The sequence below is a fragment of the Triticum aestivum genome, chromosome 7A (assembly GCF_018294505.1).
Source record: "Triticum aestivum cultivar Chinese Spring chromosome 7A, IWGSC CS RefSeq v2.1, whole genome shotgun sequence".
NCBI classification, from domain to species: Eukaryota; Viridiplantae; Streptophyta; class Magnoliopsida; order Poales; family Poaceae; genus Triticum; species Triticum aestivum.
Window position 1 is genome coordinate 470,079,855 of NC_057812.1, and position 72,089 is coordinate 470,151,943.

The 72,089-nt window shown below is 43.1% G+C and overlaps 1 protein-coding gene and 1 pseudogene across 1 annotated transcript; one reads left to right on the forward strand and one right to left on the reverse strand.

Annotated features, from left to right (window-relative positions):
* Nucleotides 1-10,541: 10,541 nt before the first annotated feature.
* LOC123147618 (structural maintenance of chromosomes flexible hinge domain-containing protein GMI1) lies at nt 10,542-45,057 on the reverse strand. The gene is made up of 38 exons (XM_044566881.1): nt 44,839-45,057; nt 43,894-44,241; nt 43,778-43,807; nt 43,435-43,521; nt 43,288-43,343; nt 42,599-42,682; nt 42,166-42,238; nt 41,355-41,410; nt 41,168-41,273; nt 41,018-41,086; nt 38,375-38,458; nt 37,441-37,491; nt 32,167-32,287; nt 32,030-32,082; nt 31,833-31,961; nt 30,297-30,387; nt 30,158-30,192; nt 28,829-28,904; nt 28,542-28,730; nt 28,234-28,416; nt 28,137-28,158; nt 27,951-28,065; nt 27,748-27,864; nt 27,299-27,619; nt 27,094-27,221; nt 26,122-26,299; nt 25,918-26,020; nt 25,147-25,244; nt 15,980-16,078; nt 14,390-14,456; nt 14,237-14,319; nt 13,870-14,136; nt 13,635-13,793; nt 12,871-12,985; nt 12,518-12,707; nt 12,232-12,423; nt 11,288-11,599; nt 10,542-11,011 (listed from the first exon to the last, which is right to left on the reverse strand). Exons 2-38 carry the CDS (start codon nt 44,218-44,220, stop codon nt 10,750-10,752), a joined length of 4,728 nt encoding a protein of 1,575 aa, XP_044422816.1. The 5' UTR covers nt 44,221-44,241; nt 44,839-45,057; the 3' UTR covers nt 10,542-10,749.
* A 6-nt stretch (nt 45,058-45,063) lies between these two features.
* On the forward strand, nt 45,064-46,372 carry LOC123153402 (protein BZR1 homolog 1-like; annotated as a pseudogene).
* The last annotated feature ends 25,717 nt before the right edge of the window (nt 46,373-72,089 follow it).

The window sequence follows — 72,089 nt, forward strand, 5'->3', positions numbered from 1 at the left end:
AGTATTTGAAAGGAGTTTTTTAAATAAAGACCTTGGTAAAGCTACTTACATATTGAGCATCAAGATCTATAGAGATAGATCAAGACGCTTGATAAGTTTTTTCAATGAGTACATACCTTGACAAGATTTTGAAGTAGTTCAAAATGGAACAGTCAAAGAAAGAGTTCTTGCTTGTGTTACAAGGTGTGAAATTGAGTAAGAACCAAAGCCCGACCACGACAGAAGACAGAAAGAGAATGAAAGTCATTCCCTATGCCTCAGCCATAGTTCTATAAAGTATGCCATGCTGTGTACTAGATCTATTGTATACCCTACACTGAGTTTAGCAAGGGAGTACAATAGTGATCTAGGAGTAGATCACTGGACAACAGTCAAAATTATCCTTAGTGGAATAAGGATATGCTTCTCGAATATGGAGGTGACAAAAGGTTCGTCGTAAAGGGTTACGTCGATGCAAATTTTGACACTGATCCAGATGACTCCTAAGTCTCAATTTGGATACATTTTGAAAGTGGGAGAAAGTAGCTAGAGTAGCTCCGTGCAGAACATTGTTGACATAGAAATTTGCAAAATACATACGGATCTGAATGTGGCAGACCCGTAGACTAAACTTCTCTCACAAGCAAAACATGATCACACCTTAGTACTCTTTGGGTGTTAATCACATAGCGATGTGAACTAGATTATTGACTCTAGTAAACCCTTTGGGTGTTGGTCACATGACAATGTGAACTATGGGCGTTAATCACATGGTGATGTGAACTATTGGTGTTAAATCACATGGCGATGTGAACTAGATTATTGACTCTAGTGCAAGTGGGAGACTGAAAGAAATATGCCCTAGAGGCAATAATAAAGTTATTATTTATTTCCTTATTTCATGATAAATGTTTATTATTCATGCTAGAATTGTATTAACCGGAAACATAATACATGTGTAAATACATAGACAAACATAGTGTCACTAGTATGCCTCTACTTGACTAGCTCATTAATCAAAGATGGTTAAGTTTCCTAACCATAGACATGAGTAGTCATTTGATTAATGGGATCGCATCATTAGGAGAATGATGTGATTGACTTGACCCATTCCGTTAGCTTAGCACTTGATCGTTTAGTATGTTGCTATTGCTTTCTTCATGACTTATACATGTTCCTATGACTATGAGATTATGCAACTCCCGTTTACTGGAGGAACACTTTGTGTGCTACCAAACATCACAACATAACTGGGTAATTATAAAGGTGCTCTACAGGTGTCTCCGAAGGTACTTGTTGGGTTGGCGTATTTCGAGATTAGGATTTGTCACTCCGATTGTCGGAGAGGTATCTCTGGGCCCACTTGGTAATGCACATCACTATAAGCCTTGCAAGCATTGTAAATAATGAGTTAGTTGCGGTATGATGTATTACGGAACGAGTAAAGAGACTTGTCGGTAACGATATTGAACTAGGTATTGAGATACCGACGATCGAATCTCGGGCAAGTAACATACCGATGACAAAGGGAACAACCTATGTTGTTATGCGGTTTGACCGATAAAGATCTTCGTAGAATATGTAGGAGCCAATATGAGCATCCAGGTTCCACTATTGGTTATTGACCGGAGACATGTCTCGGTCATGTCTACATAGTTCTCAAACCCGTAGGGTCCGCACGCTTAAAGTTTCGGTGACGATTGTATTATGAGTTTTTGTGTTTTGATGTACCGAAGGTAGTTCGGAGTCCCTCGGATGTGATCATGGACATGACGAGGAGTCTCGAAATGGTCGAGACATAAAGATTGATATATTGGACGACTATGCTCGGACACCGGAATGGTTTCGGGGAGTTTCAGACATATACTGGAGTACCGGGGGGTTACCGGAACCCCCCGAGGAGTTTAATGGGTCAAGATGGGTTTTAGTGGAGAAGAGGAGGGGCGGATAGGGCAGGCCGCGCCCCCCTCCCCCTCTAGTCCGAATTGGACAAGGAGGGGGCGGTGCCCCCCTTTCCTTCCTCTCTCTCCTTCCCTTCATTTCCCCCTCCCTGGCGCGCCCTCCCCTGTCCAGCCACCTCCTCCCCCCTGGTCCTTTATATACGGGGGCAGGGGGCACCTCTAGACACAACAATTGATCTCTTGATCTCTTAGCCGTGTGCGGTGCCCCCTCCACCATATTCCACCTCGATAATATCGTAGCGGTGCTTAGGTGAAGCCCTACGGCGGTAGCAACATCATCACCGTCACCACGCCGTCGTGCTGACGGAACTCTCCCGTGAAGCTCTGTTGGATCGGAGTTCGCGGGACGTCATCGAGCTGAACATGCGCTGAACTCGGAGGTGTCGTACGTTCGATACTTGGATCGGTCGGATCGTGAAGACGTATGACTACATCAACCGCGTTGTTCTAACGCTTCCGCTTTTGGTCTACGAGGATACGTAGACAACACTCTCCCCTCTCGTTGCTATGCATCACCATGATCCTATTTGTGCGTAGGAATTTTTTTGATATTACTGCGTTCCCCAACAGAATCATCACCAATACTTGACCCACAGGCTTCCAAAGAACAAAGTGAAGGTCCTCAATCAAGTGAACAAGATCAAGAGCAAGATCAACCTCATGATGAAGGTGATGCACCAAGTGATGCCCAAGATCAAGTTCATGACTCCAAGCAAGCTCAAGTTGATGCTCAAGATGATTAATATGTAGCTCCTCAAATTCCACTTGAAGAGCAATTGGAGTATCGTGCCGCCAAGATAGCTTCCAATCTCAAGCATAAAGGCCATGTCTTGGAGAACATCATTGGAAGCTTAAGAAAGGGGGTATCTACTCATAAAAAATTAATAAACTTTTGTGAGCATCACGCATTTGTTTCTTGTGTTGAACCCCAAAAGGTCTATGAGGCGCTCGAAGACCCGGATTGGCTAGAGGCCATGCATGAAGAACTCAGCAACTTTTAGCACAACAAAGTGTGGCAATTGGTGGAAAGGCCAAAGTATCATAATATCATCGGAACCAAATGGATCTTCAAGACCAAGCAAGATGCACATGGGATTGTCATCTGCGACAAGACAAGATTGCTGACTCAAGGTTACTCCCAAGTGGAAGGTGTTGACTATGGTGAAACCTTTGCCCCTGTTGCTCGCCTTGAATCTATTCGCATGTTGCTTGCATATGCATCTCATCACGATTTCAAGTTGCAACAAATGGACGTGAAGAGTGCATTTCTTAATGGTCCTATTCATGAATTGGTGTATGTCAAACAACCCCCGGGGTTCGAGGACCGTACGCCATTGTAGAGGCGATCAAAGACATTTTTTCGCATCCATAAGCACCAACGAAAATTTTCTATGAATAGGGCATTGGGGGAAAAGTAGTCATCCATCAGCGTCAAAATTGAGCACTCGATGGCCCTTCATCGAGTGAAATTGAGAACGTACTCTTCCGCATGCTTCACGTCTGCAAGGACCGCCTGCATCATCACCATGTCATCCGCATAGTCCTCGTCAGGCAACTCAACGTAGTGCTCATATATGTACTCCATGTCCGATCCATTGCTTCAAAGAAGGGACAAAAATTTTAGCACATGCATTTCACCAAACACTTGCCGGACGTGGTGGCCCTCGTAAGGGCGGATGGTACCTGCGCGGCGGACATACGAGAGGTGTGGACCGGCGGTGGAGGATAAGCGGCATGGAGGCCGGGTATAGTGGTGGAGGTCGCAGAGTTCTAGGAAGGGCTTGTCGGGTTGGCGAGGTGGTAGAGTGGTGGCAGTGGCAACAGCGACGAGAGAGAAAGCGGATGAAAGAGAGAGAAGGATGAAAACGCGGGTCCGATGGTCGGAGTCCTATGTGGATGTTGTCCGAAAAACGGACGTCTGAACTGGTCCGCGGACCAATGCGGGACGACGTTGAATGGCACACTGCGCCCGAACAGCTTGATCCAGACACTTGCGGAAGATTTGATGACCCACTTTGGAGATGCCCTAAACAACTTGTTGACTCACTCTATATGCAAAGTAGCACTGGCCATGTAGGGTCCAAGTTGTGAATCTTGGCGTCTGCTACCTAATGTCAATGGAGACAGTATATTGATGTCTTGATCTCTCCATTTTCCTGTGAGGCCATTGTTTGACGAATTAATTTGTAATAAATGGTGTGATAAGTGAGGCCATATGCATCTATAAGAGGCAGGGGTAATAGAAGCTTTTATTATCTTAGAAAAATACAAGGTGTAAAAAACTTTTAAGAGCTTTTGGCCGACAGGAGATACTACCTGCTTTCTGGTTTAAAAGGCTCACATGTACCCCTAGGTCAACAATTTGATCAAGATAACACGAGTTATATATCATAAAAAATATATCATGGAAAACCTCAAATGTTATATTCTCTAATGGTATAAATTTAGGTTATATTGATCAAACTGATAATCCAGAGACACATTGGGTCTTTTAAACCAAAAATGAGGAAGTACGTGACTGAAACTCGTTGAGTTGATTAGGGTAAGCGGTCCACACATAGTGAGATATACAAGTGAGAATGTCCTCCAATAAAAAAAGTATATATGGTTGCAAAAACGATACAAACAAAACACATGCCTATTTTTTTCCTAACATTTGCCAAATTGTTTATTACACCCGGCATTCTCCTGAGCCCTTCTGTATTTCCGGCATATGAGCCCTTATGACTGCCCAGATGCATGTGATTTCTTGGAGTGTCAAGAAACTACAGGGCAAGTTCCCTACACCTTACAACCTACACTAGGGGTTGGGGCGCCACCTGGTGGCGCCTCTTGAGAGGAAGTTTGTGCGGTGCCAGATTGACGAGCAACCTTTTCATCTCTTTTTTTCCAAATTGATGAACATGCACATATAAGCAAGGAACTTGCAATAGAATCTACACCTGATAACCAAACAAACAACCTTTGAACAAACAACAATATTTTAGAGACCTTGATCCCATTGGGTGGTGGATTATTCCCAACCATATTAAACACTATATCGTATGAATAACTACAGAAAATTGTGAAACCAATCTGGCATATAACTAACTGTACGCATAAGTGGCTAGCAGGTTTAAGCTCGGCCAAGAGTGGAAGTTTATGATGACGGAGCAGTTGTTGTCTTTGCTCCTCCTGTTCACTGACTCAAGCTCTGATAGCAGCGGATGTTTACAGCGACGCAAGAGATGTTGTCTTTGCTCCTCCTATTCACCAGTTGCTCCATCAGATGCTCCGCAGCTGCCTGTCCGCCCCTCTAGTGTCATTGATCTCCGCATCTTTTTCCTAGAGCTTACAGAATGGATAGTAACAGAAAGAGCTAACACAGATGTACTGAAGAGGCAACATTGTACTGCAATAAATCAATAGTTCTCATCAGAACAGCGCGTACTTTTCAACGATCATCTGGTCCTTCACATTGTTGGCCGACCGGCATGACAGCTGAGACTTCTGGCAGGCTGACGATCAGGAGAATCAACACGAGGCATATGGGTATGCGGCTGCTTCGGGCACTGGAAGAAGAGGCCATTGTTGAGTGTCGATGAGGAGAGTGACTGCAATTAAAATCTGAATTGTATGATGCATGATTACCCAAATCGACATGAAGTAAATACAATAAGAAATATAAAATTACAGGAAAGAAATAGTTTGTGGAAAATCAAAATGAGAATTAAAAGCAGAAGATTTACACATGACGATGACCCATTTTAATTAAGTTGTATAAACAGCAACATTAACATCAGAGTAGGCTAGAAATATAAATTTATCATACATTGGCACAACTTCTGTTGCTTGAAATCAGTGCTGGAGAAACAGTCGTATGTGTCATAGAAAGACGCATTATCAAGGGCAACTTGGCGATGTATTCATCTTCTGAACCACAGCAAGAAGGTTTTCTAAAAAAATCATAGTAAGAAGGCAAGTCACTGTCACTGATTCTAAGTGGTAGTGAGCAAGCGAGTTGCATGGAAGGTGAAATGTTCAAGGCCAATAGCCACGGATGTGCTTGTGATATGACTTCCAAGAGCGAATGAAAACACTACAACCTAACTATTAGTTTACAGCAAAGGGAAAGCATACATGATATAAGGAAGCCAAACATTACATATGTACCATTCTAAAATAAGCTGTATTTGATGCCATGAATGAGATATCGCCTATTATGGCAATATAAATTGATAGATTTTGCCTACTCGAAAGACTTACTTAAGTGTCACAGTAAGTAATAATTAACCAAAATGTTTTTAGTATCTCAACAATAAGAATATTATATAAGTATACTTCCGTCAAAAAACTATATGTTTACTTTCTCACAAAAATAACTATATGTTAACGAATATAGTCTACTAACTGAGACAACTTCGTGCAACAATCCATTTCTACAGATGTATAAGGTGAATTGTGTTTTTGTAGGCTGCTACAAATAGTATGTGCCCTTGCAAATTAATTGGTGGTGAAAAATTCTGATGCGAAGACATATCCGAGCCAAAGCAAAGAGCCAAAGAAGAGAGATATCTGAACGGAGTAAGACTCAGCCAACATACTGTATCTGAATCGAGTAAGAGTCAGCGAACATATTGCAAGAAGTTAAAATAACTGGAAAATACCTGAGCAGGTATTTGTGCATTTTGATCTTGCCTACACACATTAGGGTGGCTGGTAAGCAATGTGTTCAAGCAATCACTAAGAAAATTTAACTCACTATCAGTAACTTCAAGGCAAGAAAATATAATGACTAGCTTTGTGAGGCCACCACTTCCATCCAAGCATCCTTAACGCCAGGATACTCCCCCCAAACAAATGTTCTGATAGTGAAATACAACAAGCAGTTATCTTGTGAGGACAAAACTCTGTCTCAAAAGTATACAATATATTTTGCAAGTAAGATTTAGGTCTGAGAAGTTTCCTAGTCATTTAAATGTAGGGTTTCAGTCACAACGAAAACAAAAGGGTGTCAACCAAGAAAACATATGACACCCAATTTACTATGACCAAATTGCTGCTTTTTTCTTGTGATGAAGTTCACCCAATTGAAGAGATGGCAACTGATCAATGACAAATCCACCCACTTTCTCCCACCGCGGCTCAACGCATGGCAAGAAGGTGAAATCCCCTGCACCCGGCCAAGAACAAGAGTGATTAGCCCACAACCAGCCAATAGAGAAGGATGACAGGGTGGTCACCTTTGATACTTTGGGGCTTAAAGTATCTGCCGAGATCTTCCCATGTAGCTTTAAGACTTTATAACAACAACCTATAGTGATATAAATGATTAAAAGCACAATCAAATTGTTACCCAAAGACAGCACAAATTGATATGATGCTTTAGACTTGAGTATACACTCCCTGGTTTAACTTTTTCATGAACATTGGGTGAGCATGCTTGTAACCAAAAAGGGATCAAAGCGACAGTACAAAGAACTTCTTGAGATAGTAATTAATTGCAAGAATGTGGTTAGCATTAAATACTCGCAAAAATGGCATTCAAATGGGTTTAACCCATATGTTAGGATAATTTGCTCATAATTTGATAACTTGAACAGTTAATTTAGTAAAATCATGGATTTGTGGAGGTTAGAGAGCCACATAAGATCATCTGTTAGATGTCTATGGATGCCATGGATATATGCCCCAAAAATAGTTGAGTAGTCCACATATATCTTCTTGGATGTGTAGGCTGTGTTTATAGACAGTACAAAACAGAGTTTTGGATCAGGCAATGGCATGTCCTTTATGCCATGATATTATCTTGGGGCTAACAAAAGGCATCAGCAAGCATGCATTATGCAGCCTTTTCAATTTGACTACACTTCTAACATGAAAACTTTGCAAACTAATCCAAAATGGAGCTTTTTCAGTTCAGAAAGGAATCAATGCAAATACAATCATGAAACATACTACTTGCCTCAGTAACCATGGACACAGATATGCAGACAACCATGTTGAAAACCTGAATTTGGACATAGCAAAATAAAAACAGTAGAAAGCATGAACTGCCTACAAGTGAACCTAAATATACATGGTAGGATCAATATGCAAAAGAAAGCATTGCCAATTTGGCTCTTGAACAGATAATGAGGATTAACATTATTAAGGAAACACTGAAACAATACTTAAATGCTCAGCTAACCAATCCCGGCCAAGCAAAAAATAAAATGGCAGATCATGAATATATGAATTCGTTTAGAAGTGGATCAGTCCTATCAACTGATCTGTTGTCGGCGTTTTGTTTGCTTCTTCTGCACTGTTTTGTCAGATAGAGCACCAGATGGTTTACTGACACTCATAAATATGTGTGACTACCAGCCAAGATCTTATCCTTAGTTGCAGCATTTGATGCGTTGAATACACATATTTTATCACAATATAGTTGGTAAGTTACTCCAGTGAAAATTACATAAGTATATTCCCATATAGAAATAGCATCACTGTATTAGAGGCTCATTGTGCACCTGTAGAGCTGCTCTCTGAGTTCTATTAAAGTGACTTGGTGATTCAAAACCAGTGAGGATAGCCTAATTGTTGCATCCCCAAGACTATACGGCCTACGAATACAAAATATCAGCAAGTATGTTCTCTCAAGGATTTTTTTCGAAGATGTTCTCCCAAGAAAATTTCAGCAACTTCAACTTGAGAACTCTATCTAAGTAATTGCCGACTAAAATATTTGATAAAACAAAGTTAGAGCATACCGTATTTTCAACATCCCCAATCAGATCAGCTATCTGCTCAAATATGACATCCTTCCTGTTTTTATCCAACACAACAACCCAATCATGCGCACTACCATCAGAATTATTAGACTACTAGAATCTAATGGATGAGTGAGCTATTTATTAGGCAAAGACAGGTAAGCGTTCAAACATACGAAATCTTCAGCTTTGAGCTGCTGCATCATAGACGAGTCTTCTGTTTCAATTTGCACCTTCACATATCTGAAAAGTAAAAAAATATCACATGACGACATCAACAATCAAATTTATCATGAACAAGTTATGGTTTATTAATTTCAAATTCCGTAAGGCGATAGTATAAATCAGAAGAAACAGAATTAAGTGTATGGCAAGTGAACTTGGCACCTGATAAATTCTACAGGCCAATATATGACCACGGGACACAAATTTACATAAATGAACTTCACCTCTTGTGCAGGAAACCATCCCCGACCCCTATCCAACACATGAATATCCAAACTTGGTCCTATCTGAGCCATCTTCAGTTGAACTGAGAAACAGTCATATAATCCATCAGAACCAAATGCTTTAACATCGGCATTTTCCTGCACCAGATAAGTGGCACTGAATCAACAAAGCGTAGTGTTCATGCCTTAACGCAAACAGATTGAGTGTTAACTTCGCAAGATTCTGCTGTGTCGGAGACATCACCTGGATGACGCAGACCGACAAGGAAATTACCAAAGAGCAAACCTCATTATAATACCCAAATTAGTTCACCCGCATCACCAATATAGGAAATAGACAATGAATTTTTTTCCCAAGAACATGAACCTGCAACACTGGAAAAAACTACAGACATGACCCAATCAAACTGTACCTGTGAGATTATATGAATCAGCCAAATGGATAATAACAAAAATGGTTTTGCTAAAGGCCTAAAGCACATCTGGATAATAAGATAGCACACAAATCTTGTAATATCTACAACATGGCAAACACATGGTTTAATTGATTGACAAGCAGTCAAGGTAATTCCGCAGCAATATGTATAAACCAACCTGAATAGTTGAATTAGGAGGCTCGGTCAATAGCCATGCTTGAATGCGTTTCAGCTCAAGAGAAAAGGGCATGCAATCCTGACCTTAAGATTAAGTTCCGGTATAAACTGCAGGTACCACAAACTCAATCCGATATGCCAGAATCATGTGGAGATGACGAGAGACGAAATAGAAGGGAACTCATAGTGCAGACCAGGGTGAGAGAGAGAGGGAGACGAACCTGTAGGTCGAGCCAACGCCTCAGAATCAGCAAAACCAAAGAGGAGGACGACCTCGTGTGGGGCAACAGCGGCCTGCACTCCTTTCTGACAAGCGAGAAGAGGGAAAGGCAGGTCGGGATGGAGGTCGTGGGGCTCTATCCGCGGGCAGATGTGGAGAAGGCGATGCCGCGCGGCAAGTCGGGCCCCTCGCCGGACAGCACGCCATCCGGTTTTGGCAGCGGCTACCGCACGCTAGCCGGTCGCCGCAGCTGGCGGCGGAGGGAAGTGGCGTCCCCAAGCATTGCGTGATGGGCCGCTTCGCCGACCTCAACCATGGGTGGTGGGTGGGAGCATCGCCAAGGCGGCTGTGGCGGCACTCGAGAGGGAGGAGGGGGCGCTGGAGGCGAAGAGAGGTGGAGGGTTTCGCTCGACAGCTTTTCCTTTCTTTCTTTTTTCCCTCTTATTTCCTGCCCAACCCACGCATTCGACGTGGCACGCGCCAGCAACCCCCTTGATGCACACCTTATTGTTTTGGATTGCCATGTGCTGCCTTTTTTAACAGCATGTGCAACAATTTTCAGAGCAGCAGCGGCACATAGAAATACTATGCATAACTCACAAGAGAACTGAACGCGGTAAATTGATACGCATTAGATTTAGTCAAACACTGCCTAGTTGCATTGTTAGTAGCATGTTAATCAGTCCATCAGCTAATCCCATACAAAACTAGAGGAACAAGATTCATAAACAACTAGAACAGTTCAGCAGTTAATATGATGCCATGTGATCATCTTTGTAGACCACATTGTTAGATTGCTACAAGCCCATTCGTCAACTATGACACTGGGTGATACTGATCAAGCTGGCTGCCACTGGGCTGGCTCATTACCTCCGCCATCTCGTCGAATTTGCGTTTCTTCTTGTTGCGCTTCATGACCAATTTCTGCCGATTCTCTTCAGCTCTTCTTATCTTGTTCTCCACCGTTTCCAGAACATTCTTCTCTGCGTTCATCTTTTTTACTTTGGTGAACACATCCTCAGGGTCTTCCAGAATGTCAGGAGCATCAGGCATGACGGGAAATATGATCTCCGGGTCACTGTGAAATGATCAGATGATAAGTATGGACCGCATAGATGATGTCACAAAACATCAATGACAAAAATTAAGAGCGGATAATTCATGTTTTGGTACAAGTACAACTCATGGTGAAATATATTTATGAATGCCAAATCCAAACCAACTAATGTCGAAACAGTCGATAGTCAACCAACGAACTGAGTCTCATTTGACAACCTGATTAATAAATGGGCAACTTGGGAGAAAATCACCAGTTCATTCTGCCTTTGTTCAAAAAACGTAAAAAATAACTGACCTGTAACCAAGCAGCAGCATACCATCACCCTTTATAATCCCACCATCCAAAGATATAGCCCCATTCCTCAAATGAGGCATTGCTTGCCGCATGTCATTCCGTGTTTCATAAACTTGAAGCTCTCCAAAGAGCCTATAAAATAAGGTTTCACGGAGACCATGTCCACTACTTGTGATTATCTCCAAGTTCTCTGCAGAAAGATTGATCAAGTTGACCGCAAACCCACGAAATCCCTTGGGCGTCTCCGAATGTGGAAAAGGCAGATTTAGCTTTTTTTGCCTTATGTTCCAAAAGACGTCTCCATTATATGGCCTGTCAAATAAACATTTATTAAAAATGCTGAGTTATCTATCTTGTATGGCCTGCCAAACAATTGAATTTATGCGATAGAATTGAATAGACAAATAATCACCTCATAGAAGAAATTGCACAAGATTTTGTTTCTCAAAATTTTGACAGAAAAATGTTCTATCACTATTTTTAACTAGAAACATTTATCAAAAATGCTGAGTTATCTATCTTGTATGGCCTGCCTAACAATTGAATCTATGTGAGAATTGAATAGAACAAATTATCATCTCATAGTAGAAACTGCACATAAAATTTATTCTCAAAATTTCAACAGTTTTATATATTAGTACTTTGTGTTAGATAAGATAGGTAAATCCACATTTTGTTGATGATACAAGTAGGATTATCACCATATGGCAATCAGCAAACTACGTTTGCAACTTTTACACATACACTTTTTCATATTAGTCATACACAAGCAACGGGGGTTGAAGGGCTTCTGCTTATGGCTATGAACAGGTTCAGGGTTCAGAAGACTGTAAACCAGGAATTTTTTAGTTTACTGATGCATTAGCAGCACTCCGGTTTCAAATTTTCTAACACCCAGAAATGCATCTACAGACCTGCTAAAATTAAGTAAATATAGATATTACCTTATTTCATCCAGGCATATGATAGGAAATCTCCTGCTTATTGGGACTCCTAGTTTAGCTGCTTCCTGATGAATACCAAAGCGAATATCCACATTTCCTTCAGTGTCATATTTTTCAAAGTAATTAGCAGCGTCCTGAGTCTTGCAAACCACTGCAAGCATGTTGTCTTCACCAAGATACACAGAAAGCATCCTACCAAATGAAAAGACAGAGATTCAGATGAATAAAATTATGCATCATGTTAGAATAGGTCTGACATAAATAATGTAGGAGTCTGCAAATTTACCTACTGAGCTCTCTGTTAGCAACAGTTCCGAGAAGAGCAACAATACCAACAACTTCATCCTTGAAAGATCGCCCTGGTGCATATGCTTTACGGTTGGAGAGATTACATAGAACAGCAGCAGCAGTACCAACATTCTCTTCAATTTTATGACGAGTTATCTCTTTTGCGCCAACTCTGTGGCCAATCTCATCTGCATACATGAAAATTAAATTATATAAAGCGACGAGCGGGGAAGACAAGTGCAGGTATAAGAGTAATGTAACAGAGCCCATTATAATGAGACCATGCAGATTAAGTCCATACTCAGCGAAAGACAAAAGCAATAAAAATTTTGCACGAGCACAGAAAATAACCTTTCAGACTGGCAATACGATTCTCCACAGATTTCTTTTGAGAATCAAGAAATTTAATCATTTCTTCTTCAGAGCGTATATTGGAATCAATTGATTCAATCTCATCAGAAACTTTCTGAAAAAAGTGACAAATTAAGGCACGGACAAGCTAATAATAATATTCTGCAGGTCAAAAAAATTGGAACCTCTAATCAAGCTATAACAACCTTTATTTAATGGTGTACGTATCATAGATTTTGAATCAAAATACACATACTATTTTCAACTACCAAATAGTTATTAATTTTATGAATAATTTAATGATTTATTCTGTCAGAAGGTTTGTATTTTTCTTGATATGCACAGGAGAAGGAACCCCTCTAGCGTTATAATAAGCAACAATTCAACTCAGCTCTACTTCATCAACAATTTAATGATTGGATGGTTTCCATCAACATTGTATTTTGAGTTTTGCACAATATACATTAGACTAACCAGGATAACAGAGGATGCTGAAAAAACAAATCACTGCACTAAATGGGTATTAAGTTTCCATACCAACATCATAAAGACATGTATTGACCCACAGTGCATCATATGCAAATAGCGATAACCTTGGCGCTATTTTGTTTAAATCTGAGTTTGTAGTTTTCTTGAAAAAAGTTTGAGTTCAGAAAACGTTCTAGTTTGAATAATGTATTCCTTAGTAGTTTTTTAAGATTTAAATAAGCCAGAGGACTTCAGCAACACTAGAAATGTTAAATCAAGGTATTGAAGGCTTTTACCCTCAGAGCATCCTCAATGTATCTAACAGATTGACAAGAAGCAAGTTGACTTGGAGATAAAAGATCTTGACTTGATAGAGATGAAGTTGGGTAGCTGCATATAGGTTCAAAGTCGTTCTCCGAGTTTACTCGCACTAAATCAAGAGCATAAACATGAATCTGCCAAAGGAAAATCCAGGACTTCAGTCTGAAATAATTATAAATTGTGCAACAAGAGCTACCTTGTAAGATCAACCTGAATTATTGTTTCCAGGTCAGCAAAATGTGTATGATATGCCACAAAACTGACTGTTCCTGGTTCATTAGGAACCTGTGCACGAGGAAGAACACATCTTCCATGTTCAAATGCATATTGTACTCCTTGCACATCTTTTAATTGATTCGACCTGATGCTAAGTGTATGTTGGAGTCCATGTATTGACTCGTCAATCACTCCATCACAGTCAGAAACTTCAAATATTATGTTCTCCAAGAAGGTCCCAGCAGGACAACTTTCCGGAACCTGACAAGTAATAATAATCACGAGGCTTCCACCTTTTGAACAAAATTAAGCACCACGATGTCACTAATAAGAAATCAAATGAACGAATCAGTATTACTACCTTAACAGCTTTCAAATTCCTGATAGCAATTTGAAATGTTCTATTGAAAATCTTTTTCTTGTGATGAAAAATCGTCAAACAAGCTGCACAAATATGCACATAATTATTAGAATGAAAATGTACCAGCAATATTGGAACCACTATGTAACTGACCTTCTGAACCAAATCCGCTAACAACTTTAAGCATTCCACGTAGGTCAACAAATCCTTTGCTGTTTACCTGCAAAATTAACAATATAGTTTATATGCCGACAGACTACAACTGTAAAATTGTCAAACAATTTAAGGGCTCCCAAGATGGTTGAGACACGAGGTAGAAAATAGGCAACGGTTAAGTCCCTGTTCTACAACGATAAAATTGCTATAACACAGTCAAGAAGCAAAGTTCCACCGAAAGCCTTAAATATCGTATTTTATGTATTTGTAATGAGGGTACAAAACCTTGCATTAATATGTTTCTTTTTGTTGAAAAATGAATGAGTCTTCCATATGATGGAACCATAGATTTGGAAAAGAATAGGAGTGCAGGATATAAAAGGGTGCTGCATCATCCAATCAATTAGAACCATGTAATTAACAAGCTACTCTTAGTCCCTCATCAGTCATCATAATGTCAAAACAACGGGGTTCAGGTGGCATAGCTCTGGGTTTCGCTAATGCTTCTAGTCCGGTTGAGGGTAGGCCAAGTCAAGCATAGGTAGGAATTGGACCAGACCAGGCTTAGCCTCGTTGAGCCAGTCCATTTGTCAAAAATCTAATAATTCTCCAACCGCTCCCAAATTCAGAAGCAGCAAATCCCAAAGCATCGAAACTAGAGGGGTAAAGTCTTTAGTTTCCTGTTTCCCTGCATACATTTTGCCCCTGTTAAAATGTACTTACTTACTCCCTCAGTTTCTTTTTAGTCTGCATATAAGATTTGGTCAAAGTCAAACTTTGTAAAGTTTGACCAACTTTATAGAAAAAATATTAACATCTACAATACTAAAGGTATATGGTATGAAAGTTTATTTCATGATGCATCTAACAATATTGATTTCATATTGTGAATCTTAATATTTTTTTCTATAAACTTAGTCAAAGCTAAGAAAGTTTGACTTTGACCAAATCTTATATGCAGACTAAAAAGAAACGGAGGGAGTACTTACTAAGCCTTTTGTCCCAAACAAGTTGGGGTAGGCTAGATATGAAACCCTTTCACGAGGACTTCCCAGGAGGTCACCCATCCTAGTACTACTCTCGCCCAAATGGGTTTCATACCCAAAGGACTGGCTAGTTTTTACGTTGGCTCGCCAAGCCTATCACAACCCTTAGATATGAAACCCTTTCACGAGGACTTCCCAGGAGGTCAGCCATCCTAGTACTACTCTCGCTCAAATGGGTTTCATACCCATGGGACTGGCTAGTTTTTACGTTGGCTCGCCAAGCCTATCACAACCCTCCTCCTTTACCCGGGCTTGGGGCCGGCTATGCCTAGAAGACATAGGCGGAGTTGCCCCTGTTAAAATGTAGCAGCTCAAATTTTTTCCACCTCATTGACAACTCTGACTGGAAGTCTATTTTTACGTTACTAAATTACATAGAAGAAAATAGCAAAATACAGCACGTGCAAAGAACGATATTTCTTTTAACAATCTCCACTGCAGGACTGTTACCGAGCGCACCACATCATTCTGGCTAATGTTAACCTGGTCAAAATATACATTTACTAGCATTGCAAAAATACAGTTTAAAACAAACGATTACCTTTCGAACAGGTCCGCATTTATCTACAAAGGAGAATCCAACAGTATTGACAATAAGTTCCGTCCCTTCTTCAACATGATTGCCACAATGATCGAGCACCTGCGAATGGTTGAAACAGTATATAGAGGGTAATTTTCGGAAACTGCATACGAGAAATTAGTAAAACAAGCCCCATCGCAAAAGGTAAAAAAATTATTAGATAGTAAACCTAATAAAAATGGTAGAAAAGATATATATATGCCATTACAAAAATCCATGTCTGAAAAATGCCACTACAACCTCTCATACTCACTCAGATGCGATTATCCATCTTTTCCCTCAATTTCAAGTCAATACAGGTGAGTATTTGACCTAGTATTTTTGTATGGACAATAATCCCCCTAACCTAATTGCTTTAGTCATCCATCTAGCGTATTTTTGTATTTTTGCAGCAGCGCACGACATGGCAGCATGCAGGAGGCAGGCTAGAGAGTATTGTGGGGTGAGATGAGGGTGAGAGATGGGGTAGGGCATGAGGGTTGTTGGGTGACATGTATGGACTATTTAATATTGTTCAACATAAGGATGTTGTTCTTGGAGTGGAGAACCCACAGGCTCACTTCTGACAGGCTCTCATTGGTCAGCATTTGGCAGACTAGAATGAGATCATCCTCAAGGTTGCCGAGGTGCAACTAACTCAAGAGCAAGATGGGCTTAAGTGGGGCCTTCATACTGGTGGGGCTTTTACAGTGCACTCCATGTATTCAGTTTAGATCTAAGCAATTTTTGGGTCTAAAAGTATCATCAAAGATCAAGGTTTTCCTATGGTTCATATGTCAAAAAGTCATCCTTATCAAGGAGAATTTCATTAAATGCAAGTGGCAGGGGATGCACGATGTAGCTTCTGTTATGAGCAGGAAACCATCCAACGTCTCTTTTTCGATTGTGTTTTGGCACGTATTGCATGGCAAGTTTTATAATTAGCTTTTAATGAAGACGACTAGGCTCATGCCAACAGTACTTTTCAGAAATTTTACATATTTATATATACTGGGAAAAGGAGAGTACCATTTAGGCATGGTAACAGTACAACTATCTTTTGATGAAATACGTAGTTCTTTTAACTTCTAAAAGGTTCTCAAAAAGGGGGTAATTTTTTCTCAAAAGCAACGCTCAATGAAGCAGGAGCAAGAAGTCCATCTGAGTAACAAAAACATCAAAATATTTTTTTCGAGAAAACGCAAAGGACTCTTTGCGTTTCATTTCTTGAAGAGATGAGAAAGTACAATCCTCCTAGGAGGTGGTGGTTATATGGATTAGCACCCTATCAGTGGACATCCCAGCTAGTGGGGAGGACTACCCTGAGACCCAAAGCGCCAGCTTGTGCCCAACATTTGGCTTCGGCCTTAATCCTATCTACGAGTGCGGTAGCCGAGGGCCGTGCATTCTTGAAGACGCACTCGTTGCGCTGTTTCCAGATCATCCAAGGAACGAGCATGGTGATGGATTGCAGACCTTTCCGTAGCGCCTGTGGGGTCTGCCCTTTCGTTCGTTGCCACCAGTCCGTGAGGCTGGGTTCATTGCTTGGCGGTTGAGAAGGTATCCTCGCCCAAGCCAGCACGTCGTACCAAACCTGCCGCGTAAACGGGCACTCTAGGAGCAGGTGCCACATCGACTCAGGGGCCTGATCACAGAGGAGGCATCGTGGATGGTGCTGTAGGCCGCGACGGGCGAGTCTATCCGCTGTCCAGTGAAAGAAATGGACGCGTCGCGGTGCCCAGCTCTTCCAGGTAAGCTTCCAGGAGGGGCATTTCATAGATCCGTGGAAGGCTGCAGCGTAGCATGACCGTGCCGTATAGGTGCCACTAGCCGTCCATCTCCAGAGCATCTGGTCAGGCCGGTTTGGTAGGCTGATGTGCTGCACGGCATGCCAAAGTCTGAGATATTGGCCAATCTCATGAATCCCTATCGCTCCTTGGATGTCGCGAGCCCAAGCGTTGCCCGCAAGGCCTGCGGCCACCGTTCTTGACTTGCGTCGCCGTTTGGGGATGCATTGGTAGAGTGCCGGTGCGAGTTCGCGCACGGACTGACCATTGAGCCATCGGTCATTCCAAAACAGTGCCGTCAATCCATCACCGAGCACCATGGTCGTCGATGCGTAGAACAACGCGCGCTCCTCGCTGGAAAACTGGAGGTCGAGGCCTCGCCATGCGCGATCGTCGTCCGTGTGGGAGAGCCACATCCAGCGCAGGCGCAGCGCGCTCCAGATCCTGGACCCCAAGCCCGCCGTACTCGAGCGGGCGGCACACACGTCGCCAGTTGACGTGGCAGTGTCCGCCATTAGCAACGGCGCGCCCGGCCCACAAGAAGCCGCGCTGGATCTTTTCGAGCTGTCTCAAGGTCTTCTTGGGCGGCGCAAACGTGAGCAGTTGATGTATCGGGATCACAGCGAGCACCGATTTGACCAAAGCCAGCCGCCCGGTTTTGTTCATGAGCCATGCTTTCCATGTGGGGAGCCGAGCAGCCACCGAGTCGACGAGGGGTTGTAGTTGGGCAGCCGAGGGGCGGCGTAGCGTGAGAGGGATGCCAAGATAAGTAATGGGCAGCTCCGCCTTCGTGCATCCCACCTGGTCAATTGTTGCAGCCACCTCGGGGTCGCCATTGAGGGTAGTGGCGGAGCTTTTGGCATAGTTCACTCGGAGGCCGCTAGCTTCATTGAATATAGCCAGGATCGCACGTACGGCCTCCACGTCGCCATGCGTGGCGTGGCAGAATAGCATCACGTCGTCGGTACAGGGATATGGCCGGAATGTCTCGTCGGGGGTGCAGCCGCTGCAATATGCCGGCGTCGTGGGCGCGGCTGATTAGGCGCCCAAGGATGTCCACGGCGAGCACGAAGAGCTGCGGAGATACGGGGTCTCCCTGGCGCAGCCCGCAGCACCAAACTGGTGGTCCCGGTTCACCGTTGATCATGATCCGAGTGCTCGAGGATGATAGCAAGATCGCGAGCCACTCCCTGAAGCGAGGTCCGAATCCGTATTGGCCAAGAGCCTCGAAAAGGAAGGGCCATGACAGGGAGTCGATGGCGCGCGTCAGATCTAGCTTGAGCATCACTCTCGGATTGCTTGACGAGGACAAAGTTGTCGTGCAAGCTCCGTCCCGGAATGAAAGCGTTCTGGTGGCGGCTAACCATGTCTCCCAGTCTGGGCGCTAGGCAGAGCGATAGCACCTTCGCAAAGATCTTTGCCACAAGGTGGATGAGGCAGATTGGCCGGTAGTCGCGGAGTTGGCACGCGTCTGCTCGCTTTGGGAGTAATGTCAAGAGGGCCTGGTTGAGCTTGCTGAATCCGCGGCCGCGCAGCTCAAAGAGCTGCTGGAAGGTGTCGAGGAAGTCTTGCTTGATGATGCTCCAGCAGGCCCGCAAAAATTCCGCGGTGAATCCGTCCGGCCCCGGCGCTTTGCGAGCCGGGAGGCGCTCGACGGCGTCCCAAATCTCCTCCGAGCTGAATGGTGCCTCGAGGTCAGTCAGGTCATGGGGCTCGATGATCTGCGATAGATCCAGCGTGTGGTTGCGGGCGGCGGAGGAGCCAAGGAGCTCGTCAAAGTACGTGAAGGCCGCTTGAGCCATTCCCTCCTGATCAGTGATCACTTGTCCATCGGTCACAAGGCGGAATATGTGATTCTTCTGTCGGCGGAATGAACATTGCCGGTGGAAGAAGGCTGTGTTGGCATCGCCGTCCTTGAGCGTGGTGATCCGCGCTCGTTGCCTCGCGATTGTGCGCTCGAGAGAAGCCAGCCCCAAGTATGAGATCTTGAGCTGTTTTCGCAGCCAATCTTCCTGGGGAGAGAGCGCGCGGTCTTCCTGGGCTTTGTCAAAACGCGATATGAGCTCACGGGAGATGGCCATCTTGTCACGAATGCAACCCTTGGACCTGGCGCTCCAACTTGTCAATGCGCGGGCCGTGCTCTTAAGGCGTAGCATGAGGCGCCGGAAAGGGTCCGGGTCATGCACCGATCCCCAGGCCGCGGCAACCGTGTCGTGGAATCCGTCAAGTCGCAGCCAGAAATCCTCAAAGTGGAACCTCCGGTGCGCGACGTGCGTGGGTGCGCAGTCAAGGAGAAGCGGGCAATGGTCGGACACGACGGAGGCGAGGCATCTCAAGTGACAGTCACCATGCGTGTCCTCCCAGTCCACGGTGCAAAACACGCGGTCTAGGTGCACCAGGGTCGGCGGGGTTTGCTCGTTGGACCACGTAAATCTTCTCCCATTGAGGTATACTTCCTTGAGCGCAAGATCGTTGACGAGGCGGCGAAATCTTCCCATCATGCGGCGATTTAGGTTGCCATTATTCTTGTCTTCATCATGAAGGATCAAGTTGAAGTCACCGCATAGCATCCAAGGCCCGGGGCAGTCTGCGCGTATATCGTGAATCTCCTGCAGAAAGGCGATCTTTTCCGCGTCCTCTTGGGGGCCGTAAACGACGGACATCCACCAAGGCGTGCCACTGGCCGTGGTCACTCTTGCGGTGACGGCATTTCTGGTGAACAGGTGGTCAGTGATCGACACGACCCTGCTCTTCCACGCAAGCAGGATGCCTCCCCTCGTGTCGTTCGCCGGAAGGTATGTGTAGTCGTCAAACTCCGAACCGAGGGCATCGAGGACAACGGACGAGCACATCAAGGCCATTTTAGTTTCTTGTAGGCATACAATGGAGGCTCCGGTGGTGTTGAGCAACGATCTAACGGCAAAGCGCCGGGCACGCGCGTTGAGGCCGCGCACATTCCATATAGCTATCTTGATGGCATGATCCATGGGTGCACATGATCGACGGGGCGGACGTTACGGTATCCCTATGGAGAGCCGGCCAACCGAGCGGTGGCCGTCGCAGCAGCCGCGGTAGAGAAGTCCGCGGGTAGCTCTCGGTCTACTAGGGCAGCGATGGTCGTGAGTACCGAGAGCGGGATGGGTACCGCAAACATGTCGTCGTACGCCTTCATCTCGGCCGCGGTGATCCTCTGGTTGGTCCCGACTATCCCGAGCGTGCGGAGGATCTGAACTTGCGTGCGGCGCTCGGCGGTGGGTGGCGCAGCCGACGAGACGGAGGTGGTGGCCGAACGGCCACGTCTGGGCGTGAAGTTCAACAGGCGGCGCGGTTTCTTCCCTGGGGTTGGCAAGGCCGCGGCAATGTGCTTCGTTGCTGCTGCGAGAAACTCGCCCAGAGTCCAAGTCTTCGACGTGCAGGGGCGTGCGCGAGATCGGCGCAACGTGATTGGCAGCGACGCGTACCTCCCGATGTCGGACGTGGAGAGCCATGCTGGGCCCCCATAGATATGGGAGCGACGGGGCCCACGATGTCCTCCTGCATGGTGGGCTGGGCCTGGGGCCTGTCCAGTCGTGACTCGTCCATCGGGGGTGCGGGATTGGGTGGTTGCGGGTCGGTCGGGGACAGCACGCTGGCCTCCACGTGGGGTCCGGTGGGCAAGTAGTCGCCGTCACCAGGGCCCGTTTCCCCAGTCGCTGGCGTGGGGGAGTTGTTGCTTTGCCCCGACCGAGCCGCAGAACGGCCCACAGGCGCTGGCGGCGTATCAGAAACCGTGCAGGCGGCGTCCAGATCCCGACAACGCATGGGATCGGGCGAGCCGGACATGGCCCCCACGCGATCGTCCTCGGGCGCGCCGTTCCCAGCCAGGCTCGAGCCCCGCGCTAGTTCCAGTGAGTTCGCGGCCAACGAGAGTTCGCCATCTGGGGCCTGGCCCGCCACCACACCCACCATCGGGGCCGCAGCAGCCAAAGTGTCGCCACCAACTGGCGCGGTCGTCGTGGTCGCGGGGACAACTGCGTCCCCGACAACCTTATCCACAGGGCCCGCCTGCAAAGTGCCCCTTTGTGATCCTCTGCCTCTTCCTTTTCTGGCGCGTCGACGAGGGGGATGGGTCCCCTGCTGACCAGGCCACGATGGCATGCAAAGATCCCGGCCCAGCACGGACGGTGGCGCGCCCTCACTGGCGGGAGCAGGCCAAGCATGCGACATGGCAAGTCCGTCCGCGCGTCCCGGCCGGTTTTGTGCGCGCCACAGCGCGTCGTCCATGGCCATGCCATCAGCGCGGCCGGGCAGCGCGGCGTCCGTACGCCGGCGCTTGCGGCCCCGGCGGCACGCTCTGCCTTGGCCTGGTGCGCGGTTGCGGTCGTCGCGAGCGTCGTCGTGCGCATCATCCCCGCCCTGTCCCATGCCATGCTGGCCACGGAGAACTGGAGCGCTAGCTGGCACGACGCGGGCCACAGCAATGGCGATGGGGTAAGTGAGGATCCTGATGGTGGGCTTGTCGGAACTCAGAAGCGCAGGGATCTGCTCGACGATCTCCAGAACGGTGGCGCGGCGGATCTTGTCAGGGTGGTGAGTGCACGCGGCCAGCTTGAACGTCGCAAGGTTGGCTCTGGAGCGTGTCCTGGGGTGAAGGCGCTCGATCCAGCAGCTCGTCCCCAGGACATGCTCTGCAGTGGACAGGTGCCAAGCCTGCGCCGGAATGTCGCGGAGCTATAGTTCGACGCAGTACTCGAACTCGCTGGAACCAGCGTGTGCTAGTTTGCTCCATGGCCTGAGGGAGAGCAAGAACCGCGGCGAGTTGATGAAGTGCTTTCCGTCGAGGCGGCGCTTGGTGGTGTGTGAGCCGAAGAGGATCAAGAAGTCCTCGGGGTGGTGCTCATGCACGGTGAAGTCGCCATCGGCCAGCTCGAACGTGTCGATGAGCACAGCGGAGATCTCAGCGCCGGACACACGTGGTCGGTTGCCGGTGATGGAGGCGACCAAGGCGCGGCTAAGGACGTCCTCCGCCTCCTCCATCTCGACGGAGTGGGCCATGATTACCCGCACGGGCTCAGGCTCCGACGTGCGGAGGGAAGGCGCCACGACCAGGGCGGCCGTCTGCGGCAAGGGTGGCGGCGGCGGCGTGGCCCGGCGCGGCGGGGGGGTGCCATGGCGCGTGGCCGCATCCACGGCAGAGGGGGCGGAGGTGCGGGCCCGTCCGGCGGCGTCGCGGCGCCTGTTGTCGCAGGAGCGCGAGTCGTGGCCGGACTCGAGGCATCGGCGGCAGCGTATGTCGTTGGTGCAGTCACGGACACGGTGGCGATGGTCGAGGCAGCGGAAGCAAAGCCCCGCGACCTCCTTCGGCGACGGGCTGCGACGGCACAGCGGCGGGGGACTCGGCCCAGCCGGGGAGCGCGGGCAATTGCCGCGATGCCTGCGCCGCGGCTGCTGGAAGCCATCCGCATCGACCTGAACTCCGCCGGAGACGCGGTGCACCTCAGAGCGGGGGCCGAGGCGTGTTGCAGCGGGCTGCCGGGGGGGCGCCGCGGCCGGCGGGGTCCGGGCGACGTCGCTGTAGGAACGCAGCGAGGACTCACTCTCCGAGTCGAACACGCTGCCACCAGAGGACACGCGGTCGCCGTCAGAGAGGGTCGCTCGGCGCCCAGCAAGGTCAGCACCGGAGGAAGCCATGGCGGGGGCCATGAGGGGAGGGGCTGGGGGAGGCTCGCGGTTGGGAGGAGGGCCGCCGGCAGGGATTCGACGGCAGCTGGCTAGAGGTGGGAGAGGGCTAGGCAGGGGTGGGAGCGGAGCGGAGCCATAAACATCAAAATATCATTGTTCTGGTTGCTGAGATACTGCAAATCGAGTTATAGAATCTACAACTTAAGTACCTGAAGCCACAACAATCTAGGATACTCTTTATCAGTACAAACAACAACAACAACAAAGCCTTTAGTCCCAAACAAGTTGGGGTAGGCTAGAGGTGAAACCCATAAGATCTCGCAACCAACTCATGGCTCTGGCACATGGATAGCAAGCTTCCACGCACCCCTGTCCATAGCTAGCTCTTTGTCGATACTCCAATCCTTCAGGTCTCTCTTAACGGACTCCTCCCATGTCAAAATCGGTCGACCCCGCCCTCTCTTGACATTCTCCGCACGCTTTAGCCGTCCGCTATGCACTGGAGCTTCTGGAGGCCTGCGCTGAATATGCCCAAACCATCTCAAACGATGTTGGACAAGCTTCTCCTCAATTGGTGCTACCCCTACTCTATCTCGTATATCATCATTCCGGACTCGATCCTTCCTCGTGTGGCCACACATCCATCTCAACATACGCATCTCCGCCACACCTAACTGTTGAACATGTCGCCTTTTAGTCGGCCAACACTCCGCGCCATACAACATTGCGGGTCGAACCGCCGTCCTGTAGAACTTGCCTTTTAGCTTTTGTGGCACTCTCTTGTCACAGAGAATGCCAGAAGCTTGGCGCCACTTCATCCATCCGGCTTTGATTCGATGGTTCACACCTTCATCAATACTCTTTATCAGTAACAAAAACATAAGTTTATGAATCTGAAATATTGGATAGACAAACTAAAGGAAGATCTGATGTCACTATCAACCAAAAAGAAACAGAAATTTGTGCCATTCATCACTTCAGAAATTATGCGCAAAGAACTAAAGAGATATGGCTTTGTAAGTGTAGATTTCATTAATATTAAGAATGAACCAAGAACGGAAGAAACACACCATGTTATCATACCAAAAAGGCAGAAACCATCAGCCAAACAAAAAAATAAAGACAACTTGGTGGTAGACTTTAGCAATGGTGCTATACTGGGATCTTACAAATCTTTCGTCAATTAATCAGGTGTGATAGTTGTGTTATCGGAACTGCATGAGAAAAATTGGAAGTGTGGAAAAAAATTGTGGCAGACGTACTTTGTATTGACTGGAAGAAATTGTGGTGAATTCTATGGTGTTTTAGTACCCAGATATTCAAATCGGCTCTCAAGAGTGTATGCTCCCAGGGTGAAACAAATGGTGTTCCTGAAGTCAAAAAATTCTGAAACAATCTACACATGTACGTCTCCATGTTACTATATGTACATATATATTTACATGGGAAAAAAGGCAAGTTTTGTGTCCTGTGCGAAAAAATAAATTTGGCGCTTCAAAAATTGTCGTTTCAGAGCACCGGGTTAGGTAGTTTTTTCCCACAGCACAATATATGCCATTTCTTCATGAAAATTTGCATGCCAATTGAAGATGCAAACATATATGACAGGGGACGCTTCCCTGAATATTCAAATCGGCTCCTGAGAGCACATATTCCTTGGGTGAGACAAACACTACCCAAGACAACAGAGTAACGACGTACCTCTAGAAGGGCATCATCAATAACTTCTCCAGGAGTTAAATTCTTCTCCCAAGCAAGGGACATATCCATATTAATTGTTGACGGAAGACCTGGCTTAACTGCGTGAAATATATGTGAACTCTTAATAATAGTGAGTAATCCACATGACGGCAAGAAAAATCCCTTATGAAAAGATCAGCTCAATAGGAAATATCCATCTTATTTCTGGGTATAGTTCACCCACATCTCATATACTACCATGTGTATAATAGCTTATCATTTTTAGTATGTTTTTATACCAATTTCTAACATACCCCAAAGCGAGATACATGAAGAAACTGCAGGTGCGGCCATGGTTTTGGCATATTCACTAAATTCCTTCATTTTTTAATAATCCCTTCAATTTCTACATAAAATAGTAGTATGTGAAAAAATTACACATGCTACCAGTAAATTATATGTATAGGTATGCTACCTAAGTGGTCTTATACACACAAATACTGCCACTACTGCACTACATACTCCTAGTTACGCTAGATACTCCCTAGACTGTACAAAATGCACATGGGTGTGACTACACTGGTAGTAGCAAAATGGCTTGCATTGCAATATATGAAATGTAACCGGAACATGCAGAACTAGTTTTTTCTAGAGAACGTGCAAAAAACTTGTAGCAATTATTTTCATTAAGATGGGAAGCATGATAAATATGAGTTTAGGAGCAGGCCAAACAAGTGTCCACACGCATACAATCTCATAAATGTAAAACAACATGAGAGCTTGTCATCTTACCTTTACATGGATGAGAGAGTTCACTATCAGATAAAGAAATCTTTAACATCGCTTCATAATTCGGCCTTACTCTGTCCAATTTGTTGGTTTTGAACAGAAAATCCTTCATGTGTAGCACAATAACATATATGATTAACATGGAAATGCAGTGGATTCACTAAACTTATGACCAGTTCTATACTTAAAGAGGTACATATGGCTCACCCTGATATACAGAGTCAATAAATCTGTTGAGAGATCCACTTTGATGTCCTTAACCTGAGCCAGAATATCATCACCACCAAGTATAGTTATGACGGCCTTATGTATATCAAGGAAAGGAATTCCGTTCCCATACAAATCATGGCTTCTAGCTGCAAGACATCTAACTGACATTCCAAGCCTGCACACAATTTTATAAGTAGCTGCAGGTATATGAATGTACGAAAGAAATATAACAAATCAGACAACACAATTCCAGCATTCATGCCAGACTATGGAGTGAGAATTTCAAGGTATTAAACAAAATGAGGGTCGGGCAGTTTGATATCAACATTCTCAAAATCAGTACATATTAAGGGTCGGGCAGCTTGCTTGATCTTTCAAAATGAAGATATTGAATAAATAAGGCACTACTGGAGTACTTTAATAGGAAGAATTAGAGAATGTAACATTACGGGGCAACGGACAATGCGTGCACGTCATTTTTTTCAGATAGACAAGGCATGGACCCCTCCTTCAGTTGAAGACAAAGGTTGCTTATGATGCAGACTGCTTAATCCAGAAAATGATGGATGGCCAAATTCCAGGTGGTGCAGCTTTGGTGGAGGTAATAAATGTAATGATGCTAACATAAGACTTGACTGATCATTTGCACAGGAAAAAGACAAGGAATGAGAAAAGAAAGGAAAAGAGTACACTAAGGTGAAGCAAAGCTGACATAGTCCCACCAACTAACAGAATGTAACACATACTGCAGAAATATGACAAGTAATAAAGTTTCTATAAGTTGAAACAGGCCATTCTATCTTTTATCCTTTATCAGTTTGAACTTAGGACTATTCGCTAAGCTGCCACTCGCAGTAAGAGAGTGGACCAGAACAACACCAAGTTTCACAGGCCAAAATGCAACTCATCTCCATCACCAGTGGACATGAAAAGCATTTGGAAATACGAAATTTTGAGTTAGTAGCTAACCTTATATCTACTACAGCATTGTCAGCAGACCAATCAGCATCGCAGGATAACTGCCAATGTCTAGTATTGGAGTTTGGACGAACTGTTATCCTCGTTTCATGCTTAATGACAATTGAATCTCTGCACCTCTACATTTCAACACTTACATTAGGGTAAGAAAGCAAATATTTCTTGCTCGTTCAACTGGAAATGTTATCATACTTACAACTGAGAAAATAAAACTGTAAACACCAGATTTAGTAAACATGCTTGTCTCTTCGCTCAACTGAAAGATATACAGTCCATTTATGCTATTGCGCGATGAGGGTTTCTTGAGCTTTTTATAAATAAGCTTTGCATGAAGATGATCTTTGCTTCCAGGCAGATGATAAATCTCCATTGCCATCTCTAGATCATCATCCTTCACAATATATCTCTTGTCAAGGAGGCTGGTGGAGCAGGTAGTAGCATTTTGTGGCCGGATTACAGCTATTATTTCACGTGGAAGGTTATAACCAGCCGTTATAACTTTTTCAAACGGTACATCCTGTGACAGTAACAGATTAGATCAAAAATCAAACATAGTATGAACACAGAAAATTAAAGGACAAAAATTTCAGTCCTGAAAATTTTGCAAAGATTTAACATAAAGATAAAAGTCTGTCGACAACTAACCCCATCTATAGCAAGATCATTGCCATGTGAATTCCGTAAGACCTCAATACACGCTGGAGCCTTTGCACTTTTCTTTCTAAGCATTTGACACCACGAATCCTCGTCCATGGTTTGACACTTCCATGTGTACAAAAAAACATAACTATAAGCATATAACATGCTCAAAGAAATTGCACCAGTAGTATGAACTATAGAGTACTTACCTTGTTATCATCTATCACGCTGATAGGGAAGGAGAAAGATTCCTTGATATTAAGGTGCACACTATCTTGACCTACCTCGAGTAAGCAACCTTGATCACCAGAGCACTCAATAGACCTTGAAAACGAATTCATTTAGCACTTGAAATTGAAACAAATTTCGTACACAGAAAAAATGAAGGCAAAAACCTGCATATAAGTCGAGCTTCACCTGCCACAAAAGAATAAGGTATTAGTGAGGAGATATCGGGCATGACGAATACTTCAGACCATGAAGTGAACTAACCACAGATATCTCCTCGAAGTCCTTCAACAACAACATATTCCAGTGTTCCATAGAAATTGCTTTTCGATGAGTAGAAATTGTTTTTCATTCGTGCAACTACTCCTGGTTGGATTTTCAGATGATCTCCTCTTCTCCATGTTTTTCCTTTTCTGCTAACCGAGGTGTGAACTCTAATAACTTCGACTGCATCATGGTAACGGAAGACAAGAAAAAAATTATATAGCAACAACAGCATGGTTTCTTAACTGAATAAATAGAAGAATAAAACTAAAAAAGCGAGCATAACAAATCACATGGTAATCCCTCACCATCTTTAGATATTCCAAGTCGCTCCTTGTTGCTTGGGTTGATAATAACAGTATGCTCGTCGTCCCCTCCGTCCATTTCCACATCATACTTTGCATGCATATTATTAATCCAGTCATGATACTGCTTCTCCAATTGCGTACGATTTAGTGATCTTTCACCTTTACGAGCATCAACACTAACCTCCTCAACTAGAAAAATAAACATAGAAGTACAACAAAGATTAGAATGATGGAGATTTATTCGTATAACTGACTAGTATATCAGCAAGTTTGAGAGGAAAAAAAACCTGAGCTGTGATTACGACAACTGCCATCAAAGCAGCGAAGTGCCTTAGTAAAAACATCGTGTTGTGCTAAATCAGTCTGCAGTTGAATACAGCTTTAACTGGTTAGACAATAAATACATACTGTGATACTGTAATAAAGAGAACTTGAGTTATGTGCAGGAGCACATAATTGCTACAGATGGGAACTCGGATTTTTCAATTTGATCAGACCGTACATGTTTGAAAATATGCATACGGCATTACAAAAGATTCGGGAAAAAAATGATGATACGACAAAATAATAGAACTTCCAAAAGTAGAGAAACTAAATTGTGATAAAATCTTTAGGAAGCAGTAATATTGTTTAAATTACAAGTGGAGACGATTGTTCTGCTTACAGAGCTAAAGTCAGAGTGAGGGGAAGCAGCCACATAGGGTTAGGGTTTGATCAACTTTGAGCACGTCTGTTAGATGTGTATATATTGGTGCAGTGCATATACAGGGGTTCCATGCATACTTTGCTCACTTGTACCTCTATGTAGACTTTTGGCCTTGGACTAATACAAGCCACATTCCTTGTAACATGGTATCGGGCCAGATTTAGGTTTTCTTTCTCACCCTCGATCGATTTCCACTGGTCTCCAATCTCTAATCCTAACCCCCGTCCCCCATCCCTATGTGGTTGGAGGGTACTCTTCTAATATTTCTAGATATTAAGAACACAAGCTTTGCCCACTCTCCCAAGCCTCCACTTGAACTAATCCTAGAGGGTGGGTGAGGGGATTTGAGAGGGGAGTGAGCACCACTTGAGCTTCAAATTTTCCCCCCTTTTGCAAGAGCATTTGAGCAAGTTATAAAAGCATCCTCATGCTTGTTTCTCCTGGGAGTTTGGGGACACCTAGATGGTTGGAGTCCACCGGGAGCATCTAAGTTGTGGATTTGCCAAGGGTGCAAGTGACGTCATGCATTATCTTCGATTTGGGGCTTCTTTGGTTTGCAACAATGGTCACCCCCTAGAAGCTCCAGTTCAAGTTGCATGTCAATCAAACTAGGAAGATCTCCTTAAGCTTGGGCCTCAAGCCAATTGGAGATAAGATCTATGATTTTTCTTACTTCGATCAAACTGTTAGCCCTCTATATAAAGAGGACCCAATGAGATAGAAAAAGCAAGCAAGAATTAGAAAATAACAACTCTTCTATCTTGCCCATGGTGGCGAGAGCCTACCCCCTACCCTCCCTAATCCAAGTATACAACAGTTCATACACCAAATCAACATAACACAGAAAACAAGGAAACATAAGGAAACAGCACGACATAAGCAGCACAAGACTAAACTCAAACAATTGTACCTTAGAAAGAGTTGGATTAAAACCCGCATCCGTTTCTGCAAACATAGAAATAACAATGAAGAAAGCACTAAAGCAACAAAGAATAGAGTTTTCTGATTCTTTCAGATATGAACTTAAAGTAATAATATGAAAACCTCACCAACAAAGCATTTCACTCTCTTGCAGCATCGCTTCAGGAGTTCAGCCTTTTGTCCTTTACTCTGTTTAGGTTCCATGAAAGGAAGAGAACCCTGTGGCAAACAAAATATTGTCAGTTGATATCTCCAGCAGTAAAGATTAGCAAAATGTAAAAAAAATTGGAAGTGACGACATGGAGAAAGTTCTTTGTCAATGTCTGCAAAAGTACACAACCAACCACATAAGAGAACTTCATTCTGAACGAAATTGAGCAACCGTTTCATAAAGCTAATTTTCTGTTTATAGGGCATAAGATGCAAATGTGGAGATTAGAGTAATAGAGAATCCTTGACATAAGTCCTCTGTTCATAGTACCAGTCAGAAGATAAGAACATCAACCTGTAGCTTTTTTAATCAAAAAGAAACTGAGGCAGAGATGATTTATGGACGAGTTTAGGACACGACCTGTTGATCTTTATGAACCCACAAATGCCTAGTGGTGTGAAACAGAAAGAAATACATGGACATGTATTTCATTAAGTAGCAAGTACAATATGACCAAATTATAAAACTTGTTAAAAGTCGTAAGTATAACAAAGAAAAGTTCATCTAATATCTGGGATTTTCCCTAGCATGAATCATCCACAGTATCTTACAGAAGTCGACCGCCTAGTTTCTAATCCCTCTGTCCCATAATATAAGCTGTTATTACATTCAATATACTCACATATTAGATGTAATAACGTCTTATATTATGGGACAGAGGGAGTACGTTGTAGACAAATATCACTGAGGTACTTATAGTAGCATGTAAAAGACAAAAGTTAACAACATGACCTAGTATTTGAGAAGCACCAAACTGAGAAACATAACTTAGTCCTGAACTAGACAGGTCTAGGAGGCTAAAGCAGAGTTTATAACCATTATGAGCAGCATCATTATTAGATGGTGAGAAATTCAAATGACACATAACATATTAAGCAAGAGCTTCTGTAGAGAACCAGCCAAAATTATCTCATGAAACGAGGTTCAGGTTGCTTAGGCCAAATTAGATAATGAAATGGTTCACTAATGAAACAATGTTTTAGTACTATTTCTGATAATAAAATGAAAGGACACGCAGACAGAATTATTAACAATTGGCACGCTTAATACTTCTAACAAGAAAAAATTGGCAAGGGTAGGTGAAAAGTTGAATATATTTATGGGAATATTAAGATGACATTCAATATAAATGAAGCTGCCCATGAATCAGCTTACCTAACACACACAGAAATAAAAGAAAATATAGTAGTAATACTGACAACGTGGAAAAGCACACAAATTGATCAGATTAGAAAAAACAATCATTGAAGTACATAGGAAAATGCTGGGAAGATTACAAAGACGGAGAGGAAAAGATAAGCTGTAGAAAAAACCCAGTATGGCAGACATCAGAATAGCCTTATGCAGGCACCAAAGATACACTTGCTCACTTGCTATGTGCAATCATAATCAAAAGAAATGTCTACGAAGGAAACATCTTATTGGGGTGGGTTTTCGAGTATGAATAGCGTACCCATCTTGCATCAGGGAGTAACCGGCCAAGTCGGCGGACTGACACACGTGAAAAATTGTCAAAGTTTTCTTTCACCCCCAAGGCATTTTCGCTTAACTTTTCTAAAATAGAATCGATAGATTCTTTTCCCTGTGAAAAGAAATTGTTGTCATGGTAGGAAATTATAAGCTAGCTGTTTAATAGTTATTCCATTATACCTTGACAATTGGAAAGTATACACACTTGATCCGAGCATGTGCTTGGCGACTAGCTGTTATTCATCATGAGTATAAATTAGGGAAAGACATGCAGTAAAAATATATGTTTATAATTTTAAGTTAAAATAATTTGTTACCTGCATTTGTTGAAGTACAAGCAAATTTTAGATGCAGATCGAAATCAGGACCATTAGAAGAGTGCAGATTAGTAAGTGTCACTTCACTTTCCTGTATTTCTGCTAAATCTACACCATTCACCTGAAGATAAAACAGATCCAGAAAACACAGCTATAAAAACAAAATATACATAAGGCCCCTGAACATAGCAGAGCTATAGTCAGTATTTGATCATAAAGTAGACAAATCTAAGACAAGTAATTCGGGATGGAGGGAGTATGTCCATATTACATAAATATAGTAAGGCAGATCGTAACACAAGCTTGCTTGATTTCCTGGAGAACTCCGTTCATATTACTCCCCTGCCCCCACCCCCTTTCTAATTTTCAGAAGTCCAAATTACACCATAAGAAATAAACTACTCATGCCTTTTAACCAAGTGCAAATTTCATCCACTTGGACGATGACTACTCCTTAGTTGAAAGGAACATAGTGCAAACCAAAAATTCATTGGAAACAACACCACATGGGTTGCTGAAATCAGTATCCCGTATATGTGTTGTTATGTTTTGTGGGTGAAGCCCAGGGACAGCCCCATAAGATGCATGGTGTCTAAGGCTAGGGGTTTTCAAATTTGTCCAGTCAATTAACTCATCTCCCAAAGATAAGACTAGATTTCTCTTCCCAAGTATGTTAGACAACTGCAGCGACTTCCGCGGCCGGGCCTTCGTCCCGTCTGTTGAAGGAGACGACCAGGTCATGGAAGCCATGGCCAGGTTCGATGAGGGACTGCCGCTCATCCAAAACGCCCCTCCGTCCCCGCTGGCGGTCGAAGCCAGCAACGATCTTCTGGTCACGCCTCCTGCGGCCACAATCTCCGACGTCCAGCTGCCTCCTCCCGCAGCTTCCCCGACCATCTTCAACACCCGCCGGAGCGCTCGCATCTCCAAGTCTGAAGAGCCAACCTGTCTCTCAATGCTGGAGAAGGCCAAGCTGCGCAAGAGGATGAAGCTGGAGGGCAAGAAAGCGGTGAGAGGGCCGGATCTGCTGCTCCCGGAGGTGGAGCTCCTTGAGATCGCCGGGGAGGGGAGCCACCTATCCCGCGCGATGACGCATTGTGCTGGGAAGGTGCTGCTCCCGGAGGTGGATGTCAGACCCGAGTTGTCTGACGGACTAAATTCAGAAAACGCACTCAGAATTCAGAGAATATCACTAGCACAGCTTGATTTCAGAGGGAAGTTCTGCTAGGGTTTTGGTTACAAAAAGACCAACCGGGAACACCAGCGGCTAGGGTTTACCCCAAGGGAGAATAATCATGAGCACGCAGGCTCTAAAACCTGGCTATATAGCCTTACAAGACTCTAGAAGGTGCGAGAAGCGCACATGGAGGAGAGGGGAGTGGTTGAGCTTTCCAGAGAGATCAACAGCGACGCCTTGACCACCCAGAGCCGTCCGATGAAAGATCAACGCACCACATCTTCTGTAGCTTGCCGAAGCGGTACGAAGCCACCAGGAGCGTTGGATGGAAGATGGATGGTTCCCACAGCTTCACGCCCATGGTTAGAAGTCTGAATTCAACTGAATCACGAAAACAGAGAGAACACTGCAACTGGGTCCTGACAATTCCTCCCGTGCGAGACCAGACCTGTCCTCAAGGCTGAAAGGAAGGAAACACCTTCTGAATGAACTGAGCATCCTCCCAGGTGGCGTCCTGCAATGGCAAGTTGACCCACTTGATCTTCCAGCATACTACTGGTATGTCGATGTCCCCCTGAGTTCGAGGAACCAATTTCCTTTCCAGAAGCATTTCTGGTTCCAGTAGGATTGTGCCATCTGGGTTGATCAATGGAAGTTTGGGATTGGGCACAGCAGTAGGGCCGATGTGTTTCTTTAACTAGCTGATGTGGAATGTGTGGTGAAGCTTGCAATCCTCTGGTAACAGCAGCTTGTAAGCGACCTTGCCTATTTTTTGTAGGACTCTGAAGGGGCCATAGAATTTTGAATGAAGCTTCAGGCACCTGTGAATGCTTAGTGTGGTATGTCTATACGGTTGCAATTTTAAGTAGACCATGTCTCCCACTTCCAAAGACCGTTCACTTCTCTTTTTGTCTGCATAATGTTTCATTCTTTCCTGTGCTCTGAGTAGGTTGCCCTTGATCTGATTGGCCGTCTGTTCAGCAGTGAGCACAGACGGTAATGTGTCAGTGCTGTCCTCAGGATATAAAGCAGCTTCAGCTAGCATTTGAGGTTTCCTGTTGTACAAGGCCTGAAATGGTGTGATTTGGAGAGCTGTGTGAAAGCTTGTATTGTACCACCACTCAGCCAGGGAAAGCCACTGGTGCCACTTAGTTGGTTTGAGGAAAGCCATGCATCTTAAATAATTCTCCATGCACTGATTAACCCTCTCGGTTTGACCGTCTGATTGGGGGTGATAGGAGGTACTAAGGTGGAGTTTAATTCCCAGCTTCTTGAAAAGTTCCTGCCACAAGTTGCTAGTGAAGATCTTGTCCCTGTCAGTTACTATCACGGATGGAAGACCATGGAGCTTAAAAATATTATCCACAAAAGCCCGTGCTACAGAGCTGACAGTGATAGGGTGTTTCATAGCAATAAAATGGCTGTACTTGGTGAACCTGTCCACAACCACTAGGATTAAATCCTTGTTGTTGGATGTAGGCAGCCCTTCCACGAAATCCATGCTAATATGGCACCAAGCAAAGTCAGGGACCGGCAGTGGCTGTAACAGGCCAGGATATCTGCAATGCTCTGCTTTGTTGATTTGGCAAACAGGACACTGTTTGATATAGTCCACTATTGCTTGTTTCATGCCAGGCCAATGGAATAGTAGCTTGATTCTCTGATATGAAGCTCTATGGCCTGGGTGACCCCCCAATTCAGAGTTGTGTAAAGCAGCAATTAATTTGTTTTGAAGGGGTTTGCTGTTTCCAATCACAACTCTGTCTTTGTATTTGAGAATACCATTCTGGAAAGTGTAGTTGGCAAGCCTGCAGGATTAATGGATAATTGGGTGATCAAGTCTTTGCACTTGCTGTCAGATTTGTAAGTATTAGTAACCTCTCCTATCCAAGCAGGTTTGGCTATACTAACAAACAAACTATGGAGTTTGTGTTGCACTCTTGAAAGTGCATCAGCAACTCTGTTGGTATTTCCCTTCTTGTACTCAATTGTGTAATTGTATCCCAACAGTTTAACCAAGAGTTTATGCTGAATGCCTTCAGTAAGTTTCTGGTCTTGGATGTACCTTAGACTTTGTTGGTCAGTTCTTATTATCAGAGAAGAAGCTGAAAAGTAATGTTTCCACTGTTTGAGTGCTTCCATAATGGCCAAAGCTTCCTTGTCATAACTGGACCAAGCAATAGCTCTAGGTCCAATTGCTTTGCTGAAGTAAGCAATTGGCCTTCCACCCTGCATGAGAACAGCACCAATTCCATAAGCACAAGCATCAGCTTCTAGCACAAATGGTTTTGTGAAGTCAGGTAGAGCAAGGACAGGAGCTTGGGTCATCTTATGTTTTAGGGTGTTGAATGCCTCTTGCTGCTCATTTGACCACTGGAAATTGTCCTTCTTAAGGGCATTGAAAAGGGGTTTGCAGATTTATCCATAATTTTGCACAAATCTTCTGTAATACCCTGTAAGGCCCAAAAAACTTCTCAATTGTGAAACATTTTCAGGGGCAGGCCATTGAGTAATTGCTTCAATCTTCACAGGGTCTGTGGCAACCCCATCTCCCCTAATAATGTGGCCCAGGTACTCCACCTGAGGTTGAGCAAAAATACATTTGCTTAAGTTGACCACCAGTTGGTTTTCCTGTAGGGTTTTAAAAACCTCCTCCAAGTGTGCCAAATGATCCTCCAATGTTTCACTGAATATCAGTATGTCGTCAAAGAAAACCAAAACAAATTTTCTAAGATATTTCTTGAGGATTTTGTTCATTAGCATTTGAAAAGTGGCAGGAGCATTGGTTAGGCCGAAAGGCATGACCAAATATTCATAATGCCCACAATGAGTAGTGAAAGCAGTCTTTTCAATGTCTTCCTCCTTCATTCTTATTTGGTGATAACCACTCTTCAAATCCAATTTGGTAAACACAGTAGCCCCATGAAGCTCATCCAGCAAATCCTCAATAACTGGAATAGGGTATTTGTTCTTGATAGTTTGGGAATTTACTTTTCTGAAATCATTGCACAGCCTCCAAGACAGATCCTTCTTTCTAATCAGAATAGCTGGAGAAGAATAAGGGCTAGAGCTGTCCCTAATTATTTTCTTATTGACCATGTCCTAGATGATTGTCTCCATAGCATTCTTCTGATGATGTGGCAGTCGATAAGGTCTTTGATTGACTACTATGGCCCCGGGCATAAAAGGAATTGCATGGTCACAAGCCCTAGAAGGGGGCAGCATAGTAGGACTAGAGAAGACCTTTTTGTATTTTCCCATCATGGCCTTAATTTGAGGATGCGCAGGGGCCTTTGGTGTAGCTTCAGGTTGTAGCTTGTTTACAACAATGACTGCCCCACAGATTGATTGCTCCAATATATGCTTATCCATGCTAGATTCAGTGACAGGACCAGATGGCAAGCTCTCATCCGAGAAAGTGACCAACTTTTGTTTGTCCTTTGTAATCTGGAATTCCATGAGGTCAAAATCTAACTTCACAGGGTTGTGGGTGGACATCCAATCAGCTCCCAAGATAATGTCATAGCCCTGAAGTTTTAGAATTCGAAAATCTGAAACAAATTCCTCTCCCTGAATGATATATGGACAGTTTGGGGCCATGAATTCAGTCCATAAAGTGCCTCCATTGGCCTACGTCCTGCTTACAGTGTATATTGATCAATGGGAAAACAATGCAAGTGTAACTAGGTGTGTGTGTGTGTGCTTTCAGCTAAAATAACCTATTACTATTTTGTGCTTGACATTTGAAAAGAAGCCAATGTTGGCAGGTTCATTCTAGCCCCTTTTAGCAATCATCTAGCATCATTGATATAGCTAAAACTGGATACAGATGGCCATACCATTCAAGTAGGCCAACTTTTGGCTAGCAGAAGATCTTGCACTGCACAATTATCTAGATATTACAAAGATAAACATGTAAAATAAATAGCTCAGCATTTGATGAATAAGATGCCACTAAAAGAACAAGCTGAAAAGATCCACTCAACAATCAAAGGGGCAAGAAATAAAGGAGAAAAATCCCGTGTTTCCAGTAGTAACTATATGACAATAGTCTTATTATTCAAGCCTACAGTAGTGATAGGAAATTCTGGACAGACCTCAAATTGAACTGGCCTCCTTGTACTCGCAGATCCATTATCCTCGTCATACTGGAAGAATTGACAAGGTATTTCAGTTGGCATAATTTGTTGAGGTAGGTAACTGCACCAGTATGAATTTTAAGAACTTTGCACACAAAATAATTTTAATTCACTTGAGCTGAAAAGTACTGAGTTGTAAACCTGTAGAGAGCTCCCAAAATGGCACTGGTTCAACAAGTTATTTGAGATTAGCTCAGACTTGACTTGCCTCAAAGCACAGAATTCGTAAATTCAAGCTGTGCTTCACTCATCATCAATTCAGAATCAGCTTGGACTAGATTTTTTTTACGCGTGCTTGAACTAGATTAAGTACATATACATACTATATTATTACAAACAAGAGGGCAGAATTGAGCTAATCTTGAGCCACATATGTTTCTACTTTGATCTTCTAATACTCCCTCCGATCTATATTAATTTCGCTGATTTAGTACAAAGTTGTACTAAATCAGACAATTAATATGGATCGGAGGGAGTGCTATTCTTTTAGTTTGAACCAATTTCTTAGTTCGTTTTGAGCTTGAGATATTATTTCAAGTGAAAGCATGAACTTTAGTGGGCTTGGTCGAGTTCAGCTTGTTTGAAACCCCAGTACGATGGATAATTGAGACTAAATCAAACAATATGACAATTGTACGAAACAAAATATATCTGACAGCTGCACTGTATCATTGCACTGTACATTCCAACCACATCAGTGAATTGGCCAAGACAAGGAACGAGCATCGTGACATAAATTCTAAAGCAATGTCATATTGCTAGTAAAATCATATGTTTTTCTCCAACATCCACAGAACTGCAAAGTATTCAGCATGTATGTTCGTTTATTTGTACTTCCATCTCATTCAATCAATGCTTCAATAAATGATTATGGATTTGTTCAGAAAGGAACCTGTATATATGGAAAATATATGTCCTTCAGAAATCCTCGAAGTTTAGCTGGCTCCAAGTGCCTATTCAAGCCGTGGATTTCCACCTGTAAATGTTGACAGAAGCATGTGCGTGGACACGCATAAGTGTCGCATTAATGAATTTAACAAGACTAGCAAAAAAAAATTATCATCACAAGAAATCCATGAATCTGGAGAACATAGGTTCCTGAATGCCAAGAACCAGTACTGTTTTGGGTCTAGTATTTGAGTTTGATAAGTCAGCAAAAGCTAGATCTCTAAATTCCATAAATCATCTCAGCTTTAATCATAAGATATAATTAACCGGTGCATGACTCTCAACAGAAAAATAGCAAGTTACAAAATCAGAAGTAATGTGTACTAGATATTTTTAAGTGTTGCATAATCCTAGATAGTAGAGCTAATTTTGTTTCCTTAACCGTGGGTATATACAAATGATAAAGCTTTCACATCGACAAGGATAAACATGCCACATCAAACCATAGCTGATGCGGAGCATCCCAAGGTCATCCCCATGGACCTACCATCGTCTCACCAAGTGACTAGCGGACCAATGACACAAGCACGTGCAAGAGCCCTCGAAACTAAGGTGAACTCACTCCTCTCCGAACTACCACTTACCATACATGAGAATTGGCTACTACCTCAAGCGGAAACCCTATGTGTGATCAGGTGTTTGGAGGAAGGCCACGGACCAACCACATTCAACGGACAAGACGGTGAGGACGCCAAGTTCACGGGACAAGAAGAACTGCTCGAAGTCCCCAGGCTCCGGACGACCGATGAACCCCGGACGTCCGACGACCTCCAGGCTCCGGACGTCCGGCCCTCTCCGAACGACCGACACTTCCATACCCGAGCGAAAACTACGGATTTCCGAAGCGCTACGGACGACCGACGACCTCCAGGCTCCGGACGTCCGACCCCGACCGGACGTCCGACCGAAGTCCACCCGAGCCGAATCTACGGACGTCCGACAGGCACCGGACGTCCGGACCCTCGCAAGCCTCCGGACGACCGGTGACTCCCGCACGTCCGGCGCCTGTGCGCTGCCATGTGTTGGGGCGCAGCCCATGTACCCCCCCCCCCCTTTCGCCCCCTTTTACACTAAGACTATATATAGACCTCTCCCTCCTCCTTTCTAGGGTTAGCAAAGGATTAGCTCATATTTCGTGTGAGAGCTTTGTTCATCCACTTGGATACCTTCTCCTCGGAGATTCGAGCCTCCACCGGAGAAGATCCCCCAAGCGGATTCAAGACCCCTTTTTAGGGAAGAACTCAAGACCTCCTCACGGAGAAGACCGGCTACCCTTGTATCGTCCTTAGTTGTCCGTGGATCGTGTATCTTTCCTTATGTACTCGAGGATCTAGCACATGTGTGACTTATTCGTGGTGGTTTAGTGTTTCCTCTTGTGTTTCTCCTTGTGTTTTCCCTCGTTTTCCCCCTTGTGTTCCTCGTGTTCTTCGCGGGGTCCGCTCCTTTCGTGAAAGATCGGGCGATTAGGGTTCTACCCTACATCAATAGCCCTCATGCCAAACCTCATACAAATGGGTGGTAAGGAATATTTCTGCATAAGACATCAAAGAAACTTCAATATACCATTGTCTTTAGTGAAAATTCACTTTGTGTTACTGTGATTTATTGGTTTTCTTAAATGAGTATTTCCTCCAAAAATGGAATGGGCATACACAGGAGAAACAATGTATTTGATTTAGGGAGGATTGATTCTTCAAGTACATACTTGAACCAATGGGCTCACGCAGAGCTAAAAACAGAAAGCTTTCCCTAAAAAAAATCCTTGTTCTGGTACTGAAGCACGAAAAACAATACAGACCACAACATTCTGAAATAAGATTTGACGTCCTGAATTTTATCCACACATCAAGAAACAAAAAAGGCATATTATGCTTGAATAATTGCTTCACCTTATTGTTTTTTTCTAATTTGACTTTGTACTACCACTCACACCATTGCTTGTTCTTTTTTGTTCCTCAATGTCTACGTCGCAATTAGACTTCAAAATTTGCATCGTGATATATTTATTTCGAGCCAATGTTATGTTGTTCATCAAATACAGAATTTGTCATGAAGACTTGAATTACCTTTTGTAGTTTGGTACAAGAAATACTACAAGGTTTTACAATTTCAGATCCTATGTTTGAAGATGTCTAAGAGATCCACCCAGAGAAAGTGCCCAGTTAGGCAATGATCAATTGCAATTGGCCTAGTTATCTTGGTTTTCGGCCAGAACAGGTCTTTTGACAGTTTTCTGAATCCAGACCTCAACTACTGAATCATTGAGATTTTCGGTTCTATAAAGTAAAATATGATGATAAATCCTAGTGAAAGAATATATGCCTGTTAAGATTTTATCAGTATTGAAAGAAAATTTAAATTAAAGAAACGGTGAAGTAACAAATACTCCAATAACCAGGAAATAGGTATCAGTAAATATGGAGATTTCATACTTATGACCGTTACTTGACATGAATTGGTATCTTGGTATTCTATACCAAACATATGAAACATGCAATCACAACTCAGATATCAATTTAGCATTGCTGATGGGCTGATATTGCAGGGCATCAGAACATCTAAAAGACAGTCAAGATAACTGGATCACCTGTGTAAAACTTCGATGTGGCGACAGTGCCAACTCTTCTTCAGATGGATCTCTAACTCCTCCAGCAGTCTGCAATTCAATCGTGCTGATGTCTGCTACTTTGCCAAGGTACAGGAATATAATTAGAAAAACAAGGGGTTGGCAGAACACCTTCCAGCTGAGTTTAGATGAAGACTTCTCCAACAGAGCCTCCCTCGAAAGATGCAAGGTAAACACTTTCCTTGATTCCTTAGTTTTAGAAGAAACTATGGCAGTTCTATTGTAAAAGAAAGAACATGGCAATCAATGAAACTGAAAAACTTCAATCTTTGGTATAGATTAGCTGGTAAATTCATACCTTCCAAGATGCATCGATGCAATAGTTCCACCATAGCCAAACATGCCAAAGAAAGGCTGTAGATATTCGATAGAGTAACAAATCAAGTACTCCACATATGAATTTGTCGTCTATGAATATTTCATTTTAGTGAAGTACAGTGTATTTTCACGTGAAAAAATATATAGACGGAGAAGCAATGTAAAATACAGGACCAAGCAACTTCTAAAATCATAGTTTGTTATCTTCAAGAATTGCATAAAACTGTCCAGAACGGGCAAGACAGCAATTATAAATTCATCCCTCAGTTGGCCTGATAAGCCAAATAATCGAAATGGCATACACCTCTTTATTTTGCCAACTATGGAAAATAACTGATACAGTAAGTGATATAGCAATCATAACATGCCCAGCTATACTTTAAAAGGTAGCATAATGAATTAAAAAAAATTGAGGAAGCCATACAATCACAATGGTAATAAATGATGTATATGAAAAAATCGTGCTTCTTTCTCCTTTAATTCTGTTAATCCCATCCAACAGAAGCTGAAACTCATTTGTACTCTCTCCTTTGAATAGGCATAGACATACTGCTAAAGTACATGATCTGTTTTACGGTACATCATTTAGAAAGTTTCAGCTGCAAAGGTAAATTCAAGAAAAATGAAGAGACTCCCATAACATCCAATGGTTACTTACAGAACATGTCCAAATGGAAATCATATATTAATGCAACTTAGATAAATGTCACTGAAGGATTGTTGATAAGGCAAACAAATTGCAAGAAATGGAATAAGTACGATCCATATGTTTGTGATATATAATTGCTCACCACTAAGTATGGCGCTTTCCCGCCGATACCTTGTTTCCGAAATACTCTGTGGTTAGAAGAACCCATTGTACCCCTAAATAAATAAGACTAAATAAGATCCAAACTATGTTGCATTAGGGCTTAAGTAGGATGGTTGTGCAATCGAACTCTGCATATGGAAACTATGAAGAAACATAATAAAAAAACAAAGTACAAGTACCCTCCATATAAACAATATTAATATCAAAAGGGCATTCAAAATGTTCATAAATTAAATAGTAATAACCATTTTTCCTCTTTATATCGTTACTGCTCTTTGCAAACGAAACACTAAATTACCCCCACCCCCCTTTTATGTTTCTCTTGTGCACTCCAACCTCCAATTTCCCCTAACACATTTGACAGAGTGAATACTTAAACTTCATGTGGTAAAACTTCAACTAAAGAGCGTTACCATTTAGAGATAGAATTATCTTCTGAACCGTCCATCCCCCTACCAGTATCAAAAACCACAATCTTTTCTCCATCAACAGTTATCCTACAACATGATCCAACACTCGTGTGAAAGTGATTCTGAGAAGTAATGAATCAAAGATAATAACGTTTGTCAGGAAAGAAAAGGGGAGAAGAAAACAGAGTAGATTGATGTAATGGTATAAAAGAAAAAACTGAAACCCAAAGATTCCATGCAATGAGCAGCTTTCCTTTTCTTGGTATATTTATCATTATGTTTGCGATGAGATCCTACTTGGAGGGTAATTTATACATGATTACATCTACTTAAAGCCAATTCTACAGCTAAGTATCTAGTGCTGCAATGGAAAAAAGTCAAAACTGAAACTACAACCTGGAGCATAGCCCAGTGCATTATGAAAACTGCCTTTGTGCTTCAGCTGATAGTAACTAAGCTTTGATAATATATTATATTCTCTCCTGTATTTGTGACTAACATGATATTACTTGTGTAACCAGTTCGCTTTGCATTATGTGCAATGCATAGAGCATTTAATTCAGCAGGGAGTTATGAGGGAAACAGAGACATAGACAGGTCCAAAGTGGAATTGAAAGGGAAACAACCCAGCAAGGATAGCTACCGTCTGATACCATAATTGTCAATTGGGATGGCGATAAATGGGAACTAACCTGATTAACTTTATTTCTTTGCTACCATTTGACCACAAAGCCTGTAATGAGTTGTCCTGATGACAGGAAAAGACAACGAAGGTCAGATCTTCACAGGTGGTCACCTATGAAACTGAGGAGGCAAAATACTCGGACAAGAAAACTAACAACAAGGTCTGCAAGAGCACTCTCAGTGCTATATTCTGCCGGAAGCTCTTGAAGCAGTTCAGTCGGAGGTGTAAGGTCCCACATATTCTGAAGACAAGCAAGTAAACACATAAGCACAACGAATGTAAGGATTCATCTACATCATTTTCTTGTACATGTTAACTGCACCACGGCTTGGGTTTGGCACAATTACACCAATCGTTTGTGAATAGTGAATGACACCGCAAAGATTATAGGATCCTCAAGGGATACTAAATTAGGAAATGTATCTTAGCATGATAGAATGAAAAATTCTCAGTGCTACATGACACAGATATGGAGTAAGATTAGTTCAAATACTGACCTCATATGTCCTGACAAATTCTTCACCATCCTAGCAAAGCAAATGGATAGAAAGAAAATGTGTTAGATGGTCTGCAGTCATTTCGTGAATCAGAACATGAATGAATTGGGGCTTACCTGAAGTCTTAATATGTTAGTACCCTTAGTGACAAAATCACTGAACTGCACTTTCTTGTCTATCTTTCTGTCCAGCAGGTCCTCTAGATAAACATCGCCATCCCATTCAATTCCCCGCCTTTGACCACAATGTGAGGAGGCATCGCCCAACTCTTCCCGAATACGATGTAAGAAATCAGGAAGCGGCATCTCTTCTCCAGGATCGCGCAGCTTAAGGCTGGTGCTTGTGCCATTTGGCAACAGGATCTGAAACTGGTAGACTTTGGTTGCAGGACCGTGGTGTCCGTATTGCACCACAGCCCACTTCTCGGATGCGCTGCTCGCCATCTTCACATCAGCCAACGGGACCTGCTCAACACCGACTACAGGTTACATGATTTCCATATATAGAACGGGAAAGAAAACCCTCAAAAATCATAAAAGGGGAAAAGAAGAACAGAGGAAAAACAGGGCAAGAACCCCAAAAGCCCAGGAGGGGGAGAAATTCCAAAATAAAATCGCGCATTCCATATAGAACGGAGACGGCTTCCCTCAATAACTAAAAAAAAAAAAAAGAACAGAGACGAGACGCCGCAAACCAAAACCCCAGGAGGAAAAAGGTCGATCCGACGAAGAGAAGACAGAAAGCATTGATTGTTACAGGGCAAGAAGCCTAGCAAAGCAAAATCAAGGAACCCTCGGCAGAAAAACGCCAAAAGAAATGCAAAATCAAGAAACCGCCGGCAAAAAAAATCCCAAAAGAAATGCGAAATCAAGAAACCGTCGGCAGAAAAAAAACCAAAAGAAATGCGAAATAAAGAAACCGTCAGCAGAAAAAAACCCAAAACAAGGATAAAAAGGAGACCGGAAGGGCAGAGGGGGCGCAATGACGAAGAAGCAGGAAGAGGAAACGGGTCTGATGCCGCGATGAACTCTGTCGGAGCCAAGAGAGAAACCCTATCGTACCAGGGCAAGAAACCGATGAGCGAAATCCACCCCCAAAAAAATGCGATTTCTCTCGCGCGGCACAATCGAAAAGGGGGAGCGGGGTGGGAAGGGGAAGGGAATCCAAAACGCACGCACCAATGAGAAAACCCCAAAGGGAAGCACGTTTGGTGAGGAGGAGGAGGCGATGGAAAAGCCCTTGGCGCAGGAAGCAGCTGGGGGTTTTGAATGCTGGGAAGGGAAAAGATGGGGTGGTGGGAAGACAAAGGGGCGTCAGTCTCAGCCGTCACTCGGTCCGGTCAGGTCAGGTCAGGGACCAACGCGGAAGCTATCCTCGAGTCCTCCGTTGGCCGCGCTAGGCACAAATCTCTAAGGCCTTCTCTGTTCATAGGATAAGATAGAAATTTTATAGGAATAGAAAAATTATAGGAAGTGAGATGACATGCATGTCAATTTTTATAGAGAAAAAGATGTCATTTGGTGCATAGGATAGGATTTTTTCCATAAGTCTAGGCTAATGTTTTTTTTCCTCTAAAACGTGAAAGATTGATTCCTATCCTACATAGGAATAGGAATCCATTCATACAAACCAAAGGGCTTCAAAGGAATTTTTTCTTTGCAAATCCTATCCTATAGAATTCCTACAAAAATCCTACAAACCAAAGGGGACCGAATCAAACGTCGTCATGGTTCGACCTTCTATGATGGTTCGACCTTCACGATCGCCTCGCTCCCCTCCACCCCACCCTCCTACGATTCCTGAAAAATCGGACTGCCTCCCCGCCACTCCACTCACAAGATAAAGAAAAAAGAAAAACAACGCACGTCCCCCACGTCCTCGTATCCCACCTCCCACTCCCTTCCCCAAATCCCTCGCTCTCGATTCCCTTTTCTCTCTAGAGAGGAATCACCGCCGCCGACCTCCTCCCGCCTACAGCGACGGAGGCGGACGCCGGGCTGGGTCGGACGCCCACGTGGAAGGAGCGGGAGAACAACAAGTGGTGCGAGTGCCGGCGCCGGGCCATCGCCGCCAAGATCTTCACCGACCTCCGCGCTCTCGGTAGCTACAAGCTCCCCAAGCACTGCGACAACAACGAGGTGCTCAAGGAGCTCTGCCGCGAGGCCGAATGAGTCGTGGAGGACGATGGCACCACCTACCGCAAGGTGAAGCCTCGCTTCTTGGTCTCGGGATCGAGATCGCCCCCCCCCCATCCCATGTTTCTTCTCTCCTTCCGTTTCCTGGATCTAGCCAGCCTTGCTTGGATGTGTAGATCTGATTGTTTGGTTTGATTCGTGGCAGGGATACAAGCCGCCGTCGTCCGGGCCGTTTGGTGGGGTCTCGTCGATGGGCATGAGCTCCTGCTCGTCCTCGCAGGTGCTCAGTGCGCCGTCGTCGTCGTTCCCGAGCCCGGTGCCTTCCTACCACCCCAGCCCGACGTCATCCAGCTTCCCGAGCCCCACGCGCCTCGACAACCCCAGCCCCGCCTACCTCCTCCCATTCCTCCATGGCCTCCCCAACCTGCCCCTGCTCCGGGTCTCCAACAGCAGGGGGTGAAGCAAACACTTATTAGGAGGTACTCAAAATTTGATCACTTTGTTGTAGAATCACGGTGCTGATCAACTAATCCTTGACTGATTTTGAATCTCTGCTAATAGTTCAACATCTTTTTTTAATCACAAGGTCTGAACGGTATCATTCAAAATCTGCAGATGATCAGTAGTGTCAAACCCACATCCTCTTTGCCATCTTCTACATGAACTGCTTTGTAAAAAGTGGAAAATTGTTGCTCGTAATGTTGATGTGCAGACTACCAAATTGGGAATTTTTTTATCATGGTGAAACTACACTGTAAAAAGTGAATCATGTTAGTAATGTCTCCCAACTCTCAAATTGTTGCTCGTTATATTAATCTGCATACTACCAAATTGGAAGATTTTCGATCATGATATGATCCTGAGAATGGATGCATGATTGCAGATGGCTACCAAACCATGAAATTTCAACATTCAAAAGATGTATTTTGTACTGGCAGTTTTGATGCATGATTGCAGCTGCATGTAGGTTTCGGTTTGTCCAAGAACTGTCTATGTATACTGATAATGATTACTCCATCCGTCCCAAAATAAGTTCATTTTGTTTAGTATAGTTTATACTATATCAAAGATACTTACTTTGGGACCGGGGGAGTACTCTGTTTTCAAATGGCGCATGGTGTACGCATGACAACTGTGGGTGTATAAATTAGTATCATGTTGCCTGCACGTTGAACTTATAATTCTTTTTCTGAATAATGTGTCATATTTTGATTGCTGTCAAAATGACAATTGCTATTTGCTTTCTAGACATCTTGTATGTGGCTTGTGGTGATAACAATTTTTATTTTTCTCAGGATTTGATTATGATCGTGAAGGGTACATTATGATTTACGAGCATTTAATCTTCTCTGATAATCAAAGCGCCGCATAGTCTTATGTGCATTCATCAGAGCTATTCCACAATTTTGTCCCCACTTATGCCTTTTTACACTTTTATATGTGTAGCTTTTATTTTTTTTAAGACATTCATTCTTTTTTTCTAAGTCTTCATGTGTGCAGAATTACTTCTGCAGTGAGCCGGAGTGTGACGTCTTCTCACGGGCTACTGTCATCAATCAAGGTGGTCATTGGTCTATATCAAGCTTGACGAGTACTTCCTGAAGGCTGATTTCTGCTCCCGCCGTGTTGCTGACCGAGGCCCCATCTACGTGGGAGGCTGCTATTTTTTGATAGATTGGCAGTGAGATGCTCGGATAGGGGAAAAGTGAATCGGAAGAGCATGAGAGATAGATATTGAGAACCTAAATAATGCACACACATTTACATATTTCATGTGATGGTAGTATGTCGTCGTAGTTTTTGTGTTGGTTGTCCTACTGAATGTTCCTGTCAGTCCTAACTCATCACATCACTCTCAATTTTCAGTCATGCTTGGAGCTTTTATCTCTAACTCTACAAAATCAGAAAGCATGTCTAAAGCTCAAGGTAATGTTGAAACTTGGAGGCGATCAAACCATATGCTTTTTGGGCTGTAAAAGTTTAAACTAACTACTGTTTTTTGGGCTGTACGAGTTTGAACTAACTATCACTAACATCCTGGCTTTGAATTTTTAGTTTGTATTTTTTTGCAAAAGTTTGTATTTGTCCATGGTCAAGATAGGGGGCACATAGAGCTTGGTTTGTTAAGCTTCTTTATATTCTCAAGGAGGTCAGGAGTTCCTCTTGAGAAGAAAGAGGACAGCCTTTAACTCAACCTACGCCTTCAAAGAGAACTGCTTGAACTCAAGATGCCCCTCCCAGTCATTTGACTGCAGAAATAACCTTTTATGAGAGTGACCTAAAAGTCAGATGTTTTACATTAAGCATACATCTCTTGTAGGTCTATTTAACTTTGGGTTTGGGAGTATTATATGTTGTTTGAGAGGGTCTATTTTTTTAGAAAATATGATTTTGTTCTTTGTTTCTATACTCATCGAAGTTCGTGTTTCTTTCGAGTTAGTTGTGAGAGGACTTCGTAAGTTTCCATTCAAAAAGGAGATCAAATAATATTTTGAATGATGACATAATAGATGAAAATAGAAGATTTTGAATAGGGCTTGCCCACACGACACTGTGGAAAAAGGTGAAGGGAAAGGAAGGGTGAGGAGAATAAAATGATGCAAGGGGAAGTTTTTAAAGACATACGACGATTGCCTAGGAAGAAATAAGAGGAAGAGAATCAATTTGTCCAGGAATTGAAACCAGTCCTATCATGTCCGACACACATTTTTTAATTCGAAAAATTATTTGATCATAATGCGTTTTTTGACCCGTGGCAACGTACGGGTATTCAGCTAGTCTAAATAAAGAGCGTTCACTTACGAGTCTTAAGAGCATCTTCAACAGCCGCGCTAAACAAGCGCGGCGCCGCAAATTTGGCCATTTTAGCGCGCGTAACCCACGGGGTGTCTCCAGCGGGCGCGCAATAACCGCGTGCGGTATAAGGAGTTGGGCGCGCTGTTCGATTCGCTATCTCGCACGGTGCATTTAGGGCGCCCGCTTCCGCGTGCGGCACACTCGAGCGCTCGCGCCGCACTCTCTCCTCTCCGCCTCCTATGCCCCACGCGCGCCGAGCCGGCGAACTGCACCCCATGGATGCACGCGTCGGCACCCCGCTCACCCCATCCTATAGTCGCGACCCATCCACCGCCGCTGCCGCCCCTAGCGCGGGGGGTGTTGGCCTCGCCTGCGCCGGAGCTCCTCCGACCATCGGCCTCGCGCGAGGCCTCTTCATGCCGCCGCGAATGACCTCGGCGGCGGGTGGCGTCGTGCCGGCGCCGCCCCGAGACCCTCCCCCCCCTCGAAGCTCCCCAATGCGGCGTGATCGAAGAAGGGCAAGGCATCGGCGAAGAAGAACAAGGCGGCGGGCGGCTCCGGTACCTCGAAGGCGAGGAGGAAGAAGCTTGCAGGGCGTGGGGCGGGCGCGGCGGCTACCGAAGCACCGGCGAGCTCACTCGTTGAGCCGACGGCCGACGCGCACAACGTGTTCGACGAAATGCCCCTAAGGTAAAAAAATCAACGTTTCTTTTCTTGTTATTTTTTGAATGCATTCATATAGATGGCTTATTCGCATTGTTCAAAAAACTTTGTAGTCTCAACGACGATGCATACATGTCAACTATGGGTGTTGGCTCTAACAATTCACATTGGTCTCAAACCAATGACATGCATTTTGAAGACCATGAGTTCGAGGTGGACGAGAAGGGTGAGGGCATTGTCGACGCATCGAAAGGAAGAGCGGGCAATTACACCAACGCCGATGACATCTTACTATGCAATACTTGGTTGCAAGTGTCGAGGGATCCATCCGTTGGAGGTGATCAAAGTAGAGATGCTTATTGGGGCGGATGAAAGAACACTATGATGTTCACAACATGAGTGGAATTGACCACTCCGAGAGATCACTTTGGTCCCGGTGGTAGACAATCAACTCAGATTGTCAAAAGTGGGCGGCTTGTCAAAAGGCGGTTGACAAATTGAACCCAAGTGGCACAAATGACGACGATAGAGTAAGTGGCATTTCCATACATGTTCATCATACTTGTTGTTGGTGTTCGAAGTGTTAACTTGCTTTGTTTTCATGTAGTATCACATTGCACAAAACTTGTTCAAAGAAGAGGACAGGAAAACCAAGAAGGGGAAGATCAAGAAAGGAAGGGTCTTTACCTTGCCTCATTGCTATAACGTGTTGAAGGGTGATGAGAAATGGAAGAAGCGTGAAGATTTGGATGATTTGAATTTGAGCAACAAACACAAGCGAACAATTGAGTTGAATGATGATGGTGATGATGAGGAGGAGGATGATGCATCAAGTGACGGCAAGAGAAGCCCCACACCCAACTCGGTTTCATACTCGAAGCCAAAATGACCGGATGGGTGCAAGAAAGACGCAAAAGAAAAGAAGAAGAGGAAAGGATATGATGAGCTCAAAAATGCTATGGAATCTATTGTGAAGGTAAGAAAAGAAGCCAACGAGGTGAGGAAAATGGCAAGGAACCAAGATATCGCGGCCGAGGAGAGGAGGTTGGCGTCCGAGTAGAGGAGGGTGGCGGTCGAGGAGAGAATGGTGGCTTTGGAGGAGAGGAAGGTGAGCAATGAGGAGCGAACTAGATTGTTGGAATGGGAGAAGCACTTGTTCTTCTTGGACACATCCATCCTCAATGAGGTGCAAAAGGAGTATGTCAATCTTGCCCGTGAAGAAGTCTTGATCCAAAAAGGAGCCATGATTCGCGTAATGGGTGGCGGTGGCCTTGGCGCCATGAGTGGCGGTGGCCTCGGCGCCATGGGTGGCATGGGTGGCTTCGGAGGTTCCATGGGCGGTTTAGGTGCCATGGGAGGCATGGGTGGCTTTGGAGCACCCCCCGACGCTATGGCTGCCATGGGTGGCATGAGTTTTGCTTCTCTCATGGGAGGCATGGGTGCACCTCCGGCCTCCATGGGCAGAATGTTTTTCGATGTGCCTCCTCACACACATTCCCATGAAGGTGCCGTTGAAGATCTTACCAACACCGTCGGAGCTTCACGTGATGCGGTGCGCGATGGGGAGAGGGAGGAAGAATCATCTTCGGAGGAGGCAAAATCGTCTTCCGAAGATGAGGACGAAGACGAGGAGGAGGATTGATGTGTCTTTTGTTTGTGTCTTGAATTTGGTTTGCATTTTGAACTTGGTTGGATGAACTTGTGGGCATGATTTTAAACTTGTGGGCATGAACTTTTATTTATCAACTTGTTTGTGTGAAAATTTATATGTCATGTTCATTGCATTTTGAATGTTTTCAAATCCATTTTGTGTCCAAAATGCCATATATGCAATGCCCCGGCGAGTCGCGCGCGCTGCACTTTAGCGCGGCTGTTGGAGCCAGCGCTGGCGGCCGCGCAAAACCAGGCGAACGGCACGCGGCGAACTAGTTTTTAGTGCGCGGCGCGTAGCGCGGCTGTTGGAGATGCTCTAACCTATGGACCATTTATCTGCCGTCCGATCTTTCACAAAGCCTGCATTTGAGGATCTCCTCACCGGGACTTCTCTCCTTTCCAGCCAAAAACAACCGCTAAGGGCTAGTTTGGTTCCACGGGATCCCCTCGGGATCCTCGCCATTTCCCCGGGCGAGAGACCCGCCTCATATCTTCACCATGGTTTTTTCAGCGGCCTATTTGGTGTCATCGGGAAAAGGGATTTCTCAGCCTGATCCCCCCCAAAAAAATCCCTGGGGTGCTCACCCCTACCTCCGCACACTAGGAGATTTATTTCTCCTTGTCTCTCACGACGCAACGTCAGGAGCTCCTCCGCCTCCACCTTTGCTCCTCTACCTTGTCCTACCCCACCTCTTTCTGGCGACCTCAGATGCCTTGGCACACGGGACCTACTCCACATCTGGATGCCCTCGACGGCCTACGTCCTCCGTCAGTCTAACTCCCACCGGCATCCACTCCTCTCCTCAAGCTACAACAAATGGTTGCTTCTGTTCCACTTGGTGAGAATCCCCTCCTCGATTCCGTCCTTGTCTTTCTCCACTCCCTCCCTTCCTCTACTCCCATGGTTTCCTAAGATTCCCTTAGATTTGGGCTACGAGGTTTCACATTCCGAGGAAAAGGGTAGAGGTGACGGCTGCTGGTCGTGAGGAATGGTGTAACATGGATATAAAGAAAGAGCTTGTAGGGAGACAACCCAATAGTTATCTTTATTTTTCTTTTCTGTTTTGTGGGTCAACGTGGTTATTTCTGCTATTGTGATTATGTTTGTGCCTTTTAATTTTTGTGCTAAGTAAAGGCTTTGGATGATATAAATGATAGTAAAATTGATGTTGTGCAAAAACAGAAACTTTCGCCCCAAGTGCTAGAATTTTATTTCTATACTGGAACATGATAAAATCCTGATATTTTTGCATTGTATTGGGTTACAAAATTATTTGTGTTGTCCTATTTTTCAGAATTTACAGAAGTATGGATAAATATTCTATCATTACGTATTGTCCTGTTTTACACAAATTATGTTTTAATTGCATAATGTGCTTATTTTAATGATGTTATGGATAATATCGGGGGGGTATAAGTCATGGAGAAGTTAGAATAGAGTAGATATTATGTAAGGGCAATTATGAATTTATTTATAACAGTACCTAAAGTGGGTGATTGATTTATTATACTAACGGATCTGACGAAGTTTCTGTTGAGTTTTGTGTGCTGAAATTTTCATGTTTTGGGTGAGATCACGATGGATGAAGGAATAACAACATCTCTAGCATACTCCTTATTTCGTGGGCCTTTAAAACCATGATAAGGGTCACAAAAACGTGTTTTAAGGGTTGATTTTACCTCCCGCGGAACAGACCCTGCAAACGGCACTGTAAAAACAAATATTCCTCTCAAAGATGCTCCATGTCGTCCTCCTCAGCCTCCCCTCCTCATTCCCCGCCGTCCTCCAAAGGCCCTCGACGGTGGTCAATCACATCCGCAAGGTGGCTCTCATCCTGGCCGCCTCACCCCACCCTTCTCCGGCCCTAAATCGAATCGGCGGCGGCCGATTCCGGCAGGTGGCGGCAGATTCCGGTGGGCAGCGGCTGATTCCAGTGAGGTATGCGATGGAATTGCGGCGGCGTGTCCTTCCCGACAAGGTTTGGACGGTATAAGGGTCACACTCAGTTTGGCCTTCAAGCCTTCAAATATATGGGTCTCGGGTGTGGGTTTTCGGTGCCCTTTAAAATATTTAAGGGTCGGACCGCTTTTACAGAATCTGTTATGGACACTTTTTTCGACCAAAACCTTAAAACCTGAAAATTATAAGGGTTTGACCACTTTTTAAGGAGTCTACTAGAGATGGTCTAAGGAGCAGGAAGACCATGAGCTTAGGGATGCCCAATGCACCCCAAGATAATATTCAAGGAAGACCCAAGAGTCTAAGCTCGGGGGTGCCCCAGAAGGCATCCCCTCTTTCATCTCTAATCTATCGGTAATATTACTCGAAGCTATATTTTTATTCATCACATGATATGTGCTTTGCTTGGAGCATCGTGTGTTATAGTTTTATTTTGTTTGCTTGATTGCCACAATCATTGTTTTCTAGACGCACCTATTAAGAGAGACATACATTCATCATGACTTGTTAGAATGCTCTTTATGCCTCACTTATATCTTTTGAGTTAAGGCAATTTGCTCATGTGCTTCACTTACATCTTTAGAGCACGACGATACTTATATTTTATAGAAATCAATTGGACTCTCATGCTTCACTTATATATACTTGAGAGTTGAATAGGAAGTGGTAATTTGCACGGGCTATATGTTTAGTCTAAAAATGGCAGGTATACCAAAGTGATATAATAAAAACTTTCATGTAGATCATTGAATGTGAATCGTATGATCAACGATATTGAAGTTATAATATGGAAGTTTACTAGTAGATAAGCATTAGTTAGTAAAAATATAGATGTTAAGGTTTGTGATTCACTATTTCATTAAAGTGTTAGTCATGACATAGTGGGGAAGTTTGAGCACAATGTATCCTGTATTTATATCCTTTGTGTTGTCCGGGCCGGGGGTGTGTGATGGTTAACTCCTCCCAACCTCCTCCCCAGGAAGCATGCAAATAGTACTTTGCTTCGAGGGCTAATAGAACTTTCACAATAAGTATTTGAGTTCTTTACGACTAATGTGAGTTTTAAGACTAATGTCATTTTGCTTTGCGTGATCATAGATAGCTGGCATGATATTTGTGGCAAAGCCACTGTTCATCATTGTTATACGTGTTACGCTAGATCACTGCACATCATAGTACACTGCCAGAGGCATTCATATGTAGTCATATCATTTGGTTTATTGATAACCCACAAGTATAGGGGATCACAACAGTTTTCGAGGGTAGAGTATTCAACCCAAATTTATTGATTCGACACAAGGGGAGCCAAAGAATATTTGTAAGTATTAGCAACTGAGTTGTCAATTCATTCACACCTGGAGATTAATTATTTGCAACAAAGTGATCGGTAGCACGGTAATATGATAGTTTTGATAGTAGCAGCAATAGCAATAGCAACGGTAACAGTGATAGCAGTAATTTTGTAGCAAGTGCAACAGTAACGATAGTAGTGGTAACTTAGTAAGAACAATATAAGAGAAATTCGCAGGCATTGGATCGATGATTTGTTGGATGATATTCATCATGTGACGGTTATAACCTAGGGCGATACAGCACTAGCTCTAGTTCATAAATATAATGTAGGCATGTATTTCATAAATTGTCATATGTGCTTATGGAAAGAACTTGCATGACATCTTTTGTCCTACCCTCCCGTGGCAGCGGCGTCCATATGGAAACTAAGGGATATTAAGGCCTTCTTTTAATAGAGAACCGGAACAAAGCATTAGCACATAGTGAATACATGAACTCCTCAAACTACGGTCATCACCGGAAAATATCCCGACTACTGTCACTTTGGGGTTTATGGATCATAACACGTAATAGGTGACTACAACTTGCAAGATCGGATCTAGAACATAGATATAATGGTGATAACATAAATGGTTCAGATCTGAAATCATGGCAGCCAGGCCCAAAGTGACAAGCATTAAGCATGGAAAAGTCATAACAACGTCAATCTCAGAACATAATGGATAATAGGGATCAAGACCTAACAAAACTAACTCGATTAAATGATGAATCTCATCCAACTCCTCACCGACCAGCGAGCCTACGAAGGAATTACTCACTCCCGATGGGGAGCATCATAAAATTGGCGATGGAGAAGGGTTGGTGATGATGAAGATCGGAGATCACCCTCTCCGGGGCCCCAAAACGGACTCCAGATCTGGCCTCCCGATGAAGAACAGGAGGCGGCGGCGGCTTCATCTCGTGAAACATGATAATTCTTTCTCCCATAATTTTTTCTCCGAAAATAGGATTTTATAGAGTTGGAATCAGGGTCTGCGGGCCCACCAGGTGGGCACAACCCACCTGGGCACGCTAGGAGGGGGGGCATCCTGGTGGGTTGTGCTCACCCAGGGCCCCCCTCCGGTGGTTCTTGGCTCCAGTATTTTTCTTTTATTCCATAAAAAATCTCCAAAAAGTTTTGTGCCATTCCGAGAACTTTTATTTCTGCACAAAAACAACACCATGGTAGTTCTGTTGAAAACTCCGGATTAGTTTCATCCAAATCATGCAAATTAGAGTCCAAAACAAGAGGAAAAGTAGATACGATGGAGACGTATCATTTATCGAGTTGTAAGTAAATAAAAGTGTTATGATCATCATTATTAGAGCATTGTCCCGGTGTGGAAAAGAATGATGGAGACTAATGAGTCCTCAAAAAAGTGGGGATGGGGTTCATGATATTGTTCTAAAAGGAAATGAGAAAAGAAAAAAAAGTGAAAAGGAATGAGAGAAAAAGAGAGAAGGGGCAATGCTAATATCCTTTTACCACACTAGTGCTTCAAAGTAGCACCATGTTCTTCATATAGAGAGTCTCCATGATTTGTCACTTTCATATACTAGTGAGAATTTTTACATTATGAGAATTTGACTTGCATATTCCGATGACGGGCTTCCTCAAATGCCCGAGGTCTTCATGAGCAAGTAAGCTGGATGCACACCCACTTAATTTCAGTAGTGGGCTTTCATACACTTATATCTCTAGTACATCCGTTGCATGGAAAATCCTATTCCTTGCATCGATATTGATTGAAAGGCCTCTCCATTGCCTAATGATCCGCCGAGTTGATGCGAGAGTTTCTCAGTTTTTGTCTTCCCATATAAACCACTACTATCATTCTCTTTGCCATCCAAAGTGCTAAGTCCATGGCTCACACTCAAATATCATGTGGAGTTGAAAATGCTGAAGCGAGAAAAAGCATGATACAATTGCTTGGTTTGGTACCGTGGTGTTCATAATTTATACTTTGTGCTAGGAAGGCCGAGTTATGCCATGCTTACATGATTAAATGAGTAGGATTAACATTCTTTAACATGGATATTTTGAAAAGTAATGATTATTTTCTTGCATTCTTTTATATTATCATTTTGATATCAATTAAGTCATCGTTTCTCAACATTCATACCTAAAAAAATACATGATTAAGACATGTTAGGTAACATTCAACATCAAAAAAATTATTTTTATCATTTACCTACTCGAGGAAGATTAGGAATTAAGTTTGGGGATGCTGATATGTCTCAAATGTATCTGTAATTCTTTATTGTTTCATGCTATTATATCATCAATCTTGTATGCTTTATACGGAATTTTATAACATCTTTGGGAACTAACCTATTAACTCAATGCCCAGTGTCAGTTCTTGTTTTTGCCTATTTCTTTGTTTCACAGAAAAACCATACCAAACCAAATCCAAACATGATGAAACTTTACAGTGATTTCTTCTAGACCAGGAGAGACCCTAGAAGCTTCGGCGGGAGGCCATAAGATATACGAGAGATCCATAAGCTCACACGGCGCCCCCCAGGGGGCGCGCCACCTAAGCTAGTGGGCCCCTCGTAGCTTGGATTAACCTAATTCCAAGCATATAAATCCCCTAAAATCTAGAAACCACCAGAGTGAGACCAAAATCAATTTTATCACTACCGCAAGTCTTTGTTCTTCAGGGATCCCATCTGGAGGCCTTCGTTGGTACTCTGCCAGAGGGGGTATTGATCGCGGAGGCCATCTTCATCAACCTTGCTGCCTCCGTGATGATGGATGAGTAGTTCCCACAGGACCTACGGGTCCATAGCAGTAGCTAGATCTCTCTCTCTCTCTCTCTCTCTCTCTCTCTCTCTCTCTCTCTCTCTGATCTTCAATACAATGTTCTCTTCGGAGATTGATTCGATGTAATTCTTTTGTGGTGCATTCCTTGGGGTCCGATGAATTGTGGGTTTATGATCAGATTATTCATTGAAAGTAATTGAGTCTTTTTAAAAGTTTTATTTTGTGTGATTTTATATGTATGATTTATCTTTGATCTACCCGTCTAGTTTGCCCAATTAGATTGATTTATCTTCAGTGGGGGAGGTTCATGGTAGTAGGTTCAATCTTGCGGTGTCCTCACTCTATGACAGGAGTAGTAGTGAGGCATGTATTTGTATTGTTGCTACTAATGGTAAAACTATGGGGTTCGAACATACTATTTGGTCTTACTTTGTCTACATTATGTCATCATGCTCCACTTTGTCTACATTATGTCATCATGCTCCAAGCATTACTCTGTTTGTTATGAACTTAATACCTTAAGATGCATGCTGGATATCAGTCGAGAGGAGGAGTAATAGTAGTAGATGCAGATACATGTCAGTCTAATTGTCTCGGACGTAATGCCTATATATGGATCATGCCATGAATAACGTCATAATTATGCGCTTTTATGTCAATTGCCTAATAGTAATTCTATCCACCATTCCTACACTCATGAGAGAGATGCCTCTAGTGAAAGCTATGGACCACGAGTCCATTCACTTCATATTACTAAAACCATAAATATCTTGCTGCAATTTATTATCATTTATTTTGGTTTACAATTTATCTATCTATCATTACCAGAATTAATCCTTGCAATTAACGAGTACAAGGGGATTGACAACCCTCTTGACCGTGTTGGCTACAAGTATTTGTTTTGTGTGTGTGGAGGTACTGCTTACACTAGAGGATACCCCGCGTGTTGCTACGGAAATTGGTTGATAAAAATTTGGATTCATAGCATAAGAACCTAATAAAAATACATATGACTTGTTATATTTGATTATGCATAGTTGTGATAATATTTATTGAATATAAATATAATAATTAAATGGAAAATATTTTCCAATATATGATGATGCTAGTCTGACAAATAGTTCAAAGGAGAATGGCACGTTATAAACAAAAGAAGTAAAAAAATATGGAGAAGATGGTGCATAGTATAATGTAACTTTGAAATCTGGTTTCTCAGCATCCTCAAATCTTAGCATCTTATTGAATGATCAAATTATTTAATTTATCTCAATGGAAAAAAAAGCAATGCAACTTGATGTGCTGCTAACACAAAAATATTAGCAAATAATTTGTCTAAATATGTATACATACTAATCGGAGAAGGGAAAGAAAGACCACAACATGACTATCAAAGCAACATATGGGATATATATGCTAAAAATACTATTTCGATACAAATTGCTTTTCTGCACCTTGAATGAATTCCTAGCTTTAATCTTTCTTGTGCATGTAACTTCACTAAACGTATATAGTGCCACGTACGAATATCTAGTATCCAGGTTACACAAAAAAGTTGTGACGTTTTGTGCTGAAAGCAGTACAAAGGAATCGGCAATCTAACATCGTAGGCTTTTTCTCCCCACAACAACTGGATCTGCAACATGCCTGGATCGGAATCAACATACACTGACGTGTGGAGTAGATGTTGCATGCAGGCGTAGGCCAACTGGACGTCCTAGCAGCTGTGACACAACGTGGTGATCTGCTTGTGTATGGGATCAAAATCAGACAGATGTGTACTGGAAACACATCAAGAGATGAGAGAGATGCGTGAGCGACTTCTTGTTGTGTTGCATGATTCTTTGGTAGAAGGCGAATCAGATAGCCCAGACCAAGCGCTTCGTGGCGTTGCCCCCACGCTGTCACGGAGCTCGGCATCGGCATCATCCTTAGCAGTAGTGGCAGTATCTCGCCCTCTCGCTCATCTCTCCGTCCCCATTATCTATAGCCTTCATGGAGAAACCAAGCCTCGACAATGAGGCCATTGCTATTTAGGAACACATCATCGTATGAGAAGGATTGGAACGACGGGCGTGCAATGTTTGCTCTAGTGGGGTATTTAAAGGCTCCAATGGCTCAACTCCTCCTATGTTGCTCCTAGATTTATTACATGAAGAAGTTGAAGGGCCATGAGACAGTGGTAATGTGAAGAAACATTCGTTCCTTTTTTCATGGAGAAGTTGAAGGCCATGCGTTAGTCGGCATATGAGAACCATTAGTTTATTTAGCATTTTCTGCGTGAAGGGTATCCTGGCACAAACTGAACACTGAAGTCAAGGAACCTGAGACGCTGAGTGGAAGGCTGCATGTCCCACGATTGCAAATGGAGCGCATGACATGGTGGAGAAATGATGACGTGGCTACGTGATGATGTGGACGGGCTGCATATTGAAAGAATTGGTAGTAGTGGGGATCAACTTCTTAATAATGTAAGATTTGTTTGCGTGAGTCTCCTACTGGTTTGATAAATATTGGTTCTTAACTGGGGGAATACTATCCAGCTGAACTGGTTTGATACATCACCCTTCCTCTTCAGGTAAATCCCAATGTCTATCATAAGTAGCAATTGGCGAGCATAGTGGGGTTGGCGTAACGACCCCATTTGCCAGTTATGCTTTAGGGCCATGAGAACCACGCTTTGCTTGTGTGAGAAACCGTCACATTTTCAGTGGCACCAAAATGACTCACATTGAAGTGGCACACCTTGCATTAGAGGACATCATTCAAATGGCCATGGCATTTGGGCCTAGAGTAAAATTATAATGAGAAGTGGTTAGCGTGCGGTGTTGTTTTTTTTTGGGTGGGGGTGTTGTCTACTATGCAACTTTATTCTTGTAGACACGTGTCAGGCCTCCGAGCGCAGAGTTTTGTAGGACAGTAGCAATTTTTCCTCAAGTGGATGACCTAAGGTTTATCAATCCGTGAGAGGTGTAGGGTGAAGATGGTCTCTCTCAAACAACCCTGCAATCAAATACAAGAAATCTCTTGTATCCCCAACACACCTAATACAATGGCAATTTATATAGGTGCACTAGTTCGGTGAAGAGATGGTGATAAAAGTGTAATATGGATGGTAGAAATATATTTTTATAATGCAAATAAATAAAAACAACAAGGTAGCAAATAGTAAACAGGCACAAAAACAGTATTGCAATGCTTGAAAATGAGGCCTAGGGTTCGTACTTTCGCTAGTGCAATTTCTCAACAGTGCTAATATAATTGAATCATATAACCATCCCTCAACGTGCAACGAAGAATCACTCCAAAGTTCCTATATGGCGAAGAACATACGAATAAATTGTTTGTAGGGTACGAAACCACCTCAAAGCTATTCATTCCGTTTGATCTATTCAAGAGTTCATACTAAAATAGCACAAAGCTATTCTTTCCGTTCGATCTATCCTAGAGTTCGTGTTAAAATAACACCAAAGAAAATTCATATTCATAATACTCAATCCAACGCAAAGAACTTCAAAGAGTACCCCAAGATTTCTACAGGAGAAACAAAGACAAGAACGTGCATCAACCCCCATGCATAGATTACCCCAATATCACCTTGGGAATCCGCGAGTTGAGTGTCAAAACATATATCAAGTGAATCAATATGATACCCCATTGTCACCATGAGTATTCAATTGCAAGACATATATCAAGTGTTCTCAAATCCATAAAAGTATTCAATCCGATAACAACGAAATCTCAAAGGGAAAAACTCAATTCATCACAAAAAGACAGAGAGGGGAAAACACCATATGATCCGACTATATTAACAAAGCCCGCGATACATCAAGATCATGACATCTCAAGAACACGAGAGAGAGAGAGATTAAACACATAACTACTGGTAAAAACCCTCTGCCCCGAGGGTGGACTACTCCCTCCTCATCGTGGTGGCCACCGGGATGATGAAGATGGCCACCGGAGATGATTCCCCCCTCTGGCTGGGTGCCGGAACAGGGTCTAGATTGGTTTTCGGTGGCTACGGAGTCTTGCGGCGGCGAAACTTCTGATCTAGGTTAACCCCGAGGGTTTCTGGAATTTTTGGGAATCTATAGGGTAAAGAGGGGGTGCAGGAGGCCACCGAGGTGGGCACAACCCACCTGGGCGTGCTTGGGGGCCTAGGCGCGCCCTGGTGGGTTGTGCCCTCCTTGGGGCACCCCTAGGTGCTGCTTTGGCCCATCTTGGGTGTTCTGGTCCATAAAAAAATCTTCAAAAAGTTTCGCGGTGTTTGGACTCCGTTTGATATTGATTTCTCGCGATGTAAAAAACAAGCAAAAAACAGCAACTGGCACTGGGCAGTGGGTCAATAGGTTAGTCCCAAAAAATGATATAAAGTTGCTATAAAATGATTGTAAAACATCCAAGAATGATAATGTATTGGCATGAATACTTCATAAATTATAGATACGTTGGAGACGTATCAGCATTCCCAAGCTTAATTCCTACTCGTCCTCGAGTAGGTAAATGATAAAAGAAATAATTTATGAAGTGTGAATGCTAGCAAAGTGCACAAGTTTGATTAATGAAAAATTCAATCACTTTTCCCAGCATCATAACAACAATTCTTTCTTATAGAACTTCTCATGTTCTAGTAGCAACCAATTCACATGTTAAGGTTCAAACAATCAATTCTCTTGAAACTCAACAATCTATGTTCTTAGTCACCAAGCAATTGCAATTCAACTTATTCAACGGAGTTTAAGTAAGAGCTCCACATACTCAACCATCATATAGTCTTCTATGATTGCTAACACTCATCGCATACACATGAGCAAAACGTTTCAACCGGACACATAGAAAGATAGGGACTTATGATTTTGCCTCCCAACGTATTCACCTCAAGGGTGATGTCAACAATAATAACTCATACTACCCATATCCAACTGGATATATGTGCCTAGATCTTTCCTCACCACATGATGCTTGCCAAAAGAGAAAAATAAAAAGGAATAGAGAGAATAACTTTGACTCTTTGCATAAAAGTAGATACATAAAAGTAAAAGAGGCCCTTCGTAGAGGGAAATAGAGGTTGCCATGCGCTTATTTGTTTGTATGCTCAACCCCTTATTGCAAAAGAACGTCACATTATATTGCCCCTTATGATAGCAACCTTTATTATGCAGTCTGTCGCTTTTATTCTTTGCCATCACAAGTTCGTACAACGCTCAATTTTCTCTTACACTAAATGATCTAACACTTTTAGAAGAAATTTGTATTGCCATTTTGCACCGATGACAACTTACTTGAAGGATCTTGCTCAATCCTTAGGTAGGTATGGTGGACTCTTGAAAATAAGATTTGGGTTTAAGGTTTTTGGATGCACAAGTAGTATCTCTACTTGGTGCGGAATTTTTGGCTGGCAAATATGGGGGGCAAGCACCACATGTTGAAGGATCTATGAAAATATAACTTCTATGTGAATATGAACAAACATAAATCATTACTTTGTCTTCCTTGTCTACTTGGTGCGAAATTTTTGGCTAGCAAAGATGGGGGGAAAGCACCACATGTTGAAGGATCTATGAAAATATAACTTATATGTGAATATGAACAAACATAAATCATTACGTTGTCTTCCTTGTCCAACATCAACAATTTTGGCATATAATATTTTGATGGGGGCTCACAATCACAAAAGATTTCCAAGATAGTGTATTTGCATGTGAAGGTTCTCTTCCTTACACTAATTATTCGTGAATTGCTTGTATGACCAATATTGTGATTGTCAAGCATCAAAAGATTTCACTTTCTAATCCCAATGTGAAGCTACCACTAGGCATGATATGATTTCAACTTCTTGACATTCAATTTATTCAATAATTTACTCATAGGATATAAGTGAAGCACAAGATTAAATGACAAGCTACTCCAAAAAGATATAAATGAAGATCACGAGCATAATATTTCTTTCTCTCAAAATAATTTAATTGAAGTAAGAGAGAATTTATTCAAAAATACTAAAGCACATTGTGCTCAAAAATATGTAAGTGAAGCACTAGAGCAATTCCATAGAAAAGGGCTTCGTTGACGGGATGTGAATGCCGCTTACCTAGCCTCCCTGGTAACTATTTGAGGACTCTATTTTATTTAAAAACTTTCATATCTAAGTCCTTTATTAAAATATCAAGCAAAAACAAAATAAAATGACATTCTAAGAATAGCACAACTCATGTGAAGAAGCAAAAACTTAGGCTCAACCGGTACTAACCGATAATTGTTGAAGAGGAAAGGTGGGATGCCTATCGGGGCATCCCCAAGCTTAGATGCTTGAGACTTCTTAAAATATTATCCTGGGGTGCCTTGGGCATCCCCAAGCTTAAATACTTGAGACTTCTTAAAATATTATCTTGGGGTGCCTTGGGCATCCCCAAGCTTGAGCTTTTGTGTCTCCTTAGTTCTTCTCATATACGGTTTCCCTAAATCTCAAAAGCTTCATCCACACAAAACTCAACAAGAACTCATGAGATAAGTTAGTATAACCAACGCAAAACCTTATCATTCTCTACTGTAGAAAATCACTAAAATTATTATTAAACATTGGATACTAAATGCCTCTGCATATTTAATACTCCCATCCTCAAATATCTACCCTAATAATAAAAGGGCTATTGCTTCTGCCCGTACGTCATATAATTTACCCCCAAAGTTGCTACAAATTGCCGAGTATGCCACCTATAAGTCAGGAAAAACGTTCCGTTTTTTCCATCGCAGGTCGCTGCGCTAAATTTGGTTTATCAGCTAGCGAACCTCCCTTAACATCAGTAAAGATGTTGTAGCCTGGTGGCTAGAGTGCCACACATCTACCTAGGAGGTGCGGGTTCGAATCCAGTTCGTCACCCTTTTTAATTTTAATTTCCTTTTTTGTTTAATTTAGTTTTAGAAATTAAGAGAAACCACAAGGAGTACAAGACCTCTATATGAGGTAAACACGTTCCCTTTTTGCCAGTCATTATGTACCCTTGGCCTTTTAATGTGGGAGCTCATGTATAAAGTTTTCTTTACCAGTTACTACACCCATGGTGCCAGGGCATGTTTTCTATGTGTCGCACTTCAATTAAAAGTCATCTCAAGTCAGAAAAGAATTTCTTTATTTCCGTAGCTGAACTCGCGAATCATGATTTATCCGGGAAAAAAATCATGCAACCTTGCAACCACAAAATATGAAGTTTTCCGTTTGTACTATCAAATATAAAAAAGTTCTATGTTTATTGCAATCCTCAAGAGAAAAAGTTACTGCCCGAGTGCACTTCTCTATTGCAGATTTGAGTTTATTTTCTTAAAGTTCTATTAGTGTAACTCTTGATTTTTCAACCTATTTTTGTCACTCACTTAGAATTTTAGTTCATATTAAAGATATGCAATCTTTGTTCCCACATATCTCGGTAAAGATTAAATTCAGCTTGACTGCAAATGCATTTTGCAGATACAATCGTCTCTCCCGTTGCAACGCACGAGTCTTTTTGCTAGTAATCATTAAATAAGCAAACATATGCAAACAATGCATACATAACAGCAACCTGCCAAAATAGTACAGTCTGTAAAGAATGCAAGAGTATCAATACTTACCTAACTCCAAAATTTATGAAAATTTACCACACTATAGAAAATTTATAAGAGCTTATTTTGCAAAAAGTTTCAACATTTTATCACATCCTTTCTTTTCTAAGGATTTTTTTCAACATCGATAAACTTTCTGTTTTGAAACAACAACTCATATACTTGCAAGATAAGCATGGCAAAGGTTATACTTGAATTTTTTTATTGAAATAGAAGATGCAAAACATTATTCTAAATAACAGAAAGCAAATTCTAACAAAATAAATTGATGCTCCAAGCAAAACATATATCATGTGATGAATGAAAACATAGCTCCAAGTGAGGTTACCGATAATGTTGGAGACGAAAGAGGGGATGCCTTCCGGGGCATCCCCAAGCTTAGTTACTTGGATATTCCTTGAATATTACCTTGGGGTGACTTGGGAATCCCCAATATTAGGGTCTTGTCACTCCTTATTCTCCTCATATCGACATCTCACCCAAAACTTGAAAACTTCAATCACACAAAACTTAACGGAACTTCGTGATAGGTTAGTATGTTAAAGAGCAAACCATTTCACTTTGGTACTGTCAAAGACAAGATTCATAATTGTTTCCACACAATGCCTACTGTAGCATATACTTTTCACAATTTATATTGAGCAATATAAGCCATAGAAACTAGAAAACAAGCAAACTATGCACTGAAGACATAATCTGTCAAAAACAGAACAGTCTATAGTAATCTGTACTCCAACCATATTTATGCTATTCCAAAAATTCTGAAAAATTAGGAAAACCTGGGTAATTTGTCTATTAATCTTATTCAAAAAGAGTCAGTATTTTATCACGCTTCTGTTAAAAATGAGAATTGTTTTCCTGAGCACAAAAGTTTCTGTTTTTCAGCAAGGTCAAATCAACTATCACCCAACATGATCCCAAAGGCTTTACTTGGCACTTTATTAAAACAAAAGCAATAAAACATGATTACTACAGTAGCCTAATCATGTGAACACACAAAAATAGTAGGTAAAAGTGTTGGGTTGTCTCCCAACAAGCACTTTTCTTTAATGGCTTTTAGCTAGGCATGATGATTTCAATGATGCTCACATAAAAGATAAGAATTGAAACACAAAGAGGGCATCATGAATCACATGGCAAGCACATTTAAGTCCACCCCACTTCCTATGCATAGGGATTTTGTGAGCAAACAACTTATGGAAACAAGAATCAACTAGCATAGAAAGGCAAACACAAGCATAACTTCAAAACTTTCAACACATAGAGAGGAAACTTGACATTATTGCAATTCCTACAAGCATAAGTTCCCCCCTCATAATAATTTTCAGTAGCATCATGAAGAAATTCAACAATATAACCATCACATAAAACATTCTTTTCATGACACAAAAGCATAGAAATTTTACTACTCTCCACATAAGCAAATTTATTCTCATGAATAGTAGTGGGAGCAAACTCAACAAAATAACTATCATGGGATTGAAAATTAAAATCATGATGACAAGTTTCATGGTTATCATTATTCAATATAGCATACATGTCATCACCATAATCATCATAGATAGCAACTTTGTTGTCATGATCAATTGCAACCTCTTCTAAAATAGTGGATTCATCATTAAATAAAGTCATGACCTCTTCAAATCCACTTTCATCATTATAATCACCATAAATAGGAGGCATGCAATCATTATAACAAATTTGCACATCAAATCTTGGGGACTAAAAATATCATCTTCATCAAACATAGCATCCCCAAGCTTATGGCTTTGCATATCATTAGAATCATGGACATTCAAAGAATTCATACTAACAACATTGCAATCATGCTCATCATTCAAATATTTTGTGACAAACATTTTATTAAATTCTTCTTCTAACAATTGAACACAATTTTCCGAACCATCATTTTCAAGAAAGATATTATAAATATGATCAATAATATGATGCAACCTCAATTCCATTTTTTATGGCTTTCTTTTACGAACCAAACTAGTGATAAAACAAGAGACTAAAAGATTCAATTGCAAGATCTAAAGGTATACCTTCAAGCACTCACCTCCCCAGCAACGGCGCCAGAAAAGAGCTTGATGTCTACTATGCAACTTTATTCTTGTAGACACGTGTTGGACCTCCAAGAGTATAGTTTTGTAGGACAGTAGCAATTTTCCCTCAAGTGGATGACCTAAGGTTTATCAATCCATGAGAGGTGTAGGATGAAGATGGTCTCTCTCAAACAACCCTGCAATCAAATACAAGAAATCTCTTGTGTCCCCAACACACCTAATACAATGGCAATTTATATAGGTGCACTAGTTAGGCGAAGAGATGGTGATAAAAGTGTAATATGGATGGTAGAAATATATTTTTATAATGCAAATAAATAAAAACAACAAGGTAGCAAATAGTAAACGGGCACAAAAATGGTATTGCAATGCTTGAAAATGAGGCCTAGGGTTCGCACTTTCGCTAGTGCAATTTCTCAATAGTGCTAATATAATTGGATCATATAACCATCCCTCAACGTGCAATGAAGAATCACTCCAAAGTTCCTATCTGGCGGAGAACATACGAATAAATTATTTGTAGGGTACGAAACCACCTCAAAGCTATTTTTTCCGTTTGATCTATTCAAGTGAAAGTGCAACTATCCCTGGGTGGTTTTGTTAATTCCTAACAACATATAGCTCATTGAGCTAATGCTATTCCAAGATGAATATTTCAGGAAAGCTCAATGGTTGGCATGGCATGGATTAGAAAGTGGACCCTTCAAAATGCTAAGGATAAAAGATTGGCTCAAGCTCAAAGCACAAGACTCTACATTTTCTATTTTAGTGATCCAAGATCACATTGAGTCTATAGGAAAAGCCAATAGTATTAAGAAGGGATGAGGTGTTGTCTAATGAGGTGCTTGCTCAAAATGCTTAGTGATATGCTCCAAAACCCTCCACTACTTTCTCATATCCACATATGTCCCACACCATATATCCAACTCGGCCCCACCGATTCTTTCTATCCGGCGCCACCGAGTTTAGTTAACATAGCCACTGCCAGAAACCCTAGTCTTTTCGGTCTCACTGATAGGGATCTCGGTCTCACCGAGATGGGACCGTAATCTCTTTGTTTCCCTTCATAATGTTTCGGTCCAACTGAGATGAGCGATCGGTCCCACCGAGATTGCAATGTAAACTCTCTGTTTCCCTTTCGTAACACTTCGGTCCAACCGAGATGAGCAAATCGGTCCCACCGAGTTTGCCTGACCAACTCTCTGTTAGTCCATTACCAAAATCGGTCTCACCGAGATTACGTTATGCCCTAACCCTAACGAAATTGGTCTCACCGAGTTGACATGTCGGTCCCACCGAGAATCCTAACATTCACATTTTGAACTAAATCAGTCTGACCAAGTTTCACGATTCGGTCCCATCGAGTTTGGTGATTTGTGTGTAACAGTTAGATTTTATGTGGAGGATATAAATACCCCTCCACCCACTCTTCATTCGTGGAGAGAGCCACCAGAACATGCCTACACTTTCAATACACATTTTCTGAGAGAGAACCACCTACACTTGTGTTGAGGTCAAGATATTCCATTCCAACCACATCAATCTTGATCTCTAGCCTTCCCCAAGTTTCTTTCCACTCAAATCTTCTTTCTACCAAATCCAATCCTATGAGAGAGAGTTGAGTGTTGGGGAGACTATCATTTGAAACACAAGAGCAAGGAGTTCATCATCAACAAACCATTTGTTACTTCCTGGAGAGTGGTGTCTCCTAGATTGGCTAGGTGTCACTTGGGAGCCTCCGACAAGATTTTGGAGTTGAACCAAGGAGTTTGTAAGGGCAAGGAGATCGCCTACTTTGTGAAGATCTACCCGAGTGAGGCAAGTCCTTCATGGGAGACGACCATGGTGGGATAAACAAGGTTGCTTATTCATGGACCCTTCATGGGTGGAGCCCTCCGTGGACTTGCGCAACCGTTACCGTTCGTGGGTTGAAGTCTCCATCAACGTGGATGTACGATAGCACCACCTATCGGAACCACGCCAAAAATCTCCGTGTCAACATTGCATTTGCTCCCTCAAACTCCTCCCTTTACCTTCATATGCAATTGTATTACATTCTGCTGCTATACTCTTAGAATTGCATGTGTAGGTTGATTACTTGTTTGTGCTTAGTTGCTAAAATCTGCCAAGAACTAAAATTGGGAAAAGGCTAGATTTTTATCTGGTCAAGTAGTCTAATCACCCCCCTCTATACATACTTTCGATCCTACAAGTGGCATCACAGCTTTGGTCTCCATTTGCTTTGATTTCCATAGCTTTTGGTGGTCATAGCCTTGGTTTCACAACCTAGGAGAGTATGGCATCTAGCGAGGGAAATTACCACCATAGAGGTCCTTACTTTGATGGTACAAATTTTGCTAGTTTGAAGCATAAGATGAAAATGCATATTCTTGGATATAACCCCGCTGTTTGGGCTATTGTTTGTGTTGGCTTGCAAGGTGAATCCTTCGATGGGAGAGAACCAAACCGTGAAGCTACAGTGGAAGAGTTGAAGATGCTATAATAGAATGCTCAAGCTTGTGATATTCTCTTCAACGGATTGTGCCCCGAAGAATTCAACAAAATCAGCCGTCTTGAGAATGCAAAGGAAATTTGGGATACTTTGATTGATATGCACGAAGGTACCAACTCCGTCAAGGAATCCAAATTGGATGTGCTTCAAATTCAACTTGACAAGTTCAAAATGAAGGATGGTGAAGGTGTCGCCGAAATGTATTCTAGGCCTTCTCCCATCACAAATGAGATTGCCGGCTTAGGAAGTGAAGAGATGACCAACAAATTCATCATCAAGAAGATCCTAAGAGCCTTGGATGGAAAAATATGATACCGTGTGCACATTGATCCAAATGATGCCCAATTACAAAGATCTCAAGCCAACGGAAGTCATTGGAAGAATTGTTGCTCATGAGATTGAAGGAAATATGCCCTAGAGGCAATAATAAAGTTATTATTTATTTCCTTGTATCATGATAAATGTTTATTATTCATGCTAGAATTGTATTAACCGGAAACATAATACATGTGTGAATACATAGACAAACAGAGTGTCACTAGTATGCCTCTACTTGACTAGCTCGTTGATCAAAGATGGTTATGTTTCCTAACCATAGACATGAGTTGTCATTTGATTAACAGGATCACATCATTAGGAGAATGATGTGATTGACTTGACCCATTCCGTTAGCATAGCACTTGATCGTTTAGTTTGTTGCTATTGCTTTCTTCATGACTTATACATGTTCCTATGACTATGAGATTATGCAACTCCCGTTTACCGGAGGAACACTTTGTGTGCTACCAAACGTCACAACGTAACTGGGTGATTATAAAGGTGCTCTACAGGTGTCTCCGAAGGTACTTGTTGGGTTGGCGTATTTCGAGATTAGGATTTGTCACTCTGATTGTCGGAGAGGTATCTCTGGGCCCTCTCGGTAATGCACATCACTTAAAGCCTTGCAAGCATTGCAACTAATGAGTTAGTTGCGGGATGATGTATTACAAAACAAGTAAAGAGACTTGCCGGCAATGAGATTGAACTAGGTATTAAGATATCGACGATCGAATCTCGGGCAAGTAACATACCGATGACAAAGGGAACAACGTATGTTGTTATGCGGTCTGACCGATAAAGATCTTCGTAGAATATGTAGGAGCCAATATGAGCATCCAGGTTCCGCTATTGGTTATTGACCGGAGACGTGTCTCGGTCATGTCTACATTGTTCTCGAACCCGTAGGGTCTGCGTGCTTAACGTTACGATGACAGTTTCATTATGAGTTTATATGTTTTGATGTACCGAAGGTTGTTCGGAGTCCCGGATGTGATCACGGACATGACGAGGAGTCTCGAAATGGTCGAGACATAAAGATTGATATATTGGAAGCCTATGTTTGGACATCGGAAGTGTTCCGGGTGAAATCGGCAGTTTACCGGAGTACCGGGAGGTTACTGGAACCCCCCGGTAACCTAATGGGCCTTAATGGGCCTAGTGGAGGAAGTAGAGAGGAGGCCAAGGGGCAGCCGCGCGCCCCTCCCCCCCAAGTCCGAATTGGACAAGGAGGGGGCGGCGCCCCCCTTTCCTTTCCCCTCTTTCTCTCCTCCCCCCAAGTCCTAGTCCAACATGGAAGGGGGGGGGAGTCCTACTCCCGGTGGGAGTAGGACTCCTCCTAGCGCGCCCCTTGCCTGGCCGCACCTCCTCCCCCTTGCTCCTTTATATACGGGGGCAGGGGGGCACCCCATAGACACAACAATTGATCATTGATCTCTTAGCCGTGTGCGATGCCCCCCTCCACCATAATCCTCGATAATATTGTAGCGGTGCTTAGGCGAAGCCCTGCGACGATAGAACATCAAGATCGTCACCACGCCGTCGTGCTGACGAAACTCTTCCCCGACATTTTGCTGGATCGGAGTCCGGGGATCATCATCGAGCTGAACGTGTGCTAGAACTCGGAGGTGCCGTAGTTTCGGTGCTTGATCGGTCGGGCTGTGAAGACGTACGACTACATCAACCGCGTTGTGCTAACGCTTCCGCTTTCGGTCTACGAGGGTATGTAGACAACACTCTCCTCTCTCGTTGCTATGCATCACCATGATCTTGCGTGTGCGTAGGAATTTTTTTGAAATTACTACGTTCCCCAACAGTGGCATCCGAGCCTAGGTTTTATGCATTGATGTTGTGCACGAGTAGAACACAAGTAAGTTGTGGGCGATATAAGTCATACTTCTTACCAGCATGTCATACTTTGGTTCGGCGGTATTGTTGGATGAAGCGGCTCGGACCGACATTACGCGTACGCTTACGCGAGACTGGTTCTACCGACGTGCTTTGCACACAGGTGGCTGGCGGGTGTCAGTTTCTCCAACTTTAGTTGAACCAAGTATGGCTACGCCCGGTCTTTGCGAAGGTTAAAACAACACCGAAAAACTATCATTGTGGTTTTGATGCGTAGATAAGAACGGTTCTTGCTAAGTCCGTAGCAGCCACGTAAAACTTGCAACAACAAAGTAGAGGACGTCTAACTTGTTTTTGTAGGGCATGTTGTGATGTGATATGGTCAAGACATGATGCTAAATTTTATTGTATGAGATGATCATGTTTTGTAACCGAGTTATCGGCAACTGGCAGGAGCCATATGGTTGTCGCTTTATTGTATGCAATGCAATCGCGCTGTAATGCTTTACTTTATCACTAAGCGGTAGCGATAGTCGTGGAAGCATAAGATTGGCGAGACGACAACGATGCTACGATGGAAATCAAGTTGTCGCGCCGGTGACAATGGTGATCATGATGGTACTTCGAAGATGGAGATCACAAGTACAAGATGATGATGGCCATATCATA

Bases quoted from the DNA above. Each gene is read 5' to 3' on its own strand.
- LOC123147618 (XM_044566881.1), bottom strand. From the start codon at position 44,220: ATGGCGAGCAGCGCATCCGAGAAGTGGGCTGTGGTGCAATACGGACAC. The intron at 32,083-32,166 runs GTAACAAATTAT...GATGAATAACAG, and splicing joins TTGTACTTCAACAAATGCAG to CTAGTCGCCAAGCACATGCT. The intron at 27,620-27,747 runs GTTAGTTGTCGA...TTACTGTCACAG, and splicing joins ATGATCTTGCTATAGATGGG to GATGTACCGTTTGAAAAAGT.